Below are 72,089 nucleotides of genomic sequence, written 5' to 3' on the forward strand. Positions count from 1 at the left end.
CATTTCAGTCTTACACTACACCTATTTCAAGGATCAGACCAGCCCTCAAAATAGCATTGGATCCTACCTTGCATCTGCGGACTGTGGGTGCCAGGGTAATAATAAATGTGCATCCCCTTTTAAAATAAAATCATAAACTCGTGTCATAATATAATTGAGGACAGGGTAACAAACTACAATGGTATGGACCTACTGCACTACAATGGTGGCGGCTACACACTTTTTGTTTCTTTTAGTCTCTATTTTACAAACACGCCATGCTAGATCAAGTCAACCCACTGGAAAAGTGTAGGTTTTAAACCAGCCGCTTAGTATTAGCAGCTTGGTTTTTCACCCGTTCTTGCACCTACAATATATGACTTTTATAGGCAAAAACGGTGGGGGGGGGGGGGGGGGGGCAGTCGTTAAAAACCGCGCCCCCCCCCCCTCCTTCCCCACAGCCTGGCCAGTGGCAACTACATACAGTGTAAAGGGCGGAATATGCAGCTGCTGCACACTTTTTGTTGTTTGCAGTCATGTCAACACAATCAAGAATATTAGTGTTCCAGTTCTATAGAGGTATGTTTCCATTACTTATTATTACACCAAGCAAATGTGTGTTACACATTCAAAATTAATGTGAACAAACGTTTCTGACAATTTTTAGCATCATTATGTTTGGCTAGGGTGACGCAATTGTGTATAGGCCCTCATTCCGAGTTGATCGGTCGCAAGGCGAATTTAGCAGAGTTACACACGCTAAGCCGCCGCCTACTGGGAGTGAATCTTAGCTTCTTAAAATTGCGACCGATGTATTCGCAATATTGCGATTACTAACTACTTAGCAGTTTCAGAGTAGCTCCAGACTTACTCTGCCTGTGCGATCATTTCAGTGCTTGTCGTTCCTGGTTGACGTCACAAACACACCCAGCGTTCGCCCAGGCACTCCCACCGTTTCTCCGGCCACTCCTGCGTTTTTTCCGGAAACGGTAGCGTTTTCAGCCACACGCCCCTGAAACGCCGTGTTTCCGCCCAGTAACACCCATTTCCTGTCAATCACATTACGATCGCCGGAGCGAAGAAAAAGCCGTTAGTAAAAATACTTTCTTCATAGTAAAGTTACTTGGCGCAGTCGCAGTGCAAACATTGCGCATGCGTACTAAGCGGATTTTCACTGCGATGCGATGAAAAATACCGAGCGAACAACTCGGAATGAGGGCCATAGTTTGTATACTGCGATTGATGCTTTAACAATTATGACTGTTAACAAACTACTCTGTCTTGAAATGTCATCAGCACTCTATTTGTGTTTTTTTATCCCCTCAGATCTTTTGTAGTTTGTAAAGTAATTATGCCAGGATTCCTACAAGCAGTTGTTTTTAGCTTATTATGATTGCAATGGAAACATGATTTAATACTTCTTTTGCACTTGTATCACACGTGTCTTTGGGTTGACATACCTATATAATTTTTATTACAATATTTTCAGTAACTTTGAATGTTATGCTTCTTTCTTGTGTTATTCTGCATTATTTATTAGTAATGATTACACATTTTTAGTTACAGATTTGCCTCGTTTTTGACATGTAGAATTGTCTTGCAGATTTTACTTCAGCGATGTCAGGTACACTGTGAGGAGCAGCAGCAGCGGCACTTTTAGTTGCCTATTAGTTGCATCATGTCCCATCATGCTTTGTTATATGCATCAGAGCCAACCCCCTCATACACCTACAATGCCTCAGAGCCCCCTCATAATCTCATATGCCAGGCCAGCCTCAGAGCCAGAGCCGGCCATAGGTATAGGCAAACTAGGCAATTGCCTAGGGCATTTGATATGCCTAGGGGCATCAGCAGCTTCTACTGATTAAAATGATATGCGGCATGCCTATATTCTGTGTGTAACATTTCATATGCAGTTACAGCCACAGTCTCACACAGTATATAGGCATGCTGCATATCATTTTAATCAGCAGAAGCTGCTTGTGCATCCTAGCTATATAGCAATGCAAATAAGATTTATAGCTTTGAGGCAAGATTTATGAGGACACATCTGTATCCAAGCAGAGGCAGAGGTCACAGTGTTAGTGGCAGTGTGAGTGCTGTGTGCCTGTGAGTGGGTTGGTTGTGCAGTAGTGTTCAGAATATGTGTGTCATGTAAAATTGCATTAATAATGTGCAACATATGTGTAAGGGGCACTATGTGTGTCATTATGTGTATCAGGGCATTAATAATGTGCGGCATATGTGTAACAGGGTACTACTGTATGTGTGTCATTTTGTGTATAGGGGCATTAATAATGTGCAGCAAATGTGTAGGGGGCACTATGTGTGTCATTATGTGTATAAGGGCATTAATAATGTGCGGCACATGTTTAAGGGACATTATGTGTAAAAGGGCATTAATAAAGGTTGTCATAATGTGTAAGATGCATTATGTTTATAAGGACATTAATGATGTGTCTCATATGTGTAAGAGGCATTACTGTGTGGAATTATGTGTATAAATGCATTACTAATGTGTGGCATTATGTGTATAAGGTTCTCTACTATGTGGCATTGCGTATAGAAAGGGCATTACTGTGTCGTCTAATGTGAATAAAGAGCAATAGGGGTATGGTGTAATGTAAATAAGGAGCAATTCAGTGTGATGTAATGTGAATAAGGAGCTCTACTGTGAGGAGTAATGTTTATAAGGTAAAGTGATACTACTGTGGGATGTAATGTGAATTATGGACACTATCGCATGATCAAATGTGAATAAAGTTGCAGAACTGTGTGACGTAATTTGAATTGGGGGTACTATTGTGTGACCATGCCCCTTGCCAGCAAAAACACCCCCCTTTTTGGGCTGTGCGCCAAATGTGCGAACTGTTCCTATTTAAAATATAGGGGGTACAAACACCAAAATAAGGACTGTTATGGGTGAGGGGGGATGGTGCTGGGAAAGAGGTGCAAGGTCAGAGGCGGAGCCAGCGCTGGTGCTAGGGGGCTCCAGCAAAAATCTTGCCTAGGGCATCATATAGGTTAGGGCCGGCTCTGCTCAGAGCCTTCTCATAACCTAGCCTTGGGTTTCCTGCAGTGCTTCTCCTAAGTGTTTCCAGTGACAATTTTAAAATTTGATTGAAGATGCTGTCCTTTGGCTTCAATACTCACCATTCGGTGCTCACCACAACGGGGGTCATTCAGAGCTGATCGTTGCTTTGCACAGCGGGCGATCAGGTTATAACAGTGCTCCACAATGTGCATGTGCGTCGAACAACAACAACGGGTATTGCCGATCAGCGACGGGATGGTGCGAGGAATCCGTTTGCACGGGTGTTCACGGCCGTTTGTGGCTGGTAACTGACTGTTTACTGGGAGTGTTTGGGAAAACACAGGTGTGCCCAAGCGTTTCCAGGGAGGGTGTCTGACGTCAGCTCCGGCCCCGATCAGCCTTTTCCCATCGCACTGTAAGAGTAAGTCCTGGGCAGCACAGAGACTGCACACACTGAATTTTAGCAGCTCGGTGTACACATAGCACTTGCACGGCAAAAAAATACACTACCACTGTAGGCGGCAACTATCTGAACGCAGGACAGCAAAAAATGCAGCCCAGCGATCAGATCTGAATGACCTCCAATGTCCGCCATAGACACTCACTCCAGTTACACCTGTCTGCGGCTAGAATATTAAGAGGAGTCGGGCCATAAGGCGGGCTGAAGCTGCAGAGAGGACCTGCAGATGATGACCACACTGGTCACTGGCACCGCATACTGACATGGGATTCCTGGACACCACGCATTCAGGACTATCCAGGATTAGGCAGCCTCAGGACAGAGCTGCAGATTTTCATATTGTCCGACGGAATACTGGACAAGTTGTAACCCTACCAGAGGAGGATTGGTATTCACAATACACAATACTGTATCTATGATAAGATATGCCTTCTTGGTAAAAAAGTGTTTGCAAAAGAAGAATTAAAAAAACTAAAAACATTTGCAATGTATAATACTTAGGAGTGAATGCATTTATTTTTGGTGGCATTAAGGAATGGGACCCCCACAGAGCAGTTCAATTGTCGCTCTGTTCAGGTGGGAGAAGCCATTTTTGCACACATTCTGCTCTCAGTCTCCTAAGGTGAGGCACACCAAAGTGTGAAAAGTCAGTGGTTTGGGTCGTTTGGCTGCCCTAACTAGTTCTTTAAACAGATAAAACAAGTTTTGGAAAGTACACCAAATGGCGCAAAGCAGCTCGGATGTTTGGGGCTCCTAAATAAATGTCACCACATTTACATACAAAAAGAATACAAAACAAAGATAGCAGCCACTATAACACATGAGCGCTAATGAAAAATACATTACTTGTTACTTAGGAGAACAATGTTCTTATTTGTAGGTTCTCCTGTCCTGGACCGTACGCGAATGAAAGGCTCCAATCATGTAAACAATAAAAACAAATAACAATCCAATGTGTATTATATCTAGAGATTTTTAGAGGCAGGAGAGTTATCACAGAGGAGACTTGAGGCGTACCCCACTCACACAAATCAAGACTGATTGTAGGCTCATAAAGGTATCTTTCACCAAAGGCTTCTCAAACTCTCAAGACCAGATGAAGTCACAGATAGCCCGTGGTACACAAACAGCATCAATGGTGTAAATATAGGCAGAAGACGCTTACTCTATTTAAAGCGTACCTAAACTCACAGGATAGTTGGATGCAGTAAACACATCAAGGTATCTTTTTTAGGGTGTGATATAGCGTACCCCAACTCACGGTTATAAATGCAGAAATGTTCTCATACAGGTATCTTTATATGGAAATCTTCCCCATAAGCCCCTTTTTCAAGGAGGCCAGTCGGACTCAATTCCACTATTTTTTCAAAAATAACAAAATTTATTGGATTATACATCAATCCATATAGGATAAATAAATCCACATAAAACAAGTACAAAAAATGACTGAAAAAAGTCAAACTACATAAAGCAGCTGCACAAGGTAAAATCGGTATAAAAACAGTATTTGGAATGACTCACCAGGGGCGTATCTACCCATTGGCAAGGATGGCACTCGCCAGGGGCGTCGGCAGAAGAGGGGTGCCGCCTGGAAGTGCCACCCGCGGCCAAGGGGTAGACTTACATAGACTAGGCACTAGGCAGTTACCTGTTCATACCGGAGACATGCAGAACAGCAGTCACTCTGTGTAATTACAGACCCTCCAACATGACCCGCCCCACTAGGTACAAAATGCTCTGTTCCTGGACTTCCCTCTTAATTTATGATTTCCATCACCTGTGTTGAACTAGTTAAATGATAAGAAAGCTGTTTCTTCACAGGTGATGGCAATAATAAATTTAGAGGGAAGTCCAGAAACAGAGCATTTTGTACCTAGTGGGGCGGGGGTCATGTTGGAGGGTATGTAATTAGCGCCAATGTGCCGCACCGTACTTCAGTGAAACAGCTCTTAAACTACAACTCCCAGCAGCCCTTGCTGCCGGGAGCTCCTGGCAGCAAGGGCTGCTGGGAGCTGTAGTTTTACTTAGAGCTGCTTCACTGAAGTGCGGTGCCGGACATCGGCGCTAATTAATCCAAGTGACTGCTGTGCTGCATGTCTCCGGTACAAACAGGTAACTGCCTAGTGCTTTGTCTATGTAAGCAGTGGTGTAACTACCATAGGTGAGGGGATGCAGTTGCTATGGGGCCCAGGCTGTCACAGGGGCCCTGAACCCACCGCTTCTCCTACACCAAGTCAGTCACGCTGTTGCAGTACAGTGCTCCTGCAGTCCTGCTCCTCTCCCTGCCTGTGTGTACATAGCAGAGTGCTGGCAGCAGTACAGCAGACGGAGAGGGAGGGGGTCAGCACTGTCCTTACCGGTGCTGCGCAGCTCCTCGTGCTGTGCACCTCCTTCCCTAGTACCAGCAGCAGCAGTGCAGCACTTCCCCGTCATGGAGGGGCCGTGACACAGAGACAGAGCCCGGTGCAGCAGCAGGTGGATGGCGGCTTCCAAGGAGCAGCTGAATTATCACGGGTTCCCAGCCGCCAGAATGCTGGTGGGGGGAGGTGGTAAGCGCAAAGGAGCCCCCTGTTGCCTTGCTGCGCTCACCACAGGTTTATTTCAACTCTATGGGTGTCAAGGACACCCACGAGTGGGAATAGCCCCTCTGTGGCGGCATTCCGGCTGCCGACATTGTAAGTGGTCGGGATTCCGGCATCGGTATCCTGACCACCGGGATCCCAACCGCCAATAAAGCAACTACATCCCCTCCTCTATTTGTGTCTTTCACAGAAACCAATACCTACTACTGGGCTGAGTGACCACTCGCACTCAGGACACTTATAGCAATGCTACAGTGAGTGGGCCAGGCAAGCAACCCCAGGTCAGTGCTACCATCCCCTGTCCCAGCCCAGTGCCTCCCCATCTAACAAACCCTCACCTATCCCAGTGTCTCCCCCTCCACCATCCCAATGTCTCTCACCCTGTTAGTCCAGTGTGTCCCTCCTTCCCTCCCCAATCGGCAAACGTTCCCCAAGCCACTGCCTCCCCCCCCCACCTGACCCCCACAGCCAGTACGGTATATATATATACACACACACACACACACACACACACACACACACACACACACAGCGTAACATGTATAAGGGGTACTACTGTGTGGCATAACGTGTATAAGGGGTACTACTGTGTGGCGTAATGTGAATGACGGACACTGCTGTGCGGTGTAATAAGAGTAAGGGCCTCTACCATGGTGGTGTAATTTGAATTGTGGGTACTATTGTGTGGCCACACTCTTTGGCGGCCTTCCCCATTTTAAATATGGGGGGGCGCCAGTCCCTTACTTTGCCAGGGGTGCTCCGACCCCTAGATACACCCCTGTGACTCACACTTCTCAAATCAACGCGTTTCGGTCAGGTGACCATTATCAAGATGTACTTTACTGTGTGTGAGGCTAGGTATTTATAGGACCAACTGCCAATGGAGATGGAGCAGGAATTAATGACCTCACGTATGTAAATGTGGTGACATTTATTTAGGAGTCCCAAACACCCGAGCTGCTTTGCGCCATTTGGTGTACTTTCCAAAACTCGTTTTGTCTTTAGTTCTCTTTCACGACACGGAAAGTATACCATACAGGCAGCAACACACATTGGAATGTTTACCTGTAGGGAAGATAGGCACTTGATGTTTGAAATAACTTTTTTTTGGGAATATCGACCAGGTAGAACTTCTAGATGATGATCTGTTTGGAATAATGGCCAAAATAGTTACCACTCTGACAAAAGAGTGTAAATTATGGTGGGCGGTGGCCACTTTGGAGAGATGTTTGTCCCAAGAAATTATCCCACAGGTGTTAGAAATTTTCAAATCCTCCACGTTTTTAAAAAGGAGTGGGATGAAACTACTGATTCCTGCTCATTCCCATTAATGAAATTAATCATTAAGGAGAGAAAAAAGGAATTAATTAAACTTGATGGAGAAATAACAACATATAAATCTTTGATCTCTCCCTATTCAAGTTCTGACGAATATATAGAACTGGAAAAGGGCATAGAGATCAAACTTAAAAAAAACACAAGACAATTAATGGAAAAAAATTAAAAAAACATTTAATAGAGACAGATTTAAGCAAAACAGCTGTCCTGATATAGAAAATGAGGAAATCTCTAAAGGTAGATTCAGCAGCAGATCACACCCTAATAGAAAAAAGATTAACGATAATACAAAAACCAGTTTGCCCCCATACAGGAGAGAAACTTATGGCATGTATAATAGGAGAAGCCCACCACGCAGACCAATTACACCATTGATTTCAAGGCATAATTTTCGATCTATAAAGAGATGAGATAGCATTGGAGAAAGATACAGGGAAGGAACACCGGAGTGGAGAGATGTACCACTTAAGGATAGCATATCTACTTGCTATCAGTATAATCATGTGCAAGTGCCAACTAATAACCATTTTTTCCCTTTACAAAATCTAGAGAGGGACAGTGGCGCACCCAGGGGGGGGGGTTCCGAGCACCCAGAAACCCCCTCCACTAAAAATTATTATTTATTTATTTTTAAAGCTGCATGAGTATTATTAATGGCTGTCTAGCATCCTCTGCAGCCTGCTGTCTTCCTGGTGGCACTTGTAAGTGCAATAAAACGTTACTTTATTTTAATTATAGTACATATATATCCATGTGCATACATATATACACATGTATATACATACATACATATAAACACACACACACACACACACACACACACACACACACACACACACACACACATATGATATATATATACATGTGTATATATATATATATGTGTACTGTATGTGTGTGTACATATATATATATATATATGTCAGTAACGTGCGGTGGGGTGAGGTAGGTGAGGCAGAGCCTTTCCTGTCATACTAACGTTTGTGCCAGAGTTTTGACTGCATAAAGTATATAATAAATACTTAAAATATGTTTGAAATATCTTCTTTGCATTATTCTAATAATTTGTATAGCCAAAACTCTGGAGTAAAAAGTATATGGCAGTGCCTCACCTGGCTAACTTTTCCGCACATCTCTGATCAAAACTCACCAAATTTCCAGGAGTTTATACTGCTGCAGCTGTGTATAATGCCCAGATGTACGCTTTGGCTCAAATATTGCATGTAAATCTGTCTCTGGTGCTAGTCAGTGCCTCCTGAGATATTTAGCTCACCGCACGTCCCTGAATATGTATGCATGTTTAATATGCTATGTATATGTGTGTGTGTGTGTGTGTGTGTGTGTGTGTGTGTGTGTGTGTGTGTGTGTGTGTGTGTATGTATATATATAATACTGGAATTCCACCAAAGTGGAAGGGGCACTCACAAAAATAAAAGACATACATAAAGTCATATCTCATAAAATAGTTCCATAGTTTAATTGTTGGATCATCTGTTGCACCAACTCGCCCTTGATCGACGTTTCGACCCTATATCTGGGTCTTTTTCAAGATAGGCAGATTCGGTGAAGGTTCAGAAAATTCACAGATGTAAGTATTACAACATCAATAGAGATCTAGAAAAGATATGAAACATAAAAACACACTCAGTGCCTCCCAGGCCCCATTGTTGCAAAATAAATACTTCTTTACTACCCAAAGCACACTCATAGTGCACTCATCCAATACACCTTAAGCCCAGTGGGTAAATACAAACATACTTAAGTATGTGTGTATATATATATATATAGATATATGTATATATATATATATATATATATATATATACACACACACATACACACACACACACACACACACACACACACAGACACACTAGTTTTACGGACCCAGCATATACTGGGTCACCTCAGTCCCCACCCCCGTGATTGGCTCCGCACAGTTCTGGAAACCCCCCCATGCAAATCCTGCGTTTGCCACTGAGGGAGCAACGTTTTTTAGACAGGCGACTACGGCGGTCAAATTACAGATAAATAAACAGCACCGGAAGAGAGGAAAAAGAGGTGGCATAACAAAACTGAGAGTAAGAAAAAACAGGATTTTAATACCTACCGGTAAATCCTTTTCTCCTAGTCCGTAGAGGATGCTGGGGTCCACTTCAGTACCATGGGGTATAGACGGTTCTGCAGGAGCTTTTAAGACTTTTCAAGGGTGTGAACTGGCTCCTCCCTCTATGCCCCTCCTCCAGACCTCAGTATAGGAACTGTGCCCAGGGAGACAGACATTTCGAGGAAAGGATTTACTTTTAAACTAAAGGTGAGATTCATACCAGCTCACATCTCAACCATGCCGCACAACATGGTATTCAAGTTAACACACGCCAACGGGCATGAACAATTGCAGCAACATGCTGAAAATAATCATAACACAACACTCGTGTAACAACAAACTAACAACTGCAGGTAAAGTACGCACTTGGTCGGGTGCCAAGCATCCTCTACGGACTAGGAGAAAAGGATTTAACGGTAGGTATTAAAATCCTGTTTTCTCATACGTCCTAGAGGATGCTGGGGTCCACTTCACTACCATGGGGTTATACCAAAGCTCCAGTACAGGCGGGAGAATGCGGATGACCCTGCAGCACCGATTGACCAAACTTGAGGTCCTCATCGGCCAAGGTGTCAAACTTGTAAAACTTTGCAAACGTGTTTGCCCCTGACCAAGTAGCTGCTTGGCAAAGTTGTAATGCCGAGACCCCCGAGCAGCCGCCCAGGATGAGCCCACCTTTCTAGTAGAATGGGCATTTACCGAATTCGGTATCGGCAATCCTGCCGTGGAATGAGCGTGCTGAATCGTCCCTCTGATCCAGCGCGCAATGGTCTGCTTAGAAGCAGGACACCCAATCTTGTTGGGAGCATACAGGACAAACAGAGCCTCTGTTTTCCGTATCCGAGCTGTTCTAGCGACATAAATTTTCAAAGCTCTGACCACATCAAGAGACTTTGACGTAGTGAAGGTGTCAGTAGCCACTGGCACCACAATAGGTTGGTTTATATAGAAAAACGAAACCACCTTCGGAAGAAATTGTTGACGAGTTCTTAACTCTGCCCTATCTCCATGGAAGATCAGGTAAGGGATCTTGTGAGACAAGGCCCCCAACTCAGACACCCGCCTTGCGGATGCCAAGGCAAACAGCATGAACACTTAACAAGTGAGAATTCTTTCTCCTGTAGAGGTTCAAACCAATCCGATTGAAGGAACTGCAACACCACATTAAAGTCCCATGGTGCCACCGGAGGCACAAATGGAGGTTGGGTGTGCAGCACCCCTTTCACGAACGTCTGAACTTCTGGAAAGGAGGCCAATTGTTTTTGAAAGAAAACTGATAAGGCCGAAATCTGAACCTTGATTGAACTCAATCTTAGGCCCGCATTCACACCTGCCTGCAGAAAATGGAGAAAACGTCCCAACTGAAACTCTTCCGTAGGAGCCTTCTTGGATTCACACCAAGACACATATTTTCTACAAATACAGTAGTAATGTTTTGACATTACTCCTTTCCTGGCCTGCACAAGAGTGGGAATGACTTCCCTAGGAATCCCCTTTCGGGCTAGGATCCGGCGCTCAACAGCCATGCCGTCAAACGTAGCCACGGTAAGTCTTAATATACGCACGGCCCCTGCTGTAGCAGGTCCTCTCAAGGAGGAAGAGGCCCAGGATCTTCCATGAGTAACTCCTGAAGATCTGGATACCAAGCCCTCCTTGGCCAGTCTGCGGCAATGAGGATTGCTCGAACCCTTGTTCTTCTTATTATTTTGAGAACTTTTTGGTATTAGTGGAAGAGGAGGGAAGACATAAACCGATCGAAACACCCACTGAGTCACCAGTGCATCCACTGCTACTGCTTGAGGGTCTCTCGACCTGGAACAATATCTCTGAAGCTTCTTGTTGAGATGAGATGCCATCATGTCTACTTGAGGAACTCCCCAAAGACTTGTCACCTCTGCAAAGACATCTTGGTGGAGGCCCCACTCTCCTGGATGGAGATCATGTCTGCTGAGGAAGTCTGCTTCCCAGTTGTCCACTCCCGGAATGAAAATTGCCGACAGAGCTTTCGCATGTCTTTTTGCCCAGAGGAGGATCTTTGTCACCTCTGCCATTGCCGCTCTGCTTTTCGTTCCGCCCTGACGGTTTATGTACGCAACTGCTGTTACATTGTCCGACTGGATCTGCACTGGCCGATCTTGTAGAAGATGCACCGCTTGTAGAAGGCCATTGTAAATGGCTCTCAATTCCAGAACGTTTATGTGAAGACAGGATTCCTGACTTGACCATTTTCCTTGGAAGCTTCTTCCCTGAAAGACTGCTCCCCAGCCTCGGAGACTTGCATCCGTGCTTACTAGGACCCAGTCCTGAATCCCCGAATCTGCATCCCTCTAATAGGTGAGAACTGTGCAGCCACCACAGGAGTGAAATCCTGGCTTTGGAGGACAGGAGTATCCTCTGGTGCATGTGTAGGTGGGATCCTGACCACTTGTCCAACAGATCCAACTGGAAAACTCTGGTATGGACTCTGCCAAACTGTATGGCCTCATAGTCCGCTACCATCTTTCCCAACAACCAAATGCATTGGTGTATTGACACTCTTGTCGGTTTCAAAACTTGTTTGACCATTTTCTGGATCTCCAGAGCTTTTTCCACTGGAAGAAATACCCTCTGAACCTCTGTGTCCAGTATCATCCCCAGAAAAGACAATCTTGTCGTTGGTTCCAACTGTGACTTTGGAAAATTCAAAATCCAACCGTGTTTTTGGAGCACTGACAGGGAGAGTGCAATGTTCTGCACCAACCGTTCCTTGGATCTCGCTTTTATCAGGGGATCGTCCAGGTAAGGAATTATATGGACTCCTTGTTGTCGAAGGAGGACCATCATCTCTGCCATCACCTTGGTGAATACCCTCGGTGCCGTGAAGAGTCCGAACGGCAATGTCTGGAACTGGTAATGGCAATCCTGTATCGCGAACCTCAGATAAGCCTGATGTGGAGGATAAATGGGAACATGTAAGTAGGCATCTTTTATGTCTACCGACACCATGACATCTCCTTCCTCCAGACTGGAAATCACTGCTATCAGAGATTCCATCTTGAACTTGAACCTTTTCAGGTAGAGATTCAGAGATTTTAGGTTCAGAATTGGTCTGACCGAGCCGTCCGGCTTCGGAACTACAAAGAGGCTTGAATAAAAAGCCTCTACCTGCAAAGAAGGGGGAACCTTTGGCCTTTTTATATTTGTTGGGCCGAAAGGACTGCATCTGAGAGTGATGTATCTTTTTTGTCGGTGCTGGAGCATAAGGCAAGAATGTCGATTACCTGCGGTAGCTGCAGAAACCAACGCATCCAGCCCATCTCCAAACAAGGCCTCACCTTTATATGGGAGAGCCTCCATATTTCTCTTGGAATCTGCGTCAGCATTCCACTGGTGAATCCACAACGCCCTCCTAGCCGAGACTGCCATGGTAGCAGCTTTTGAACCTAAAAGCCCAATATCCTTCATGGCCTCTAGCATGTATGCAGCAGCGTTTTTGACATGACCTAACTTTAGGAGAATCTTGTCTTTATCTATCGTGTCAATTTCAGATGACAAGTTATCTGACCATTTTTCGATAGCCCTACTCACCCATGCGCAAGCAATGGTGGGCCTGAGCAGCGTACCATTGGCCACATAAATAGATTTTAACGTAGTCTCCAACTTGCGGTCCGCCGGCTCCTTTAGTGAAGCCATCCCAGGTGCAGGGAGAATCACCTTTTTTGTTAACCGTGACAGGGCACTGTCTAAAATTGAGGGTGACTCCCACCTTTTCCTGTCCTCTGCCGGGAAAGGATAAGCAACCTGAATCCTTTTGGGAATCTGAAATTTATTTTCAGGGTTTGCCCAAACTCCCTCAAAAAGAGTATTTAGCTCGTGAGAAGGAGGGAAAGTTACATTCATTTTCTTTTCTTTATAAAAATAAGCCTTCTCCTGAGGTACCGGAGGGGTTTCCATAACTTCCAAAACCTCCCTTATAGCAACAATCATGTATTGAATGTTTTTTGCCAATTTAGGATCTATCTCCCTGGAATCACTAGTGTCGACACAGGAATCAATGTCCGTGTCGGTATCAGTTTGTACTATTTGTGCAAATGGTCTTTTATGTGACCCAGAGGTGACACCTGTGGATGAAAAAGCAGAACCACTAAAAATCACATCTTCCACTGATTTTCTCCAGCTTTCTGCATGAGACTCAGACTTATCTAATCTCTTACTGATATGATTCACACTATCACGTAATTCTTTCACCCATTCAGGCTCATGGTGTGTCGGCAGTGCCACCACATTACAACTCTGTGTCCCTGACGAAAACAGTGAAGAGAAAAGAGAGACTCTTTTGTGGGCGCACTCTTTACTTTTAAATGATAATGTAGATATTACATGAATCAAATACGGAGAAATCTAAGTAAAAAATATAACTTTTATTAGCATCATGGAATAAAAGGATGTATAATCGTCAAATAAGGTAACAATCCAATGTATAATGAAATTTGAATAACAAAAATTATACAGGTTGAGTATCCCTTATCCAAAATGCTTGGGCCCAGAAGTATTTTGGATATCGTATTTTTCCGTATTTTGGAATAATTGCATACCATAATGAGATATCATGGTGATGGGATCCAAATCTAAGCACAGAATGCATTTTTGTTGCATATACACCTAATACACACAGCCTGATAGTCATTTTAGCCAATATTTTTAATAACTTTGTGCGTTAAACAAAGTGTGTCTACATTCACACAATTCAGTTATGTTTCATATACACCTTATACACACAGCCTGAAGGTCATTTAATACAATATTTTTAATAACTGTGTGTATTAAACAAAGTTTGTGTACATTGAGCCATCAGAAAACAAAGGTTTCACTATCTCACTCTCACTCAAAAGATTCCGTATTTCGGAATATTCCGTATTTCGGAATATTTGGATATGGGATACTCAACTTGTATTGATCCTCAGTAACACAAACTGATAATATAAAGTGAATAAATGTTCAATTAGTAACAAGTCAATGCTAAAATTAGCATAATCGGTCCCGATTGCATAAATCTAGTAAGAATGCCATGAAAATAATAAATCAAATGTAACGCCTCCAGATGATACTGGGGCTGCCGAAACTGGTAGGCCCTATAACCGTACAAGATCAAATTATAATTAAATTGATAATTTTCAAGCTATTTGAGCAGGGGATAGAGCAGATAAGAAAAAGATAGCAGTGTGAATCTGCTGTCAGCGTTAGACTCAGAGCGTAACGGACCAATGTGAGCTCTACAACACCGGGTATTCCTCAATGGTCACCCACTAGAGTACTGACCCAGCCCGACACTGATTAGCTTCCAAGATCGGACGGTTTTGGGCGTTTACAGTGTGGTATGATAGTAGAGGATTGCGAATGATGGCAAGGGCTCTGGAATCACTGATGAGAGTTCACTAAATGTATAGTAGAAAGAGAAAGATGGATCTGCTGCCAATGTTAGACAGGGATAAACCCTGAATCAATGGTGAGAGTCCACGAAAAAGATATAAAGGATGAAAACAGATAATAGTGCCTGTCAGCTATTCATACCTTACCAAAGGTTACATACTAATAAATGCATATCAATTTTTGAGTAATATCTTAACTAGGATTCTTTATATGAACAGACATAAACAAATGATAGAAAGTGATGAATTCTTCACACGAATGCAATGTTGCCAGTGCTCCGTGATTGAGCCCAGAAGGAAAAAGATACTTTATCAATGTTGCTGATTCCAGGTCACAAAGGACCCACTGATCTACTAATATGTATATCTTGTAAATCCTATCGTAATCAAAGATGTCTCATGGGCTCCCATGAGTGAATGGTTGTAGAGTATACAATGTGATTGCTAGCTTTGCATTTAATAACACCGTATTCACTCGTGAAGTAATGTATGAGGAGATGGTTAATTATGTATTAATACAAGAATCTTAAAACTAACTTGTGAAAATATAAGAAAGAAAGAGGGAGGGTTTAGGGTGGGGGTATTGATTGGCACTGCCCAAATATACCCAGCGAAAATAGAGCGCGTTGTCACTGGGGGAAAAATGATTAAATTACATCAATTAAATTGGATGAAATAAATTGCACATCCGTGGTTGACTTAACAAGTGATAAAATAAAATTAAACTGCCAAGGTTAAGTCGGCAAATGGTACGATATTACCCGCAAGGTAGTCGAAGGGAAAGGGTCCCAGATGTAGATGATGGTCCTGATATGAGATGAGGTGTAGAGTTCTCATATAATGTAGTCACATTCCAGGACATGAGGCACGTATACCGGACAGACTCGTTGAAATCGGGTCGTAATCTGGAGACAGTCTTGATGATGGAATGACGTAACTCGGCGGGGCTGGTACGGACACTGGGCAGCGAGGCGGCGGCTGATTGTGGTGGATGTACGGCATTCAACGACAAAGGGGATCAACGATGAGCACACGGAAGCTGGTACGGACACTGGGCAGCGAGGCGGCGGCTGATTGTAGTGGATGTACGGCATTCAACGGCAAAGGGGACCAACGATGAGCACACGGAAGACGCGTTTCACCCGTGACATGGGCTTGATCACTTACTGTTGCGGACTGCGTCAGTGCTGGCTCTATATGAGCCGATTCTCTAATCAATTGTACCACATGAAAATCACTGCAGCTGAGGTAGATAAGTAGATGGGATCATTTTCAGCTGTGATCCATAGGTAGCTTGCAGCCTTTTTGATTGTGTAATATATTCCGTTCACAGTCGGACTCAGCAGACAAAAAAGCCCGCAGGTGATGCCACATCGAAAGGAATATAAAAGTAAAAACAAGAACAAGAACAGTTAATTGATTGATATATAAAAAAGGGGGAGTAAGAATAAAAATAGGAATAAGAAAAATAAGACAATGAAACTGATAAGCATCACAGCCAAAAAATGACAGAGCAAACCTAAAAAATATATCTATTAGAAAATAGGGACCCTTGGTTACTAACAATATTGAGAATTAGGAAGGTAAAGAGTCTAAGGCAATGGATCTTGAACGCGCTGAATCAGCCATATTTATGAATCAAGGGTCTATTAAATAACCAATCTAAGATGTAAATATATACGTAGCATAACATAATTGGTAATATGAATGATCTAGATTAGTTGATTAATAGAATAATTAATTAAATGGAAATAAAAATAAAAATAAATATAAATAATAATAAAAAAAAATAAAAAAAATAAAGAGTGTTAGTATTAATGGAACTGAATCATATAAAGACATATAAAAAAATGTCCGATCTTGGAAGCTAATCAGTGTCGGGCTGGGTCAGTACTCTAGTGGGTGACCATTGAGGAATACCCGGTGTTGTAGAGCTCACATTGGTCCGTTACGCTCTGAGTCTAACGCTGACAGCAGATTCACACTGCTATCTTTTTCTTATCTGCTCTATCCCCTGCTCAAATAGTGTGAAAATTATCATTTTATTATAATTTGATCTTGTACGGTTATAGGGCCTACCAGTTTCGGCAGCCCCAGTATCATCTGGAGGCGTTACATTTGATTTATTATTTTCATGGCATTCTTACTAGATTTATGCAATCGGGACCGATTATGCTAATTTTAGCATTGACTTGTTACTAATTGAACATTTATTCACTTTATATTATCAGTTTGTGTTACTGAGGATCAATATAATTTTTGTTATTCAAATTTCATTATACATTGGATTGTTACCTTATTTGACGACTATACATCCTTTTATTCCATGATGCTAATAAAAGTTATATTTTTTACTTAGATTTCTCCGTATTTGATTCATGTAATATCTACATTATCATTTAAAAGTAAAGAGTGCGCCCACAAAAGAGTCTCTCTTTTCTCTTCACTGTTTTCGTTTCGACTCTGGGTGCACCGCCAAATCATAACTGAAAACGTAGCATTTTCTATAACTATTAATTTTGGCTGATTTGATTTATCTTACCATATTGTCTTTACACCGGTGCGGTATTTATCCAAATACAATAACTCTGTGTCCCTAAAATGGCTCCCTCAGGGGAAGAGCTCCCTGCATCAGACATGTGACACACGTGCACAATCACACCACAGACACTCCGGGACTTATAGGGGACAGACCCAGAGTAAAGTCTGTCAGAAGGACACAGATAGGATTTGCAGTTCACAACCCAGCACCAGTAATAAAATATCTGTGTAACACACAATGGCCCTCATTCCGAGTTGTTCACTCGCTAGCTGCTTTTAGCAGCATTGCACACGCTAGGCCGCCGCCCACTGGGGGTGTATCTTAGCTTAACAGAATAGCGAACGAAAGATTAGCAGAACTGCTAATAAATAATTCTTTGCAGTTTCTGAGTAGCTCCAGACCTACTCACAGATTGCGATCAGCTCAGTCCGTTTAGTTCCTGGTTTGACGTCACAAACACGCCCTGCGTTCGGCCAGCCACTCCCCCGTTTCTCCAGACACTCCCACGTTTTTCCCTGACACGCCTGCGTTTTTTAGCACACTCCCGGAAAACGCTCAATTACCACCCAGAAACGCCCCTTTCCTGTCAATCATTCACCGATCAGCAGTGCGACTGAAAAGCGCCGCAGGATCCACAGCAAAACTGCTAAGTTTTTAGTTAAATAACTAAGCGCATGCACCCTGCGTGCCTTGCGCATATGCATTTTGCAACAAATCGCAACATGGCAAAAATCGGCAACGAGCGAACAACTCGGAATGACCCCCAATGCCCACAGACCTGTAGCGCTTTTATAATCACACAATATTATATATGTATATATATATAGCACCAAATTTCACTGTGCCCCCCCTGTTTAGCACCCTGATACTTAATTCAGCAGTGGAGGAGGACCAGCGTTCTTCTCTGCAGCCTGGAGGGAGAGAAAATGGCGCTGGGCAGTGTGCTGACTGACTGAGGAGGAAACCCCGCACCCGCAATGGCGCATTTCCCCTCAGATCTTTTGAACTAATATTTATACTGGCGGGGGTAGGACTGTGCCTCAGCATCTTATGCCCATTATTTCTGACAGTTTTAATAGGTTTCATGCTGCCCAGGGCGCCCCCCCGCGCCCTGCAGTGCCTGTATGTGATGGGTAGCATGGCGCGCAGAGTTCCCGCCTGCTGCGCGGTACCTTTCAGCCGTCACGATGTCTGAAGATCCTTTTCTTCTTACACTTACCTGTCTTCTGACTTCTAGCTCTGTAAGGGGGGTGACGGCGGGCTGTGGGAGTGAGCACATAGCCGCAGCTAGCGTTCAGTACCCTTCATGAGCTAATGGTGTCCTGTCAGCCAAAAGCAGAGCCATGAAACTATTCAGGAAGTTGGTTCCTACTTCTGCCCCCTAAGTCCCACGAAGCAGGGAGACTGTTGCCAGCAGTCCTCCCTGAAAATAAAAAAACCTAACATAAGTCTTTCAGAGAAACTCTGTAGAGCTCCCCTGGAGTGCATCCAGTCTGCCTGGGCACATTTTCTAAACTGAGGTCTAGAGGAGGGGCATAGGGGGAGGAGCCAGTTCACACCCTTGAAAAGTCTTAAAGTGCCCATGACTCCTGCGGAACCGTCTATACCCCATGGTACTGAAGTGGACCCCAGCATCCTCTAGGACGTATGAGAAAGAACCAGTACAATAAAAAAATTGAAAGTTATTTCCCCCAATACACATGGAAAGGAGGAACAAAATTCTTTGAAAAAAAGTAAAGATCTTTAATCTAAGTTCGCATATTTTGACCCCCAGTGAAACATCTGTTCTAGAAAAAGGCTTAAAGTATGCACCTACAAATTTTATGAACCCCTTTGATGTCTATTTAGATGTGCAAAGGTTCACTATAAAATGAACAATTAAGAAATATTTAGCAAATCAGGATATCAGGATGGAACAGGAACAGACTGCATTAACCCCGTTTAAACCAAAATCTATTTTTCTTCTCCAAACATGTTCAATGCCCTTTCACTGAGTCATTTGCTACCTTAGTATTGGATGATTTCAAATAATTAAACACATGTCCAAAAAAGAACTTTAGTTTGACATCTATAGAAAGGAAAGCATTAGGAGATTTAAAACCCCCCATCTCACTTGTTATTAAATCAGCCGATAAAGGGGGGGGGGGGGGGGGGGGGGGTATTGTCTTAATGGATTTAGACAAATACGAAGGAGAAATTATTAAATAACTGATTATTCAACCACATATAGGAAATTAAGGAATGAACAGACTATACTTAAACTTAAAAGCTTAATAGATAAGTATGAAAAGAAAAGCACACTCAGCAACAAGGAAGCCAGGTTTATTATAGCTGAAAGTCCAGTTACCCCTGTTATATAAGTGCTTCCGAAAGTGCATAAGAGCTTGATGGATCCGCTTGGGAGACCAATTATATTAGGGGTTGGCTCCATCACGGCGAATCTATCACAGTTTATCGATTTTGTACTACAGCCATTGGTGCTCTCCAATAAATCATACCTTAAAGTTACAGGGGATTTCCTTGCAGTGTTGGATTCAGTGCAGTGGCAGGAGGGGGACTGGCTTGTTACGGCGGATGTCGGATCTCTCTACACCATAATTGAACACAAACATGGTGTAGAGGCGACCCGCCATTTCCTTTATCAATCCAACTTACCAGAGGATTTATAAAACTGTACGTTTGAAGGCATTAGTTTTATTCTGAATAATAACTTTTTTCTTTTCAAAGAACAGTTTTATATCCAAAAAACTGGGACAGCGATGGGCACTAGGTCCGCTCCGAGTTACGCCAATCTCTTTATGGGGTTATGGGAGAGGCGATTTCGGAGCAAACCGAGATTCTAGTATATTTACTAAAATTCGTATTTATGTCGATTTGGTGGGAGATGAATCACGATTGACATCGAATGTGTGAATTTGCAACTTTTTGTCATTCGTGTTTTTCAAAGGTAGAATGCGGCCGATTTTGTGTTTTTGCGGCCGTGTTGTGTGTTTTTTTTACGAATGCGCCATTTGAATGTTACGGCAGTGTTTTTTCGTTCCCGGACGCAATTTTTTTATAACTTTCGTTTTTGTCACTCGTCCGTGATTGGTTTGTTTCCTGGTGGAGGAGTGTCTGTGCTCATTACTATAAAACCGCCCCAAACCGACCGAACCTCGTGGGTTTAGCTAGTGGTGAGGTGAGAGGAAGTGCTGTTTGGTGTTGGAGAGTTGTTTGGAGTTTTTGGAGGATTTGAGGTGGTTTTTTGCGATTGCTGAGTGCTGTACTGCGTGTGTAAGTAGTCTTGTCATACTTGTTGTGTAGTTATTTAAAAGTCTATTTAGTTTTTTGTCTTGGTATTTTTTTTCAGTCTATTGTCATTGTTTGTGAGTGTGTGTGTGTGTGTGTGTGTGTGTGTGTGTGTGTGTGTGTGTGTTTGGTGTGTAGTGGTAGTGGAGGAGTGTGTTTTGTGTTTTATTTTTATCAGTGTTATTTGTTGTTTGTCCGGAATATGTCCCAGTCAGAGGTGAGTGAGAGGGAGGAGGTGAGTGAGAGGGAGGAGGTGAGTGAGGTGGAGGAGGTGAGTGAGGTGGAGGAGGTGAGTGAGAGGGAGGAGGTGAGTGAGGTGGAGGAGGTTAGTGAGGGGGAGGTTGGTGCTGCGGCCTCGAGTGAGAGTGATGGTGCTGTGGCTCCGCAGCCACGCACCACTACAAAGACTGGGCGCAATGTGAAGTTCAGCTATGCAGAGAATGTAGCATTGGTGCGGGAGCTGATGAGACATCATCGTCAGCTGTTTGGGCCTGATGCTGCCAAGGTTCCTTCACGCAGGAAGAGTGTTCTGTGGCGGAAGGTAGTAGCAGCAGTTAATAGTGAGGGTGTGGTGAGGAGGACCAAGGACACGTGTCGTAAGTGATTCTACGACATCAAGCGCCATGTTAAGGCTAAGATGGCGAAGGAGGCTAAGTCAGCCAGACAAACAGGGGGTGGCCGTCCCTTCAGAGCGTCATATAGGGATTGGGAGGAGCCTGTGCGTTCCCTTATTCCGCCAGAAGTGGCTGGTGCGACTAATGTCCGGGATTCGAATCGTCCAAGGCAGGATGGTGAGTTTGTTGTACAATAACTCTTTTTTTTTAACATATGTGATTTGTCCTTAGTTGTCTGAAATGTATTCTAGCTAATTGTGATTGTAAGTTGGTTCATTGTTCTAATGTGTTGGTGATGTAGTTTTATACATAAATAGTTATGTTTTTTCCCTTTGTATTGTGAAGTTAGCAGTTGTCCTGGCCCTTTTGCTGCCTTTTTTTTATTTTTTTTTATTTTTGGGGGTGACTTTAAATGAAGTGTGACTCATGTGTTTTCCTGAATGTTAAGTCAATTTAGTTGAATGTAGTTATGGTTATTGTATGTTGTTCTGGGTAGGCCTTTGTGTGCATGATGTGATTTTTACCGCAGATTATATATTTTTTAATCATTTTTTATAATATATTTGGTTGTTGTGAGTTATTTTTGTCATTAAATCAATTTTTAATTACAGACTAATATTCTTGTTGTGTTAAACATCCACGGTTGGTTTTGTAGTTGTATAATATTGTGAATTCTGCACCTTAGGGTATGGATTGGTTGGTGTAATTGGTTCATAATTAAAGTATACACACCCAATGAAGTCAGACAGAAAAGCATAACCAAAGTTTTGTTTACTTCTCATAATGTTCTTCATATGTCCACATCACAATAAGGTTTTAGATTAAATATATAATCACAATATAATGCTCATAAGGACAATCTTAATATTTCGACAGTACAAAAGTTATGTGCGGTGGGGTGAGGCAGAGCCTTTCCTGTCATATGAACGTTTGTGCTACAGATTTTACTGTATGAAGTATATGTAAAATACAAAGAATATGTTTGAAATATCTTCTTTGCATTATTCTAATCAGTTTTATAGCCAAAACTCTGGAGTAAAAAGTCTATGGCAGGTGAGGCAGTGCCTCACTTGGCTATCTTTTCCGTACATCTCTAATCAAAACTCACCAAATTTCCAGGAGTTTTTACTGCTGCACATGTGTATAATACCCAGATGTACCCTTTGGCTCATATTTTGTGTGTAAATCTGGCTCTGGTGCTAGCCAGTGCCTCCTCAGCCTTTTAGCTCACCGCACGTCACTGCGAAAAGAGAGCCAGCACAGCCAGGACACAAACCACACTGCCAAGAGATGCGGATGCTGGCGATGCAGGTAAGAATTTTGTGTATACACATAATCTGCAAACACATAGAAAGACAGAATTATAATGTTTATATTATCTCATAGGAACTTCATCATCGCACCACCCTCCACTAAGACGACCTTCACAGGGGTCTGCCAGTCTCCAGAAGATGGTTAGCAAGAGACGGCGTCTTGAGGCAGTATCTACACCCGCATCCTCACCACCACAACGGCGCATCTCCACTGTGTTGGCTCAGCCACCAGAAGCCATTTTGGCCAGTCCACAAAGCGAGGAACCACAATCCCCTCAGCTGTCTGGTGAGTAAACATAAAAATACAATATTTAAAAAAAAACACAGTGTTTTTACACACCAAAAAAACATAACCAAAAACACACACTCATCCTTGTATTAATCCCCACCAGCAAACACATGGGGGTAACGTTATTAAGATGGGAGTTCTTTTTAAGATGTGATGTTGACCATAGCAAGCAATCTTATTCTACGTCACATTAATACAGCACCTTCTCGAATATAATCCCTGCAATGTGATTGGTTGCTATGGACAACATCCCATCTTAAATCTAACTTCCATTTTAGTAATTTGACCCCATGGTAAGCATTATTTCGTTGTTCACATCTCAACTTAACAATATGCGCTAAATAGGTGTGCCCACTCCTGCCAACCATGGGGAAAAATTACTACAGTGGTAGAATTTTAGAACTGGTGATGTTGCCCATAGCTACCAATCTGATTATATCTATTATTTGCTAGTAGCAGCTACATAAATGGTAAGTAGAATCAGATTGGTTGCCATGGCCAACATCACCAGTTCTACAAATCTACCACCTTAGTAAATTTACCCCCATATTTTTTTTTATAATTATTTCCACTATATTTTTTAAAGTTTCCAGGGCAACACTGACAGCCTTTAACAATGTATGAGTGTATTGTTCAACACATTTAATGTATTGTGTTTGTTTGCCCAAAGGAAGCTACAAACATAATATGTAAATGGTGGAATTTTTATTTGTTATAGTTCTACGTGTTAGCACATTAAGTATGTCTCATAGTCCAACATTTACCTAAATAATTGATGAAATGAGTAGGGTACCTAAGAAGCCACATGTTTCTAAAATAATGTACAATAATATTTTAAGTTTATCCCACACTCTATTTATCATTGACAACATGCATATTAAGAAGTAATGCATGTTGACGTATAGCTGAAACCAACCAGAAGCACAACAGTAACTAAATTGTGGCTGTCTTCAACCCCATACAGATCCAGACATCATGACCCAGGATACCCAGCAGGAAACTGACTTGCAGCAAACGTTCACACTCCACCTGCAAGCGATTGATAATAACCAGCCAACCACGCCGGCTGACATATCTCCACCACCCCAAACAACCCCCACCCCCCAATTGAGCCCAACACCACCCCAGCCGCAAATGGGACCAGAGTTTTGGTCCAGTTGGGCCACACAACAGGCACAAAACTATGCCTGTCTCAACACACACAGCCAATATCTTTCCAGTCTGCCCCATCATCTACCTAGACTCAGTAGAAACTCAGGCAGACTGATTGTGCAACTTGGCACAGTGGCCAATACCATGGAGCAGATGAGAGCCGACAACAGCCAACTGATAGCAAGTTTTCAGCGAATAATGGATGAACAACACCGCCATCAACAAGCCCTCATTCAAATTATCCAAAATAATCAATTAATTACAGAAAGCCTGTCCCGAATCATCGCCAACAACACTGCCGCAACCACACAACTCACAGCAAGCCTCAACAACCTGAGCCAAAATATAAATGTGTTGGCATCCCAGCATCAAAGCTCAAGCTCAGGGACAACCACACCTAGCCAGACCCCAGTTACCTCCCCAGTTAGACGATCCAGCAGAACCCGGCCCAATGTGCCATAACAATCCTCTGCACCCAGCAAAAAAACACCTAGGAAATGAGCAAGCCTGCATCAAAATATACAGTATTTTCAAATATATTTAAAGATTATCGAATTGTGACAAACCAAATTCAAGTGTTTAAGGTAATAAATTACTCAAACGCAATATGTGTAATGTTTAATTTGTTATTGAAAGACAGTGTAAGACGAAAATGTTATTGACTAACTGTAAACAACATGACTAATATCAAACAATAACGCATCACAAACAGAATTCATAACTACATATATTTTAGGATTAGGGTTAGCCAATGTTGATTATGAAAAATTAAGACTTACCGGTAAAATAACGCAGAATCAGTTCTTGCCTTACCTGCCTCCCTACATCTGTACTCACACTGTCGCCAGATGTTTCTAACTCCTCTACTTGCTGGCTGTTTTCTTCATCACCAACATCAACCTCCTCCTCCTCAACATGTGGCAGATGTTGGCACAAACACATGTTATGAAGAAAACAGCAGCAGAACACAATCCTAGTCACCTTTAAGGGACTATACAACAAAAGCCCTGCAGACTTATCCAGACACCGAAACCTAGATTTCAGTACCCCAAAACATATTTCTATCACATTCCGCGTGGACTTATGTGCATTATTGTAATTGTGTTCAGCAGGGGAATCAGGTTGGGACAATGGAGTAAGAAGCCAAGAGAAGCAGCCATATCCCCCATCACCTGAAAGACAGATATAGCCAACATTAGGACATGTGGTTTAGGCAAAAAATAGCTTATATAATGACGATGTTGAGGTTAACACACATACACACAACCAACTTGGAACATACACAGCAGCCATCCATCAGGCATTTGTCCGGCCTCAAATTTATCAAAGAGGGATGACTGACTGAGGATGAAGGAGTCATGGCAGCCGTCAGGGTAACCCGCAACAACACTCAAAATTTTTAGATTTGCATCACAAACCACCTGGACATTAGTGGAGTGGGCCAGATGTCTATTGGTATAAATGTATTGCTTGCCCCTAGGTGGTCTCAGCTCAACGTGTGTGCAATCTATGGCACCCAGCACATTGGGCATGCCAGCAAGCTCATAGAAAGCTACCCTGACTGCATGCCACTGCGACTCCTGGGTAGGGAAGCAGATAGAGGCATCTATGTGTGTATCCAAAGCATCCAAAACCTGAGTGGACATTACAAAATATAAGGTGAGTGTCATGACCTGTAATACAATACTGTGTTATATTACATAACAGAAGCACCACTTAGACATAGAGGCGTATGTATGTTTTAACTCACCTGCTTTAAATATTTTGAAAAGGTGGGCTGTGAGATACCAATTACATCACCAGTCACAGCCTGAAAGCTGCCAGTAGCCATAAAGTGCAACACAGCCAGGAGTTTGTGCAGGCCTGAGACAGAGCCAGAGCGTGCTGTCTCAGGGTCTAGGTCCAGTTTGACAAGGTCATACAGACAGAAAATGTTGTTTCTATTTAGCCGGAACATCTGTATGACCTGGTCATCGGCTAATGCGTTTAAGTTTAAATGCCCCCTAAAAAAAACGAGGCCTGTGCAGCCTCCGCGGCATCTGGACAACCTGCTGACCATGTTCAGTTTCCTGGCCCTGGTTTATTGTAGCCTCATGGAGCAGTCTCAGGTATCCCACAGCAAACAAGAAATCAGTACTACACACGGCAGCAGCCATTTCAGAGTGAGAGGTTTGAAAAATGTGCTTGGGTCCCTTTTAAAGGGCCAAAAAGGCAGGTGTGATTAATGTAGAATTGGAAACACATGTAAACACGCTTCTCAAAAGCAGGTCTATTTTTTTCCAGACTTTTTTTACGATTTGCTTTTTTTCACTGCCGCCAATGCACTTTCACGGTAGAGATTTCAAATACGAATGCTTAGTAAATTACCGCGTTGTATACCTAAACAGCCGCATTTGACCGATGGTGTATTCATTCGTATTTTTTTCTTTGACTTCCAAAAAAAATACGAATTACCTCATCACTGCCGTGATTTGAGTTTAGTAAATTCCCGAGATGACACTTTGAAGAAAAAACAACAAATCGGTCAAAATCGGGAGCTTAGTAAATATACCCCCTAGTGTCCTATGTCCGCTATATAGATGACATATTTTTTGTGTGGAGGGGTGACGAGAACTCACTTGATGCCTTTTGCTCCCTCCTAAACTCTAATGATAAGAATATCAAACTCACTTTTGTAAAAGATAGACAGACTATTAATTTTCTGGATATTACTGTGTATATACAGAACCAGAAAAGCAATACAAAAACCTTCTCAAAACCCACAGATTCAAATTCATATATTGCAGCTAACAGCTGCCATCACAAAAATTGGCTGAACTCAATTTCGTTGGGCCAACTGAAAAGATTGAAGAGGAATTGCAGTGAGAATGTGATTTTTGACACACAAGCAACAGAATTGATACAACAATTTGAAGCATGTGGTTATAATACAGATAAAATCTCTAAAGTAAAGGAGGATATCAATACGGTCGAACAGAAAAATCTCCTGACCAGTAATAAAGAAAAGGATAAAGATAATAAATTTGAATGGGCATTTGTCACGGAATATAACGTTCAACACAAGTCTATTGAATGAGTGCTTAAGAAGCATTGGGGTCTCTTGAAAAAGGATCCTGTGATCGGGACTCTCGTACCCAAGAGACCGATCGATGTTTTTCGTAAGGCCCCGAATTTAAAATCAAAATTAGTTTCAAGTGCCCTACAAACCTCATCTGCCTCATCTAGAATAACATCGAAAGGGTTCTATAGATGTGGAAATTGTTCTAACTGCAGAACCATCAAAAGTGAAGGGAATAGGACTTTCGGTGGGCGGGGCATCCAGCATGGCCGCATCTTAACGGAGCTCCTACACACTAGCTCCCTAATCCATCCTCATACTACATCAATCCACACCGAATTTGGAAGGCAAGGGGCTAAACGGCTTCTCTTCATCCTGGTGAAGAGATCAATACTAAGATTGTGTAGGGGCCGGCTTGTTTTCCCTGGAGTCCAGCCATTGGAACTGATGGCCTACTTATCAAAACCTGCCAGCGTGGTCTGAGATCTCTATCTGGGCCACATAACTTAGACCCCTATAACCCCGATGCATCAATTGGGACTTGTGGCTGCAGTCTGCAATCGCATACCTGGACTTGCAGTGCTCCGTCTGCTGAGAGAGCGCCAGAGACCGGCGGTGCAGCGTCTCCCCACTCATGAACTGTATGGCACGTGTCCTCCTGACTGGCGTGGAGCGCGGATCCGGAGACCCGACTGACCTTCCAGCCTAGACTCATGGTGCCCGTACTGGTTGGACCGGGGCATTTCAGGTGGAGGGGGTGAGAACATCAAGAGCGTGGCGGAGGGGGCGCGCTGCTCTTCACAGCTGGGAGCCGCGTGTTGTAACTCCCGCTGACTAACGGGAGACGGAATTGAGAAACCCCTGCACTGGACAAAAGCCCCGCTGATTGAACTGGGAGAGGCAATCTAGTCAGAGGGTAGTGTCCCCGGGTGCTGGGTTATTTGAACCGCGGCTTTTGGACCGTTCTGGGACATGGAAGCGGCTGGAGACGCAACAGACCCTGGATCCTCCTTATACAGGGGGAACTGGCTACAGCACCTCTTATGAAGTGCCCAGTCGGGGCTTGGAAGGATACCCGATTTAAGCCTATCATTTAAAATCATCTTCTACCTACCACAACCTCATTAAGGGTCTGAAGCCACCTTATTGTAACTGATATACTTACCGAACACCTGCTGCGGATAAGACTTTTCTTCTACGTGGATACCGTTGCTATAGTGAACCCAGAAAATCAGGGGTACTTCCCCAAAGTTTTGGGGTTATTTATACTGACTTTGGACCTTCCACTTCTAACAGGAGACTAAAACAGGTGACAGTGGGGGAACACACTTGTAAAACTCCTACTCAGTTCTAACTCTCTCTGCCTATACTATTTCTTTCCCTTACTTGTACCTCCGTGACTTAATGTCTTTGTCCTAACTTTTTCTCTATCTTTTTCTCACTATCCCCTCACTAGGTAATACTCCTGCTTTGCTTTACCTAATTAATGAAAGAGACACATTGTCTAAATATATATTAATGCCTTATACCTTATATATTAATGTCTTTATACTTTAAGCATATCCAACTTGAGACACCAAGACTGCTGTAGCCCTCACTATCTCTCTTACTAGAGAGGTATTCGCAGGATAACCACTAAGCTTGGCTAGCTTTTTACTTTAGGCCTGTCACTGTCTATTCCACTCATGTAGAGAGCATATAATTTGTTCTCATAAAAAGTTCAACTTAAACTCCTGTTATTTAATTTAGCTCAAATAACAGAAACTTGACCTTGAGTATATACCACGAGCATTACAGGCATTATTTTATATTGATAACGGCGGTCTGCTGACCGACAGTCACATGACCTCCTCCACCATCCCGCCGGCTCAGTATCCCGATGGTCAGCATGCCGACCAACAGGGACTATTTCCACTCGTGGGTGTCCATGACACCCATAAAGTGGGAATAGAACCCGTGGCGACCGCAGGTCGCCACCGAGCCCGCAAGGGGCTTGCTGCACTCGCCCCTACCGACGCCGGGATCCCGGCGTCGGTAAGCTGACCGGCGGTCAGGAGACCGCAGGTCAGCCATACTACACCCGATTTAACGTTGTATTGTTATTTAAAATGCAGTAAAGGGGAACTACATTCTCCATAATTCACGGTTGCCGGAACTTCCGGTCAGCGGGAATACATAAATAGTTTGTTGTGTTCGATGTAATGATCACTTATATATAGAGTCATTTCTTCATTCAAGATAAGCCGTTACCAAGTGCCAGTGGATATTGAGCTGGGAATAAATAAATAAATAGTTTTGGGATTTGAACTTGACCAGCCTCCAGCAATTACGTGAGGTCATTTCCTGCTCCATCTCCATTGGCAGTTTGTCCTATAAATACCTAGCCTCAGACACACTCCAGTACATTTTGATAAAGGTCACCTGACTGAAATGCATTGATGATTTGAGGAGTGTGAGTAATTCCAAATACTGTTTTTATACCGATTTTACCTTGTGCAGCTGCTTTTTGTAGTTTGATTTTTTCAGTCATTTTTTGTACTTGTTTTATGTGGATTTATTTATTCTATATGGATTGATGTGTAATCCAATAAATTTTGATATTTTTGGAAAAATCGTGGAATTGAGTCTGACTGGCCTCCTTGAAAAAGGGGCTTATGGGGAAGATTTCCATATAAAGATATCTTTATGAGAACATCTTTGCATTTTTAACCGTGAGTTGGGGTACGTTATATCACACCCAAAAAAGATACCTTGATGTGTTTACTGCATACAACTATCCTGTAAATTTGGGTACGCTTTAAATAGAGTAAGCATCTTCTGCCTATACTTACACCATTCATGCTGTTTGTGTACCACGGGGCTATCTGTGACTTCATCTGGTCTTGAGAGTTTGAGAAGCCTTCAGGGAAAGATACCTTTATGTGCCTACAATCATTCTTGATTTGTGTAAGTGGGGTACGCCTCAAGTCTCCTCTGATAAATCTCCTGCCTCTAAAAATCGACGCCAAATTCTGCATTCTGAGAGAGGTGTACTAGACACACCTGTACATTCTGGGTTTAGTTAGCTGGAAGTATATTTAATGTATGCTTAGGGGCATAGCCAGAACTTTGGGGGACCATTAGCAACATTTTGAAGGGGTCCTTCCACCTTCTAAAGATACACCTCTCTTCACAGCAGTTGTTCATTTTATGTCCCATAGTAGTACACTAGTTAATTTTATTCCCCATAATAGTGTCGTAGTTTACTTTATCAATTATAGTGGTGCCCTGGTTAACATTATGCCCCAGTCATGCTCCAACACTCTGTTCCAATGTTTCCTGCAGTCTTCCTCAGTTTACTTCTGGCCCCCAGTTCTACTACAACTGCAGTCTGCTCCAAGATATTTTACATACTGCTACAGCCACGGGCTATCCTGCTTCTTAATATATGTTCTACCCATTTTACAGCATCAGTCTTCTTCTACTACTTGTAGAGTGCATGAGGAATAGCATTATTAGACCATCCAGCTTTACTCACACTGTGGCCAGACAAGATGGCAACCAACAAATCTCTGGATATGAGAGATCATGGAGACAGCTCAAGACCACCAGGGAACCGACTAATGCACTAGACCTAGTAAGCCCAACTTTTAGAAGAGTTGCTTAGAAGTCTATGCCTCTCTTTTCTATACTTGTTCTCCTACCGAGCTATGCAAAGTGTAAGATTTAAAATTACTTCTGACACACAAGAGAAAAAGCTCTACAATTAATGATTATCATCATTATTATACTGTGATGTAATGGTTATATCATTGCTTTATTTAATAAACGTCCCTAATGTCCAGAAAATTAAGTGGATGAAGGGGGTATGTTGGGTAGAATTCTTCAAACTCCTTCCAATAATGCTACCCAGTTCTCCATTCAAGTGCAGGTTGCCCACAGATCATTTATGGAATTATGGGGCAGATTTATTAAGCTTGGTGAAGTGATAAAGAGGACGGTGATAAAGTACCAGCCAATCAGAACATAACTGCCATGTCACAGGCTGGGTCTGAAAAATGATAGTTAGGAGCTGACTGGCTGGTCCTTTATCACCTTCCAATTTATCACTTCACCAGGCTTAATAAATCTGCCCCACTATCTCATCTTGTGTTGTTTCAAAGTTTAAACTGTCCACTGGACCATTATCAACATCTCTAATGCAACAGCAGGTGGGAGCCAGATTTAAGATACTACTATACAATGTTGTACAGTCACTCTGGAGATGACCAGTGGGACACTCTATAAAGGTGAAATGTCATTCATGGTTATCCCCATTGCCATTCATGCCATTATTATGTGGCTGCCTTGGCTTTCCTTACATACAGTATGTCTTTGGTGGCCTGGCATTCTGAGCAAATTCTGTCTTGGGGACCAATCAAAATAGATTACCTCACCTGTCTACAATTCAAGACTCCAGCAAAACATAACCTGCTGGGGGCATAAGCATATTTATAATGGGTGCAGGGTGTGTAATGCACTGGGGCCTCCTCTATAACCCCACCACCAGGCACTGTGAGCTCAGTTTCGAGTTGGTGCCTGCAGAAGCAGGTCACTTAACAGGGGGGCTGCACTGGGCAACCCTGAATAAGCTATAAGAAGACTTCAACGGCCGTAGCACTTACATGTCAGGGTGACATTCTGTGCTGCGGCTCCGTCACCTCCCCATCAGCATCGCATACTGCCGCTGGCTCTGTTCCCGGGTACTTGCGGCGGAGACGCTCCGGCTCTAGGCACACGGTCACAGATGCTTTCCTGGTTCGCTGGGGTGGTCTTTAGGTTGCCAACTGCCGGAATCCCGACAGCCGGCATACCGATAGTTTTTCTCCCTCGTGGGGGTCCATCTTGTATATCCAGGGATACCATATAGTCTCCGGGTTCCATGGCCAGTACAATGGAGAGCAGTGTTGCCATACGGAACTTACACACTCACAAACTTGTTTAGTGATTTGAGGTTGAGTATAGACCGGAAAGACCCATTGGGTTTCGGGACAAGAAACATAGTTGAGTAGTATCCTCTGCCTCTCTGGGATAGAGGTACTGGCATTATCACTCCTGCATCCAGGAGGGAACGTACAGCGAGTTGTAGAGTTTGCGCCTTCAACTGATCCAAAGGAATAACCGTTGTGCAGAACTGGCGAGGGGGACGTCTCTTGAAATAGACTGCGTACCCATGAGAGACAACTTCCCGCACCCATGTGTCTGAAGTGGTCTTTAACCAGACCTGGGTGAATCGCAGAAGTCAGCCTTCCACCCTGGGGTCCCCCAGGGGGAGGCCCACCCCATCATCCAGCAGGCTTGTCGTGTTTGGAAGCAGGCTGACGGGCAGCCCAGGATTGTTTTATCTTGGGCTTAGTGGTTTTGGGAGCACGAGATTGTCTCGGGTATGCTTGACCTTTTGCTTTCCCTTGAGGACGAAAGGAGTGAAAAGTGGTACCTTTTGCCTTGTGTGCAGAAGGATTAGTATTCGGGAGAAATGCCGTCTTAGCAGCCGCTAAGTCAGTCACAATCTTATTGAGATCTTCCCCAAATAGCATGTCTCCCTAAAAAGGGAGTACCTCCAAGGTCTTTTTGGAGTCCAGGTCCACCTTCCACGACCTCAACCACAGAATACGGTGAGCCAGGATGGACGTAGTCGATGCCTTGGCCACCAACACGCCTGCCTCAGAGTACGCCTCTTGAATGTAATAGGCGGTGATGGTTATTTGAGACAGGTATTGTCTGGCAGTGTCAGATATATCTTGAAGCAACTTTTCCTCTAATGCCTGAACCCATGCTTCAATTCCTTTTGCAGCCCAGGAGGCTGCTATAGGGGGTCTATGAACAGCACCTGTAAGGGAGTAAATAGACTTCAGGCAACCCTCCAACCCTTCTTCAGTGAGGTGACAGTGGTGACAGGCAGAGTAGATGACACCACGAGACGGGTGACATGTGAATCCACCGGCGGTGAATTTTGCCATTTGTTACACAACTCAGAAGGGAGAGGATAACGAGCTACCATCTTTTTAGATAGGGAGAATTTCTTTCCTGGCGAAGATCAGGGTCCTTGACGTACTACTAAATGGTCAGAATGCCGTAATAATGTTTTAGTTACCTTCTGATGTTTAAAATTATCAGGTTTCTTAGACACAGTAGTGGTATCCACATCATCATCTATTTGTAGGATTTGCTTAATAGCAACCACTAGGTCAGGGACATCAACCTGAGTTGTAGATTTCTAGTCAGAAGCAGCTGTATCAGTGTCTGACGGGTCAGTATACTCCCCATCCTCTTCAGTAGAATCTTCCAAGAGATTAGTGGATTGTGAGGAGGAAGTAGCCCGCTTAGATGACCCAGTGACACCAGAGTGACTTAGGGTAAGTTTATGTCTAACCAAAGATTGATTCAATTGCTGCAACTGGGTAGACAAATTATCAGCCCTAGGCGGATTTACCATAGGGACAATATGTGGCTGCAATGGCACAGGAGGTCCCATAGGGTACGTAAGGCGTGTCACAAGTGTATTGAGCATAGTTGAGAATGCCACCCCAGGTGGCTCCTGATTGGTTACAGGGGCTGCCGACTGACTGGGAGATGTATGGCACATATTACACAGACCATCATTCAAAGCTGCCTCCTCAGGCAAATCCCTTGCGCATGCGCTGCATGATACAGGAGCGTCCGTGGATTTCCCGCCGTTTGTATTAGACATTTTAGTGAATGTAACCACAGAGCGTATGAGTACAATACAGCCAGACAGAGTACAATACCTATGAATCAATCCCCTAGTTTGTGACAGGGTGTACAGCACACAACACCAGCATCTAAATCCGGTAATATGTGACTGCGCATACATTACACAACATCAGCTAATAAATCCGGTATGATGTGACTGAGTACACAGTAGAATACACTTAATGGTAAATACTGTGCAGCACTATATATGAGACCCTGACGCGGATGTAGTATGGTATGCCGGCAGCCGGGCTCTCGGCGAACAGCATACCGGCGCCGGGAGCCCGACTGCTGGCATACCGACATGTTGGAGCAACACTCTTCCCAGGGTCGCTGGACCAAGGAGGAATCTCTCCTCCCGATAAACATTCTGGAATTGTGGGCAGTGTTGAATGCTTTGTCTCTCGCCCTGCCTCTGATACTGACAGGCCTGTTCAAGTACGGTCAGACAACGCCATGACGGTGGCATGCATAAACCATCAAGGTGGCACTCGAAGCTGCATAGCAATGATGGAAGTGTCAAAAATCCTTTGTTGGGCGGAACGCCATCTGCAGGCAATATCGTCAGTGTTCATTCCGGGAGTCCACACCTGGGAAGCGGATTTCCTCAGTCGTCAGGACATGCATGCCAGAGAGTGGAGTCTTCATCAGGAAGTCTTTCAACTCCTAGTGGGGTCTACCAGATGTAGACCTGATGGCGTCTCGACACAATCACAAAGTTCCGGTCTTCGGATCAAGAACCAGGGATGCTCAAGTAGCCTTCCTGGACGCACTGGGAATTCCATGGAACTTTCGGCTGCCCTACGTGTTTCCTCCAGTGTCACTCCTGCCCAGGGTGTTACGATCCTGATGCTCAGGACAGGGGAGATCTTATGTAGTGAGTCCTGAGCACCAAGACGGAATGCTGGGATTGGGAAATGGGAAGGAAATAGCCCCTAGCACCCTACCTCCGTTGTCTTACCCGTGTTATCAATTCACGCCTGAACGACTATGGTTTCTTGGGCCCATGGCAGCCGTGTTTGAAGGGCGGATTAGGTCTGCCCAACTCCGATGCCCCCTCAGGTCTTAAAGAGAGACAAGGCGTGAACTGAGACAGGGTAATAACAAGGGGACCTCTAACTGAAACAACCACGCTAGGGGCTATAAACTACCTAAAAACTAAACGTATGTGCGGCACGCCACCAAAGGAAAAAGAACTACAAAGAAACCACTGTCCACTCCCCTACACGGCACCGCCGAGTTCCGGGGAGGACAGTGAAAGCGTAAACCTCCGCAAATGCACCAATTCACAGTTAAGTAAACACTAAGCGGCATAGGCCGCAACACGCGGCAGAAGCCGCTACTCACGAAACCGGGCGAGAACCCCAGATGACAAACAGGTTCGCAAGGACTAGAAGGATTCCCAGGACCGGCTTCGGACCTCCAAAGTACCAAAGGGCAGGGAGCAAGATCCACCAAACACGGCTGACAGGAACAGAGTTCTGCAAGGCAGGAACAGCATACAAGAAGCTATCACCGGCGGGGCTGCAGTGTACTGGCTCACATAAAAAGGCCCTGCTGGCCAATAACAGGAGGGCCGGCAGGACCAGCCCCCAGACCCAAATTACTAGTTGCCGTGCAGCTGCCCTGCTGCACGAGCAACCTAATTAACTATTCTTAGCAACGGGGAACGCGGTCCACCTGTGGCGTCCCCGTTGCTATACACCCGGTGGCCCTGCACGCACGGCGTCCTGCGTTGCCAGGGACCCGGCAGCTATCGTGCGCACGGCGTCCTGGCGTTGCTAGGCGCCGTGCGGGGGACAGGGAAGGAGAGAGGCGCAGCGGCCGTGACCGCTGCTCAGTCAGGGCACGGCCGAAGACCGCCGCGCCTAACAGTACCCCCCCCTTGAGGAGGGGTTAAAGAACCCCTAGAGCCAGGTTTCTGAGGAAACTCCTGAAAGAAAACCCTCTTCAGCTTGGGAGCATGTAAATCTTTATCCAACACCCAAGATCTTTCTTCAGGGCCATAACCAGTGGACCAAAATAGAGCCGACCCCGAGAAAGCTTAAAATCTAAAACCTTCTCCACCAAGAACTCTTGTTGCCCCTGAACATCCACCGGAGATCTACCCTGGGAAGTCCTCCGAGGAAATCTCCTGGAAGAAAAATACTGTTTCAAAAGAGAACAGTGAAAAGTATTGCCAATTTTGAGAGATCTCGGCAAGCGTAGCTGAAAAGCAACTGGGTTGACCTTCTTAATGATAAGGAATGGTCCAATAAATTTGGGTCCCAATCTAGCCGAAGGTTGTCGGAGCTTAATGTTGCGAGTTGACAACCATACCTTATCTCCCACCTTAAAAGTGCAAGGACGTCGGAGCCTATCAGAAAATTTCTTTTCTCGGAAGGCAGCTTTTCTCAAGGCAAGGTGCACCTTTCTCCAAATTGTTCTGAGATGGGAGGTTAAGGTCAACGAGGAGACTAGAGAATGAGGAAAAAAAGAGTTGGCTCTAGGATGAAAGCCAAAGACTGAAAAGAATGGGGACTTCTTGTTGGAAGAATGACAAGAGTTATTATAAGCAAATTCGGCTAACGGAAGAAATTCAGACCAATCATTCTGGAGTTTGGCCGAATACAACCGTAAATACTGTTTTAATGACTGGTTAACTCGTTCGGTTTGTCCGTTAGATTGTGGATGGTACCCAGATGTTAAAGAAAGTTTCATATTTAATGAGGCACAAAAACGTTTCCAGAAACGAGCAATGAATTGCGGACCCCGATCAGAGACAATATCCCTGGGCAACCCATGGAGCCTGAACACATGACGGGGAAACAAGACTGCCAACCCTTGAGCAGAGGGTAATCGGGGAAGAGCAATGAAATGAGCCATCTTACTAAAACGATCTACTACCACCCAAATGACTCGAAATCCGGCTGAAAGAGGAAGGTCCACCACGAAATCCATGGATATATGTGACCATGGCCTGAGAGGAACGGCTAAAGGTACGAGTTGCCCGATTGGCAATGAACGAGGAACCTTATGCCGTGCACAAACCTGACAGGAATGGACAAATTACCTTACATCTTTAGAAAGACTAGGCCACCACACCGAGCGAGAGACTAACTCCAAGGTCTTAGTGATACCTGGATGACCAGAGACTTTGTTGTCATGAAACTCAGCTAAAACAGTGCCTCTCAGAAATTCAGGGACAAAGAGACGATCAGCAGGAGTCGGTTTAGGAGCCTGCTGTTGAAGCTGGACTAAATGAGTAAATAAATCCTGTGTGAGGCCTGCCCGGATGACAGATGATGGAACTATGGGGGTAGTAGCAGGATGGTTATTGTGAACCGGAAGAAAACAACGTGACAGGGCATCAGCTTTAGTATTTTTGGAACCGGACCTGAAGGTGATAATAAACCTGAAACGAGTAAAAAACAATGCCCAACGTGCCTGCCGAGCATTAAGCAGTTTAGCTGACTCAATATAATGCAGGTTCTTATGGTCAGTAAACACTGTAATAGTATGCCTAGCTCCCTCCAGCCAATGCCTCCACTCCTCGAAAGCCCATTTAACTGCCAGCAATTCTCGATTACCAACGTCATAGTTGGATTCTGCGGAGGAGAATTTCCTGGACATGAAGGCACAAGGGTGTAATTCCTGAGACTCCGGATCTTCCTGAGATAGGATAGCCCCCACTCCAACCTCTGAGGCATCTACCGCGACTATAAAGGGGAGCTCCGGGTTAGGGTGCCTGAGAACAGGAGCCGAGACAAAGGCCTGTTTTAAGGCCCGAAAGGCAGACTCGGCTGCAGGCGACCAATTGGAAGGGTCCGCTCCTTTTTTAGTCAATGCTATTATAGGAGCGACCAAATCAGAAAAGGTCGCTATAATAGTTTGCAAACCCTAAAAAGCGCTGAATTGCTTTTAAATTTGTGGGTTGCGCCCAATTAAGGATGGCCTGGAGTTTTTTCGGTTCCATGAAAAATCCCTGGGGAGAAATAATATACCCCAAGAAGGACACTTCCGTGATGTGAAAATCACATTTCTCTAGTTTTGCGTATAAATGATTCTCCCGTAGTTTTTGAAGAACCAGACACACATGGGTAATATGTTGTTCCATAGACTCAGAATAAATCAAAATGTTGTCTAAATAAATGACAACAACCTTTCCAAGAAAGTCACGAAGAACATCATTGATGAGGTCTTGAAATACCGCAGGAGCATTTGACAGCCCAAAGGGCATCACCAGGTATTCATAATGACCCGACTGTGTGCTGAAAGCCGTCTTCCACTCATCCCCAGATCTTATTCGGATGAGATTGTAAGCTCCTCTAAGATCGATTTTTGAGAAGATAACGGCAGAGCGTAACTGATCAAAAAGTACTGAAATCAAAGGCAAAGGGTAGGTGTTTTTAACAGAAATTTTATTCAGAGCCCGAAAATCAATACATGGTCTGAGCGACCCATCTTTTTTCTCAACAAAAAAGAATCCTGCACTCAAAGGAGATTTCGAAGGCCTAATGAAGCCTTTTTTCAGGCTTTCCTGGATATAATTATCCATAGCCGTGGTTTCTGGCCCGGAGAGGGCATATAATCTCCCCTTAGGTAAAGTGGCCCCGGGAACTAAATCAATAGCGCAGTCATAAGACCGATGGGGAGGTAGAACGTCCGCATTACCCTTGGAGAACACATCAGCAAAATCCTGATATTCCAGAGGAATAAGTTCTGGGGTAACTGCCGCAACCCGGACGGGATGGGAAATACACTCCTTAACACAAAAAGGACCCCATTGGGAAATCTCCCCAGACCGCCAATCTATGGTGGGATTATGAAAGGCAAGCCAGGGGTGACCCAAAACTACTGGAACTGCCGGACAATGTGTAAGGTAAAATTCTATTTCTTCTGAATGTAGGGCCCCCACTGTCAGCAATACTGGAGGTGTGCGGTGAGTAATAACCCCATTGGAAAGCGGACCCCCATCCAAGCCGTGCATGGTGATACGTCTATCTAAGGGTATAAGTGGAACGCCTAAAGCCTTAGCCCAAGCTAAATCCTTAAAATTTCCTGCAGCTCCACTGTCGACGAAGGCCGACACCAACGAACTGAGGCTGCCAAAGGAAATCTTTACCGGAACTAATAGAGAATTATTAGAGGAGATTAACTGCAGACCCAAGTGAACCCCCTCACAATTCACTTGGTCAGAGCGTTTCCCGGCTTGTTCGGGCAGTTACGTGCGATATGTCCCTTACCACCACAATACAAACAAAGACCAGAACTTAATCTTCTGGTTCTTTCCTCTGGGGACAGCCGGGAGAGACCCATTTGCATGGGCTCCTCGACGTCCTCAGGAAAAGTATATACACATGGATTAGGCCTAAAAGTTGTTCCTCTTTCAGCCCTCCGCTCTCGGAGACGACGATCAATTTTAATAGCGAGCTCCATGAGTTTGTCTAGAGTCTCAGGAGCGGGGTACTGAAGGAGACTGTCTTTAATCACTTCCGACAGTCCGAGGCGAAACTGACTGCGCAGGGCCGGGTCATTCCAGCCACAGTCGTTCGACCAACGGCGAAATTCGGTACAATACACCTCTGCTGGATTTTTGCCTTGCTTAAGGGCACGCAGGTGACTCTCAGCTGATGCTTCTCTATCTGGGTCGTCATATAAGAGGCCTAAGGATTTAAAAAAGGCGTCTACTAATAACAAAGCAGCATCATCCGCTCTTAGCCCAAACGCCCAGTTCTATGGATCACCGTGAAGTAGAGACATCACAATCCCGACCCGCTGAGACACAGTACCAGAGGAACGGGGCCTTAAACGAAAATAAAGCTTACAAGCTTCCTTAAAATTAAAAAAATTCTTTCGGTTACCCGAAAAACGGTCAGGTAAATGCATCTTTGGTTCTGGAACCATACTCGGGGAGGCTCGCAAAAAAACTTCCTGCGATCTCACCCGAAGAGTAAGGTCCTGAACCATCTGAGTTAATTCCTGTATTTGGTTAACCAAAAGCTGACTGGGGTTTGGCCCTAAACCTGCCGGATTCATGAGGCCGAATTTCTAGGCCCACCAATACAACGGAAAAAATTAAACCCCTTTTTTTTATTTTTATTTTTATGTGGGCCGGTGATAATGTTACGATCCTGATGCTCAGGACAGGGGAGATCTTATGTAGTGAGTCCTGAGCACCAAGACGGAATGCTGGGATTGGGAAATGGGAAGGAAATAGCCCCTAGCACCCTACCTCCGTTGTCTTACCCATGTTATCAATTCACGCCTGAACGACTATGGTTTCTTGGGCCCATGGCAGCCGCGTTTGAAGGGCGCATTAGGTCTGCCCAACTCCGATGCCCCCTCAGGTCTTAAAGAGAGACAAGGCGTGAACTGAGACAGGGTAATAACAAGGGGACCTCTAACTGAAACAACCACGCTAGGGGCTATAAACTACCTAAAAACTAAACGTATGTGCGGCACACCGCCAAAGGAAAAAGAACTACAAAGAAACCACTGTCCACTCCCCTACACGGCACCGCCGAGTTCCGGGGAGGACAGTGAAAGCGGAAACCTCCGCAAATGCACCAATTCACAGTTAAGTAAACACTAAGCGGCATAGGCCGCAACACGCGGCAGAAGCCGCTACTCACGAAACCGGGCGAGAACCCCAGACGACAAACAGGTTCGCAAGGACTAGAAGGATTCCCAGGACCGGCTTCGGACCTCCAAAGTACCAAAGGGCAGGGAGCAAGATCCACCAAACACGGCTGACAGGAACAGAGTTCTGCAAGGCAGGAACAGCATACAAGAAGCTATCACCGGCGGGGCTGCAGTGTACTGGCTCACATAAAAAGGCCCTGCTGGCCAATAACAGGAGGGCCAGCAGGACCAGCCCCCAGACCCAAATTACTAGTTGCCGTGCAGCTGCCCTGCTGCACGAGCAACCTAATTAACTATTCTTAGCAACGGGGAACGCGGTCCACCTGTGGCGTTCCCGTTGCTATGCACCCGGCGGCCCTGCACGCACGGCGTCCTGCGTTGCCAGGGACCCGGCGGCTATCGTGCGCACGGCGTCCTGGCGTTGCTAGGCGCCGTGCGGGGGACAGGGAAGGAGAGAGGCGCGGCGGCCGTGACCGCTGCTCAGTCAGGGCACGGCCGAAGACCGCCGCGCCTAACACAGGGTACTACGGAAGTTCAAACAAGAAGGAGGAAAACTACTTCTAGTCGCTCCAGCGTGGCCCAGTTGGCATTGGTTATCAGACCTACAAGGTCTAGCGATAGAGCATCCTCTTCTACTTCCTCAGCTCCCAGACCTCCTCGTTCATGGCCTTTGTGTCTATCCGAACCTGGCCAGACTGCCTTTGACGGCGTGGCGCTTGAAGCTTCACTCCTGAGGGCCAAAGAATTCTCTGAGGCGGTTATCCAAACTATGCTCAAGGCCCGCAAACCGGCTTCTGCGTGGATTTATTATAGGGTCTGGAATTCTTACTTCACCTGGTGTGCTGCTAAGAATTACAATGCTTACAAATTCAGTACTTTCAGACTTCTGGCTTTTTTGCAACAAGACCTGGACTTAGGCCTTCGTCTGGCCTCCCTCAAGGTTCACACCTCTGCCTTGTTGGTTTGGTTTCAGAGAAAAATTGCGTCTATTCCTGATGTTTATACTTTCACTCAGGGTGTTTTACGGATTCAGCCTCCCTATGTCCCTCCTGTGGCTCCATGGGATCTATTTGCTGTTCTGAATGCCCTGCAAGAGTCTCCATTTGAACCTCTTAAGTCTGTGGACCTTAAATGGCTCACGGTCAAGGTCCTGTTCCTACTGGCTATTGCCTCTGCTAGAAGGATGTCAGACCTAGGCGTTCTGTCCTGTCATTCACCATTTCACCATGACCGGGCAGTTTTTAGAACTCGCCCTGGTTATTTGCCTAAGGTGGCGTCATATTTTCAGCTTAACCAAGAGATTGTGGTTCCGGCTTTCATCTCTTCTGGTTTGTCATCCAAAGAGCGGTCTTTGGATGTGGTACGGGCTCTCCGTGTTTACGTAGAGAAGACTGCCTCTATTAGGAGGTCAGATACCCTTTTTGTACTTTTTGGTTTTCACAAACGTGACTGGCCTGCGAACAAGCAAACATTAGCCAGATGGATTAGAATGGTGATTGCACAAGCATATGCACAGGCTGGTCTTCCAGCTCCTGTTGCTATTATAGCCCATTCTATTCAATCTGTTGGACCTTCTTGGGCGGCCCGCAGAGGAGCGTCCGCTGAACAATTGTGCAAGGTGGCTACGTGGTCCTCAGAGAACACGTTCATTAGGTCTACGCCTTTGATACTTCCACCTCCCAGGGTGCTTCCTTTGGACGCCGGGTTCTCATACCCGCTACAGAGCGTCCCCTCCCCTGAGGAACTGCTTTAGGACATCCCTGATGTTTCCCTGTGGAAACCAATGTACCTTGCTGCAGAATAGGAGATTTATGGTAGACTTACCATTGTTAAATCTCTTTCTGCCCGCCCTGACGCACCTAGCTTCTATGGGTTTGTATGGCATTAGCCGCTAGTACCTTCTCCTGTCGTGAGAATGTGATTCTATGTGATTAACATCTACCTTCTCTTTTACCTGCTCCTGCATTGGACTGGTTAACGAAACTGAGCTCACAGTGCCTGGAGGCGGGGTTATAGCGGAGGCCCCAATGCATCTTGGGACAGTCTAAAGCTTTAGCCTGTTGGTGCCTGGATCAAGATCCATCTCTACACCCCGATGTTTTCCTGTGGAACCAATGTACCTTGCAGAAAGAGATTTAACAATGGTTAGGCTACCATAAATCTCCTTTTTCTGTCTAGTATATCACAATGGTTGACTGCTCATAAATTTAACGTTGCAAATGACCTACTTAACCTAAATATAATATAATCCTTTCAAGATCTAAAAGTTATCTGTGATATTCAACAAATAGGGGGATTTTGTCTTAACCACCTAGGCCACCTAAAGACCTACCTACATAGGATCAGAGAAGTGGACTAACACTGGAATTTTTTTTACCTGTGACACCAAAATTAAAGTGAAATGGTACCTCACTTCCATGATGTCTCACCATATTTGTCATTTTCCAGGTTGCACAATTGGCGTGACAGTTGCATTGAGCAGCACGGTAGGAGCAGTGGAGCCGAGGAGAGGGGGGGGGGGGTACTAATTACCCGAGCACAGGTCTGATGGAGGGGCCCACTGGGTGCTTCAGTCCCCCCCTCCTCCCATGGCAGCAGCAGCATTTCTCCTCAGCCCAGTACACGCTGCTGTGTGTTGGGCTGCTGTGTGGCCAGGGAGGTACTTAAAATACTGTTTTTTGGGGTTTTGTTTTCAAAGGGTGCATGGCCACACCTCCTGTGATTTGACCACACCCCCTGAAAAGTACTTGGGCCCAGCTAGGCTCTCTACTGCCCTGGGTAAGAGAAGTGGTTACCATTACTACCTCAGACGTCTGAGGTCCTGTTTTCAATTCCTGACCGAGGCGCAGTCTGTGTGAAGTTTGAATTTTCTCTACGTCTTTACGTGGGTTTCTTCTAGGTGCTGCCATTTCCTCCCACACTCCCAAAAACATTCTGGTACAGTAAGTTATTTGGCTTCTGAGTAAAAATTAACGTGTGTGTGTGTGTGTGTGTGTGTGTGTGTGTGTGTGATAGGGAATATACTGTAGATTGTAAACTCCACTGGGATAGGAACTCATTTAGTGACTAAAATATTGACACTTTATATATGTGGTAGACATGTCCCTGCATTAAAATATTATAGTCGCAAGTTTATTCTCTTATAAAACAAATATTGCATGTATCCTTGGATCTAGACCCCTTGCTGCTGGCTCTACTACATAAATGATTGAAGCCTTACTGTACTTCAGCTCACCTCTGCTTAATTACATGCTGCTGCATAGCCAGAAAAAGTGAAATCTTCCATCTATTCAAGAGTTCAAAGCTACGGTTTAGTCTGATCTCTACAGTACAAGTAATAAGAGCCTATTAATAGAATGACTATTCAACACCAAAAAATCTGAGAACCCTGGATTATTGTATCTGCAGGTAAACGGCCAGGATGGGTTGTGATAGCGGGTACCGATCATCGACAACCCCTTTTTCGTGGAAAAGGGGATTGTATTTAAAGCTGAACATGGAGAAATCAGAGCTTTGCAAAGCAGCACCTTTGACCTGTGCAAATAATACCGCCACGACACACAGTTACGGCAGTGAAGTGTTACGAGGCTGGTGCTGTGTTATGAGGATTGCGCTATATGTTACTGGCTCTGGACATCCTTGTGCTATGCGGTTCAAACACAATTAGATCTTGCAGTTATGTGAGATCTTACGCATTCACATAAGGGTTGATTAATGGGTTAACCATGAATTTCTACATTAGCACTAGGCTGATGCTAATAGGACTTGCCAAAATGGATGGAGGGTCGAGTATTCTCTCAAACTCCAGCAGCTAACATATTAATACACATTGGCGCTATTGCTTCTGCAAAGCAGAAGCTGCTTTATCAGGACAATATGGTCCTGATTCAGGTACTGTAGTAGTAGCAAGTTTCACGCAGTTTTTTCAATTATCTGAAAACGTGAACTATGCATGTAGCGTATGGGACCTGCACCCCTTCAAGCAGTGAGGGTACAGAGGTCAGGTGATTGACAGTCTACAGCCATTTGTGGGCAGGGAGTGGTGGCGATAGCGTGTCATCTGTTTTGTGGGAGTGCCAAGAATAGGGTCTCCGTCTTCCAACAGAGATTTCAGGCTATGCCTGTCTGCATAACGTGAAGGTTACTCAAATGCGTTGTGATGTTGCAGAGTGATCTGATGCTGCATCCTCGGACGCAGCAGAGATCACACATTTATACCAGGTGACTCCTGCTGCATTAGCATATGTAAGCATTACTGCTATGATTATTCCGTCCACATCTAAATAAGGCCCAAATGTGCTGTAATAATATATCTACCTGTTAGTCCAGAGTAGGACTACCTAAGTCTTCCTTTTTTACATCCCATTTCATCTAGTATGTTTATACCTTTTCCAATTTCTTTCTTTTTCTTGGTATTAATGTTTAGTTTAATTTTAACATCTCAAATACTTGTCATCCTTATTTCATTTGAAGCATACTGGAACTTATCTTGCTTTGGGCCTGATTCAGAGAGAGACGCAGTTCGTACAGCAGCTGAGTCTTTAGAAGCAGCTGCTGTACAAAAATATGCAAAGGTAGTAGGAACTGTCTTGTGTTAACAGACGCCTCCTGCATGCTTGTGTGATCCGCTGCTACGACTGAAGACGCAGCAGCGGATTATATGCGTGAACATCTGGAATCTGAGTAAGCCTCAGGTTACGCAGGTTGGCTGTGAAGTTTACACTGCAGAGGCCAAGAAAACAAAGCATCAGATCACCATCATGACCGTTGCTGCTCTCGGCCAGTCTGCGTAAGCCAAAGGTTACTCAGACCTTCGGAAACTTGCTGGGTCCAGGAAGTCTGTGTCCTCCGACGCAGACTCAGGCCTTGGCGCACCTACAAAACAGGAGCGTGGCTTCCCCACAACTGCCGCAGAATGTCAATCATAATGCGGCTAATGGGGTGCTGAGACTGATCAAGCAGGACCTGTTCTGCACAAACCATTGGGCCTGCTTCCGATATGGACGCAATACACACTACAGCTGCATAAAAATAAGAATTTACTTACCGATAATTCTATTTCTCGGAGTCCGTAGTGGATGCTGGGGTTCCTGAAAGGACCATGGGGAATAGCGGCTCCGCAGGAGACAGGGCACAAAAAAGTAAAGCTTTACTAGGTCAGGTGGTGTGCACTGGCTCCTCCCCCTATGACCCTCCTCCAGACTCCAGTTAGGTACTGTGCCCGGACGAGCATACACAATAAGGGAGGCATTTTGAATCCCGGGTAAGACTCATACCAGCCACACCAATCACACCGTACAACTTGTGATCTAAACCCAGTTAACAGTATGACAACAGAAAGGGCCTCTTAAAGATGGCTCCTTAACAATAACCCGAATTAGTTAACAATAACTATGTACAAGTATTGCAGATAATCCGCACTTGGGATGGGCGCCCAGCATCCACTACGGACTCCGAGAAATAGAATTATCGGTAAGTAAATTCTTATTTTCTCTATCGTCCTAAGTGGATGCTGGGGTTCCTGAAAGGACCATGGGGATTATACCAAAGCTCCCAAACGGGCGGGAGAGTGCGGATGACTCTGCAGCACCGAATGAGAGAACTCCAGGTCCTCCTTTGCCAGGGTATCAAATTTGTAAAATTTTACAAACGTGTTCTCCCCCGACCACGTAGCTGCTCGGCAGAGTTGTAATGCCGAGACCCCTCGGGCAGCCGCCCAAGATGAGCCCACCTTCCTTGTGGAGTGGGCTTTTACAGTTTTAGGCTGTGGCAGGCCTGCCACAGAATGTGCAAGTTGAATTGTGTTACAAATCCAACGAGCAATCGACTGCTTAGAAGCAGGTGCGCCCAACTTGTTGGGTGCATACAATATAAACAGCGAGTCAGATTTTCTGACTCCAGCCGTCCTTGCAATGTATATTTTTAAGGCTCTGACAACGTCCAACAACTTGGAGTCCTCCAAGTCGCTAGTGGCCGCAGGCACCACAATAGGTTGGTTCAGATGAAATGCTGATACCACTTTAGGGAGAAAATGCGGACGAGTCCGCAGTTCTGCCCTATCCGAATGGAAGATTAGATAAGGACTTTTATAAGATAAAGCCGCCAATTCAGATACTCTCCTGGCAGAGGCCAGGGCTAGTAACATAGTCACTTTCAATGTGAGATATTTCAAATCCACCTTTTTCAATGGTTCAAACCAATGGGATTTGAGGAAATCTAAAACTACATTTAGATCCCACGGTGCCACCGGAGGCACCACAGGAGGCTGTATATGCAGTACTCCCTTGACAAAAGTCTGGACCTCAGGGACAGAGGCCAATTCTTTTTGGAAGAATATTGACAGGGCCGAAATTTGAACCTTAATGGATCCCAATTTGAGACCCATAGATAATCCTGATTGCAGGAAATGTAGGAAACGACCCAGTTGGAATTCCTCCGTCGGAACCCTCCGATCCTCGCACCACGCTACATATTTTCGCCAAATGCGGTGATAATGTTTCACGGTGACTTCCTTCCGTGCCTTAATCAAGGTAGGAATGACTTCTTCTGGAATGCCTTTCCCTTTTAGGATCTGGCGTTCAACCGCCATGCCGTCAAACGCAGCCGCGGTAAGTCTTGAAAAAGACAGGGACCCTGCTGTAGCAGGTCCCTTCTCAGAGGTAGAGGCCACGGTTCGTCCGTGAGCATCTCTTGAAGTTCCGGATACCAAGTCCTTCTCGGCCAATCCGGAACCACTAGTATTGTTCTTACTCTTCTTTGCCGTATGATCTTCAATACCTTTGGTATGAGCGGCAGAGGAGGAAACACATACACTGACTGGTACACCCAAGGAGTTACCAGTGCGTCCACAGCTATTGCCTGTGGATCTCTTGACCTGGCGCAATATTTGTCCAGTTTCTTGTTGAGGCGAGACGCCATCATGTCTACAATTTGTCTTTCCCAACGGTCTATTAACATGTTGAAGACTTCTGGATGTAGACCCCACTCTCCCGGATGAAGATCGTGTCTGCTGAGGAAGTCTGCTTCCCAGTTGTCCACGCCCGGGATGAACACTGCTGACAGTGCTATCACGTGATTCTCCGCCCAGCGAAGAATCTTGGCAGCTTCTGCCATTGCACTCCTGCTTCTTGTGCCGCCCTGCCTGTTTACATGGGCGACCGCCGTGATGTTGTCCGACTGAATCAACACCGGCTTTCCTTGCAGGAGAAGTTCCGCCTGGCTTAGAGCATTGTAGATTGCTCTTAGTTCCAGAATGTTTATGTGAAGAGACTTTTCCAGACTCGTCCATACTCCCTGGAAGTTTCTTCCTTGTGTGACTGCTCCCCAGCCTCTCAGGCTGGCGTCCGTGGTCACCAGGATCCAATCCTGAATGCCGAATCTGCGGCCTTCTAATAGGTGAGCCTTCTGCAACCACCACAGAAGTGACACCCTTGTCTTTGGTGACAGGGTTATTCGCAGGTGCATCTGCAGATGCGACCCTGACCATTTGTCCAACAGATCCCTTTGGAATATTCTTGCATGGAATCTGCCGAATGGAATTGCTTCGTAAGAAGCCACCATTTTTCCCAGGACTCTTGTGCATTGATGTACTGACACTTTCCCTGGTTTTAGGAGGTTCCTGACCAGATCGGATAACTCCTTGGCTTTTTCCTCTGGAAGGAAAACCTTTTTCTGAACCGTGTCCAGAATCATTCCTAGGAACAGCAGACGAGTTGTCGGGATTAAATGGGATTTTGGAATATTCAGAATCCACCCGTGTTGTCTTAGCACCTCTTGAGATAGTGCTAAAGCTGTCTCCAGCTGTTCTCTGGACCTTGCCCTTATTAGGAGATCGTCCAAGTATGGGATAACTAATACGCCTTTTCTTCGAAGAAGAATCATCATCTCGGCCATTACCTTGGTAAAGACCCGAGGCGCCGTGGACAATCCGAACGGCAGCGTCTGAAACTGATAGTGACAGTTTTGAACAATGAACCTGAGGTACCCCTGGTGTGCGGGGTAAATCGGAACGTGTAGATACGCATCCTTGATGTCCAAGGATACCATAAAGTCCCCTTCTTCCAGGTTCGCTATCACTGCTCTGAGTGACTCCATCTTGAACTTGAACTTTTTTATGTAGAGGTTCAAGGACTTCAGATTTAGAATAGGCCTTACCGAGCCATCCGGCTTCGGTACCACAAATAGAGTGGGATAATACCCCTTTCCTTGTTGTAATAGGGGTACTTTGACTATCACCTGCTGAGCGTACAGCTTGTGAATGGCTTCCAACACCCTCTCCCTTTCGGAAGAGACGGTTGGTAAGGCAGACTTCAGGAAACGATGAGGAGGATCCGTCTCTAATTCCAACCTGTACCCCTGAGATATTATCTGCAGGATCCAGGGGTCTACCTGCGAGTGAGCCCACTGCGCGCTGTAATTTTTGAGACGGCCCCCCACTGTCCCCGAGTCCGCTTGAGAGGCCCCAGCGTCATGCTGAGGTTTTTGCAGGAGCCGGGGAGGGCTTCTGTTCCTGGGAAGGAGCTGCCTGTTGGTGTCTCTTCCCTCTTCCTCTGCCTCGTGGCAGGTACGACAAGCCCTTTGCTCTCTTATTTTTGTAGGAGCGAAAAGGCTGCGGTTGAAAGGTCGGTGCCTTTCTCTGTTGGGGAGTGACTTGAGGTAAAAAAGTGGATTTCCCGGCAGTAGCCGTGGCCACCAAGTCTGATAGACCAACTCCAAATAACTCCTCCCCTTTATACGGCAAAACCTCCATGTGACGTTTTGAATCCGCATCGCCTGTCCACTGTCGTGTCCATAAGGCTCTTCTGGCTGAAATGGACATAGCACTCACCCGAGATGCCAGTGTGCAAATATCCCTCTGTGCATCACGCATATAGATAAATGCATCCTTTATTTGTTCTAACGACAGTAAAACATTGTCCCTATCTAGGGTATCAATATTTTCAATCAGGGATTCTGACCAAACTACTCCAGCACTGCACATCCAGGCAGTTGCTATAGCTGGTCGTAGTATAACACCTGCATGTGTGTATATATTCTTTTGAATAACTTCCATCTTTCTATCTGATGGATCCTTAAGTGCGGCCGTCTCAGGAGAGGGTAACGCCACTTGTTTGGATAAGCGTGTGAGCGCCTTGTCCACCTTAGGGGGTGTTTCCCAGCGCGCCCTAACCTCTGGCGGGAAAGGGTATAATGCCAATAACTTTTTTGAAATTATCAACTTTTTATCAGGAGCAACCCACGCTTCATCACACACGTCATTTAATTCTTCTGATTCAGGAAAAACTGTTTGTAGTTTTTTCACACCATACATAATACCCTGTTTTACGGTATCTGTAGTATCAGCTAAATGTAACGTCTCCTTCATTGCCAAAATCATATAACGTGTGGCCCTACTGGAAAATACGTTTGAATTTCTACCGTCGTCACTGGAATCAGTGCCCGTGTCTGGGTCTGTGTCGACCGACTGAGGCAAAGGGCGTTTTACAGCCCCTGACGGTGTTTGAGGCGCCTGGACAGGCATTAATTGATTGTCCGGCCGCCTCATGTCCTCAACTGACTGTTTAAGGGAAGATAAACCATCACGTAATTCCACAAATAAAGGCATCCATTCTGGTGTCGACCCCCTGGGGGGTGACATCTGCATATTTGGCAATTGCTCCGCCTCCACACCAATATCGTCCTCATACATGTCGACACCACGTACCGACACACACCGCAAACTCACAGGGAATGCTCTAATGAAGACAGGACCCACTAGCCCTTTTGGGGAGACAGAGGGAGAGTCTGCCAGCACACACCACAAAGCGCTATATATACAAGGGATATCCTTATATTAAGTGCTCCCTTATAGCTGCTTTAATATATATATATATAGCCATTAATGTGCCCCCCCTCTCTGTTTTACCCTGTTTCTGTAGTGCAGTGCAGGGGAGAGACCTGGGAGCCGTTCTGACCAGCGGAGCTGTGACAGAAAATGGCGCCGTGTGCTGAGGAGATAGGCCCCGCCCCTTTTTCGGCGGGTTCTTCTCCCGCTATTTTTCCAGTCAGGCAGGGGTTAAATATCTCCATATAGCCCCTATGGGCTATATGTGAGGTATTTTTAGCCTTGTATAAGGTTTATATTTGCCTCTCAGAGCGCCCCCCCCCAGCGCTCTGCACCCTCAGTGACTGCCCAGTGAAGTGTGCTGAGAGGAAAATGGCGCACAGCTGCAGTGCTGTGCGCTACCTTATGAAGACTGAGGAGTCTTCAGCCGCCGGTTTCCGGACCTCTTCACGCTTCAGCATCTGCAAGGGGGTCGGCGGCGCGGCTCCGGGACCGGACTCCACGGCTGGGCCTGTGTTCGATCCCTCTGGAGCTAATGGTGTCCAGTAGCCAAGCAGCAAATCCACTCTGCATGCAGGTGAGTTTACTACTTTCCCCCTAAGTCCCACGTTGCAGTGATCCTGTTGCCAGCAGGACTCACTGTAAAGAAAAAAAACCTAAACTAAACTTTCTCTAAGCAGCTCTTTAGGAGAGCCACCTAGATTGCACCCTTCTCGTTCGGGCACAAAATCTAACTGGAGTCTGGAGGAGGGTCATAGGGGGAGGAGCCAGTGCACACCACCTGACCTAGTAAAGCTTTACTTTTTTGTGCCCTGTCTCCTGCGGAGCCGCTATTCCCCATGGTCCTTTCAGGAACCCCAGCATCCACTTAGGACGATAGAGAAATGTTAATGCAGCAGGAGGCTTCTTGTGTTAATAGACACCTCTAGTGAACTTCTGTGAGCCGCTGCTGCAGACTCAGCATCAAAACATTGGCCTTCTGAGTAACGCCCAAGTTAAGCAGGATGGTTGGTGTCTTCACTCTGCCGGGGCAAAGAAGTCTGCGTCAGAGGATGGCGACCCCTGGCAAGGCATGTCTATAAAATGGGGTCCTGTTTTGTAGAAGTCCCCATTGCTGGCCTTGTAGTGACCATTATAGTGCACAAACCACTCAGGAGCGGTTCTTGGTGCGGGCAAGCAGTGTCTGCGCCCGGGGCGTTGCGGCCTGGGGGTGCGGCCGCAGTCACCCCGCAGGCACCGCCGCCTACCCACACCCCGCTCCCTGGCTGCAGCAGACGCCGTGGGCTGTGTGGGCGTCCGCTGCAGCCGGCTCCAGTGACAGACACTAGAGGTCATTATTGACCTCTAGTGTCTGTGCGGCGCTGCTATGGGAGAGACGTCATGACGTCTCTCCCATACAGAGAACAGAGGAGCTGCGGCGGCCAGACGGAGCAGCAGCGGTCGGGAAGCAGGAGCGGGGCAGTGGTAAGCATTGTTTTTTTTTGTTTGTGTGTGTTTGACAGCGAGAGGGGGCACAACTACTGGGGGCACAGCAGCAGAGGGCACAACTACTGAGGGCACAGCGACGGGGCACCACTACTGGGGCACAACTACTGGGGGCAAAGCAACTGGGGGGACAGCAACAGAGGGCACAACTACTGGGGCCAAAGCAACAGGGGGCACAACTACTGGGGGCAAAGCAACAGAGGGCAACTACTGGGTACAAAGCAACAGGGGGCACAACTACTGGGGGCACAGCAACAGGGGGCAAATCAACTGCGGGGCACAACTACTTGGGGCAAATCTGGGGGCATAACTGTGGCCACGCCCCTATTTTTGACACACGCCTCCGGCGCGCATGTTTTGCCACAGGGTGAGGGGGGGGGCGCGCCAGTGGAAACTTTTGCACTGGGCGCCACAAGGTGTAGAACCAGCCCTGGAACCACTACACTGCAAAGACCATTGCATTTTTTTATTTTAACAGCGCATGTGTGAATTGCGCATGCAAAAAAATAATATTGAAACGGTGATCTTGTATTGATGCAAAATACTGATACAGGATCACCGATTGGCCACCTGTAATACTGACTAAATACAGTAGGTGTTTATTTTATTTTTTCATTTTTACAAAGACGCCCTAGGGTTTAATTAATGTTTACCCACTCACCCAGGAAAACAGATCATATTTCTTTATTACTTTCCATACACAGTAAGTGTGTGCAGCACAAACGTTATGAATGGGTAGAATGTCTGGGGATGAGAAGGAAGCTGGCACACAGTATGCAGAGTCCCAGCAGCAGGCACTATGTGACCTGTAGGAGTATCCCGGATCATGCAGCTGCAGGTTGGACTGTAGTGCGTGTGCTCCTAGCTAGACGGTGTTCCCCTCCTCTCCCCTCCCTCCTGTGCTGTGTGCTGGCAGGAGATCAGAGTGCTCCCCCCTGTGGCAGCAGTGACCCAGAAATGAGTTTGATTCCCTGAGTCCTTCCTCCATAACAAGTAAATAACGTCAGTCACAGAGTGCATGTGTGTGTGAGAGCGGAGACCCAGCCTGCCCCCCGCCCCCCAGCACAGGCAGCCGCCGTTGGCCGGAACGTGTGAGTGGATCAGCCATCTCAGAGTGTGGGGGTACCCGGAGCAGCGGTGCAGGGAAGGTGGCCAGGATTCCCCGGGCTGCAGGTACAGTCACCCATGTTTCTGCTGCTGGCTGTGTGTGTATAGGGGGAGGGGGGGTTCCCATGGTGGCAGCAGGCGCGTGTGGCATGCCTGGCTTCCTGCTGCTGCTGGAGGAGCGGGAGTTGGGGGGGGGGGGAGCCCGGGTGAGCTGAGCGCTGCCAAGGTCGCCGCTGCCTAGTGGGAGAATAAGCTAGTACGTCATTAATATGGCGCCAAAAGATTTGGTTCTTGATCGTGCAACAGACTCTCGGCTTCCGCGCTGTCCCGTCAGTGAGTGCGGGGGACTAGCGGTGAGGAGGAGGGTGGCGGTGCCCTGGACTGGGGGCATCTCCCGGGTCTGGGAGGGGTGCTGCTGAGTTACACATGTACTGCTGTGGCGCTGACCCCGGGGCCTGTTGCAGGGAAAGTGACTACAGCCGGGGTAACAGCAGCCGGAGGGAGGGTACGGAGTGATCGCTGGGGCTTGGCACGGATCCCACTTTTTTCTGTTGTTTGTCCCTGCCTTTCCTCAGAGAAGGGCGGTCCCCCGGAACGCGGAGTGACGCCGTGTGTGGGAGTGCGGGTACACGTGCTGCGGCGAGGGGAACGCTGCGGTTCTCCTGTAGAACGTTACCCTGGGCGGGGATGGAACGCTCGGCGGCGGCTGCTGCTACCGGTACATGAGGAGGAGACAGGGAGGGGCGTGGCCGGGCAGGTGCACTGCTGCTGGTGCCCGGGCAGCGCCGCCGCCTCCTGCAGATGGCGAGGTGGTAACGGCACTCACACCGCCCACCAATCAGCGGCTCGCCTCCTCTCGCAGATTTGAATTGCGTGGGGCACGGTCATTGGGAAATCCTCACTCCCAGTTGTTTATTTAGCTGTCGCCGCGTCTGCGATGGGGGCTGGGGACAAGTGTTAATGGAACACGTGGCTACTGTGAAAGTTTACACGCGTGTACTTGCAAGGAGATTCGTGGGTTGTGGCCACTATAACGGGTCTTTATTATGGAGAGCTCCAGAGAGGTGAGATGTGTTGGTAATGGCACCGATTTCTCCCAGCTGTGGCCTAGATATGAGGATTGCTCAATGTATGTCTGGTAATTTTTATAGAGATATGTAATATGTTTTACCGTGGGACCTGAGACTATCTGTAGTGTGCAGTGGTTACATAGTACTGGCTGATGTACAGCGAGACGTCATTTAGGTCTTCCTCTTGCAGTAATTACTACAGCCCACGGGGTATGTAACTCAGACGACTAGCCTTGGACCACCGTGTCTGACAGCATTGTGCAGAGTCAGGGGATGTGTGCTTTCCAGAACTGTCTACATAAGTGGGTGGGAAAGAAAACTTCCATGCTCAGCCATTCCCTGCAGCAGCAGCACACTTGTGAGATGTCAGGAACAACTGCTCAGTGCTCCCTCTGCCTGCATCCATAAGGAGGATGCACCTGGTGTGATCAGCTGTGGAGAACCCTCCCATTGATTTTTGCTTTAGAGGAGGGATCTCTCAGCTGATTCCATGTAAACATAGTAACCGTTCTGCAAGGACAACACTGCCGGTACATGATCTTGTTATACTTGTACAAGATGTAACTGATAGGCATGCAGATAAAGTCTTACGTGTTTGCTTGTTATTTATCCCATGTCATTTCCTGCACAGCCTCGTCTAGTTTAAGGTCCCAAATTCAAACTGATTTTACATTACATACAGTATCCAAAAATGTATGTAAGTGGTTTATCGGGGGAATTAATTAGTGGGTGAAGGTTGCGAGGTTCTGTTGCTGCGGCATTTAAACGCCGTCTCAACTCGCACCCTTTGCCTGGCAGATTAGGACTCCATTCACTCGAAAGTGCTTGCCACCCCATAGGGTAGCGGACACTTTTGAGTGAGGTCCTGCCGCTGTAAAGTGCAGCGGGTGTCGTGTGGTTTCGACCATGCAAGATCATCACCAGCAATTCAATTCCCCTATGTCTCTGTTTTCATTGCTTCTACCTGTATAACAAGAGGCACACTGTACAGCAGGATTATTCAACATGCGGCCCTCCAACTACTGTGGAACCACACATCTCAGCATGCACTGCCACAGTTTCAGCATGCCCTAATAGCAAAACTGGCAGGACATGCAGGGATGTCTTGTTTATAAACCTCGTCTGTGTCACCCCTGTCTGTCCACCCCTCCCCTTAGAATGTAAGCTCTCACGAGTAGGGCCCTCTTCCTTCATGTGCTTATCCTTTTCTTACTTTAATAATCTTCAACTGCTGAAATCCCTCAGTTTTTTTGGCCACCATGGAACTTATCTCTGTCGTTTACTGGTGTTTAGTTACCCTGTACTTGTCCTATATTGTCTTCGACTGTAAGTCACTGTTTTCCTGTTTTATGTGCATATGTACTCTGTAATTGGGCGCTGCGGAACCCTTGTGGCGCCATATATATAAAAAGGATAATAATAAACAGCACAAATCCTCTGCACTAGTCCTATGTTTGAAAAGTTGAAGGAATCAGCAGGGGGAACTGTCACTGACAATAAGGTAACTGACAGAAGAAAGAGAGAGGATCAGTTGTTCTGTATGGTGTCTAGTTCCTCAGCAGCTGGAAGGTCCCATGTTGAATGTCCCTGCTGTAGAGAAATGAGTGGTCCCTATAATTTTGCATTGTAGCGCAAGGGGATCCGGTCAAGATGCCGCCGGACGGAATCCCGGCGGTCGAAATACCGACGCCGGAATCCCGACCGCCACAATCCCGACATATTCTCCCTCCGTGGGTGTCCACGACACCCATAGAGGGAGAATATAATAGTGTGCCGAGCGTGGCGAGGCACCGTGCCCGCAGCGTGGCGAGCGAAGCGAGCCCGCAAGGGGCTGCGTTCCGCTCGCCACCCCTGTCGGCATTGTGTGGTCGGGATTCCGGCGTCGGTATTTCGACCGCCGGGATTCCGACCAGCGGCATTTAGTACTGATCCCAGCGCAAGGCCTGATGCAGAGTTCTATGGAAAGCTGGTGGTTTACACACAACTTTGATGTTTACAGATCGGTGCATGCGTAGGATCTGTATGGTGCACGTGCTGTTTGGGGGGGTAGAGAGGGAGCCGTGATCAGGGTCGTGTCACCATATTTTGTAGGTGTGAAGAAGCAGGGTCTTCCAATCAGATGTCCTGTCCCCAGCAGAGGAGTTCCTTTGCTCATACTGAGTGAGGCTAGACTTAAGGGCCGTACACACTGGCAGATCTCACTGCACGATATGAACGAGAACTCGTCCATATCGTGCATTGTGTAGGCACCAACGATTAACCATGCGCGGCCCTGCGCTCGTTAATCGTTGATGCCCCGTCGCTTATGCATGCAGGCCAATATGGACAATCTCGTCCATATTAGCATGCACTGCTATGGAGCCAGGTGGGGGGGTGAAGAAACTACACTCCCCCTGTCATCTCCCCCCCGCCGCCGGGTCGGCTGTATCCGCCGTCGGGCAGCTCGGCGACAGATCGCTGAATATGTAGGGCCCTGTAGATGGGCGATGATTGCGACCATTGTAACTAATGCAGCACTCTGATCTGCAATGCCGGCAGAAAGCATTTTTTTGCCCTCAGGCACCACCTGCTGCATTAGCATATTCTGACATCAATGCTGCGTCCAAAGATGCAGCAGCGATACACATGGGACACTTACTATTCAAAAGTTCAGGAGATTTTTTTACATCCCTTTTTTTTTTTTTTTAAATGTGTTTTCGCAGTATGGAATAAGTTTCAAAACTTACTGGACATGTGTGACTGTCTCTGTGGACAGCGCACGTGCACTATTGTGTTCTAACTTCTGAATACAGTACAGCCGTTTACCAGATCGCGTTACGCTGCTGGTGTATGCTATGCCACTTTCCGTAGACCATCACAATGATGGTATGCCTTTAAAAAATTGTGGCACAATATACAGAATGTATCAATGCTGTAACCGGCGATACAGAATGTAAAGAACTGCTGGAGATATACAGGCATATTCAAATAAACCCTGCAGATAGTTGTTGGCTAAGTACTGTGCGGCATAAATGGGGTTTGCCACCGATTGTGCCTTTTTTTCCCTTCTGGTATATTTTGAAGAGTAGGTTGGTAACATGGTATTGTACTGCTTTGACTTTTCAGCCTTCTTGTTTATGGAGCATCAAACTGAATTTCGCTGCTGAATGTAGACATTTACTGTACAATGGGTTACCTTACCACACAGTATTTTTAGCATGTGCGCTCCTGCAACCTGCATTGTTTAATTAGAAAATGCTCATTGCAGAGCACAGGCGGTCAGGGTTGGACTGTGTGGGTGGGGTTGGCGGAGTGATCATGCAATTTTTATTAACAAGGAAAATTATTGCCAGCCAGGATTTTTCAGCCAATTAAGGCTTCTAGATGACTTTTGGCTACTTGTAAAATAGCCCCTGTGCGACCCTATGTCAATTCCCCCCCTCAAAATGTGTGTCTTATTCAATGCATAAAAGCAATAAAATGACCTTACTATCATGCATTGATCACTAGGGAGTGCAACATTGTACATCACTGGGCTCGATTCAATTCAACGGGCTGTGACACCCAACTAGAGGATATTTCTTGCAGCCCTCAGGGGGGTGTGAGTAGAAATCCGACAAGTGCTGGTGCCATGCGGATTTCTGCCCCTAGCGCTGCAGAAGTAGCATTGCGCCAGGCACTTAAGATGGAGAATGCCGTTTCTCGCGACAAAATACCCTGTTTAGCCCACAAGAACCGGCTTGCCCGACGCTATTCAATCCACGCAGAATTGAATCGAGCCCTATGTGTACATCGGAAACTTTGTAAATGAGCAGCCGCAGCTTTTCCTCACACCGAGTCCCGTTTTATGCTTCATCTGCAAGTTTGTACATGTGTAAATCCAATTTCTTGCAGTTAAAGTCGCAGCTTCGTGCTGCTGGTACTCTGTGAGCGGCGTATTCTGCATTTGCAGTGTGAGTAAGATACAATATTTAAAGAATTATTTGGTATGTTACTCCTCTTTTAGCGCCTGTAGTCATGCTGAATGGCTTGTGGACACCCAGTAAGTGAGGACACATCTGTGGTTAAAAGCCGCTTTGAACAAATCTTTAAAAAAAAAACCTATAACTCCCAGCAGCAACTTCAAAATTTTGTGTCTCATCTATAACAGCCCCACATACCTTTCCCACGTCATTTAACCCACTATTCAGCTATTTTGGGAACACCACAAACATGAAATGTGTTTATTGGCCAGATCTGACCATTTAAGAAGCTTAAGTGCCTTATAAGTCGGTAGGAGCCGGGGTTTAGTGGTTTTGAACCAGGTCCTGAAATTTTATCTTAAAACAGGGATTTTTTTTTCTTACTTTGCACCTACGCAGGAGTAGCAAACTAAAATTCATGTTAAGGGCCATGTTAGAGTCCTGCGTTTACGTAATGGGGATTTCTAATTGAGTAAAAAAAATGTGCGCGCAAGTTTTCACCTGCGTTACTGAGGCAGCTGTATGGATTTGGGCCTAAGTGTTATTAAATGCCAGCTGGAACATTGTGCCTATGAGCTTGTTGTTGTGTATTATTATTATTTTTTTTCAAACTGGGGCTCATTTATCAACGAGTATTAAAACTCGATGTGTATGATAAAACTTGTGTATGATAAATGGTTCTCCAGCCAATCAGCTCCTAAACTGTCCTGTGTTTGAAAACTGACAGTTGAGAGCTGATTGGTTGGAGCACCATTTGTCATACACAGCGAGTTTTATTAATTGTTGATAAATGGGTCCCTCTGTTGCAGTTGAATTTATATAGACACATTTAATGTGCTGATTTGATTGACATGACATCTGTAGGTACTCACTGATACATAGGGGGGAATTCAGTTGTTTCTCCCCACGACCTCCACTAGATGGCTCCTAATAGAACAGTCCAATTGTTGCTCTATTCTGGCATGTGGAGACACACTTCAGCTCACAGCACCCCGTGCTGGCGAGCTGAAAATTGATCTGTTTCGGCGCCCAAATGGCACTTTTCTGCATCGCGCCCAGCGCTTTGGTCGGGTTTAGCCGCTTTGCGCTGCTAAACATGGCCTGTGTGTGTGAGAAAACAATTGAATATCCCTCCGCCCCCGTCACTTTAGGCGTGAGATCGGGCGCGATAAACAATTGAATTGCCTCCATTAAATGTTTGCTGCATTGAACATTTTTTATTAACAAATGTGTCGATGTTTGAGTGCCCTTCCAGTCTATTCATTAATACTTTTTTGTTTTGTTAAAAAGGCCCTAAGGCTTGTTTGACTCGTTAGGCCTTAAATGAAACCAGATTAAGACCATTCTTAGCAGGGAATTCAATTATTTTTACGTACCTTTTCACTTCTGATCTCCCATCTAAAATGATTGGAGATCGCTGGGCGCTATTCAGTTGGGTTTTTTATCGACTTGATTGCGCCCAAACAGCCAAGGTTTAGCGGAGTAAAACGGCTAAATCCAACCAAAGTTCTGGGCATGATGCGAAAAGTGCCATTTGGTCACTCTATGCACATTTCAGCTCGCCACCTCCAGGGTGAACAATTGAATTCCGCCCTTTGAGTTGAATAAATGCTCTAACCCTTACCTTTCTGGATGCTGTTCATATTCTCCACAGTTATGGTCTCATCTAAGCAGTCGATTGAAAACTTGAAACCTCAGATGCGCAGGGAACATTATAGTAAGATCTCCAATGAGGCATTTCAATTGTTTATGCGTGCCTGATCTCCCATCTAAAGTGACGAGAGATCGGGGAACACTACTCAATTTAAAAAAATATATATATATTAATTTTATTGCGCATGTCATGCCCAAGCAGACTGGCTTAAGCCATGTAAAGCAGCTAAACACATCTAAAGTAATGGATATGATGCAAAAAGTGCTGTTTGAGAACCCAAATAGCTGGCATTTCAGCTCGCCATCTCTGGAGCAACAACTGAATTGCTCAGTCAGCCGCTATATAGTGGTACCTGTTGGTGAAAAACAATTTAATTTCCCCAAAATGTTTCCAGCTTGGAACATTCACTGTCCAAAACATCTGTAAGGGAAACTTAAGGGCGGTACACACGGAGCGATGGTCACTTAATTTCTAAGCAATCTGACTAGATTGCTTAGAAATTAAGAACACATCGCTCCGTGTGAAGGGGTGCCGGCGACAGAGATGCGCGGTCCCTCGTGCCGCTATCGCCGGTGCTAGGTTGGCCTGGCAGGTGCAGGTCGCTCATTTCCCCCGGCATCCCACCTCGCTCACCACACATCTCTGGGGAAATCTCACCGTCGGTATGGCCCTTTATTGTAGTCAAAAGAAGATATGGAAGGCCTGGAAAAATCTTACTGCATTTAACCTGACCGTATACATGTAACCAAATAGTCATAAAGATCTTACTGAACATAGTAAGAAGTCCATTCTGATATATTGGTTACACAAAAAAATTCTGCAGGGAAGAGTTAATCTGGGTACACACATGATCGGGTTAACGCTCCCGATCAGCTAAAGTATGTATCTAGCGGGACACCTTTGACCCCGTGTGGCGGCAGCAACAGTGAGTTAAGTGGCTCCTCTGTGGGGTTCAGGCGGTCGGTTGTGCAGCACCTAAGATGTGACCTCCCTATCGTACAATTGTTGTCTGTTCACCCAGTATCTGGAGAAGGGGGCGGCGATGGTATAGGTGTGCAACCAGCTTTAAAAGGAAACTTATCCTATGAACTCTTCAGAAAAGCCGACCCCTGAAATATGAAAAACCATACTTAAGTCTGAAACGTTTTAGTGGCTTTGGACTGATGAAACAAAACTGTGCGAGCTATTAGGTATGTAGGTAGATCTATTAGGATTTCAGATTATGTGCTGTCAGTGAACAGTAATTATTGCCGGATTGGAAAGAACATTCGGTTCAACTAATTATTAACAAACCTAGAAGTTAATGTCCCGGAGTTAGTGAAATAATTGAAGCTGAAAAGTTGTACATTTCAGCAAGATCGTGATCTAAAACACACCTCCAAATTAGCCATGTAGTACACTTACAGGAAGGAGAAGAAAAGGTTTTGGCATGGCCTTTAGTCACCAGTGAATATCTGTAGAGGCGGTTCATGCAAGAAGTCCATATTTGTAGAGTACTGCTAGGAGGAGAGGGACAGAAACTCTAGGTTGGCCGTAAGAAACTTCTAGCAGTGAATTCTGCCAAATTAGTTAATTACTGGTTTATAGGATGCACAAACCTTTGCACATACTGTATAAATTGTATTTTTGCCGCGCTCCCCCCAATCTGTTACATTCTTGAAATTAATATGAATTTAATTGTTCAGAAATATTATTTTTTACATTTGTATCCTGCAGTGATTGAGTCATTTACTTTTCACTTAAAACATTAAGGAAGGTATCCAATTATCCCTGATCCGTTTTCGGCAGGTGAAAACAGGCAGATATCGCGGTTAATGACTGATGGTCATTATCATGGTATCCTATTAAAGGCCTTTTCATCTAGCTGAAAACGGACCTGCAATTGCACGAAAACACGTAATAGGGGATAAGTGCCGGATCCCATGGGTTATCGCGGATTATGCTTCGGCGCTGAGGCACCTGAAACATAATCCGCGATAAATGCCGGCATCGGGGGGAGGGGGGGGGAGGAGTTTGCTGCATTAGGGCTAATAGGATAGCCCCCAGTGATACAATTATGATGATGACCGCAGGTATTTTGATACCCCCCCATAGTGAAACATGCGGTTTCAGCAGCTGTGTCCAAACATGTATATGCAACTGTATTTTTTTTTGTTTTGTTTGCTGTATATCTATATTTATAAATATATATTGTAGCATGTGTGTTTATATCATGTGACCCTTTTAAGATAATTTTTTTCCCCTGCAAAGCGCGCGTCAATCCTTTGGGATGAGCTGTCTTTTAGTTTCCTGATCGTATCTAATCTCAGCCAGCTAGCCTCATACTTAGCAGCTACATTCATGGCTGTGGATACCATCTTTGCATAAGGGGAACTCTCTAATTACATGTTGTAAATGAAATGAGAAGTTCAGAAGAGGTTCATGGAAGTGGTAATGATGACGGTGTGTCTCCTATGATTTGTATTGCTTTATTCAGACACTTATATTTTAAAGCAATAGTTTTTAGGTTGCAAAAAAGAAAAACTACTAAAAGAAAAGCAATTTTATCATGTTCTCATATCAAAATATATTGCTTTTTGTCTGTTTAGCACAGACTCAGTAGAACGGAGAGAGCACTGAGGGATGCATCTGATGAGACACAGGATTGATGAGGCTATATTGTAATGTTCATATACTTTCTTAAATGTTTCAGAGGATCTAGCATTGGTGACTAAGATATAAATCAACAGCAGGTTGCTAACACTGAGGAACATCCTACGCTGAATATATCTTGTTTTAAATTAAATAGCAAAATTGAATTATAGTACTTCTAATCTCCTTGTGATGGTTCTATACAGCCATAGGTGGGAATTCAATTGAATGCAATGTTGTTTAGCTATGGGAATGAGTACCCAGAGCTTTTATATTGGCTGTACTGTAAAACTACAACTACAGGGGGTATGCGGTCAAGATCCCGCCGGACGGCATCCCGGCGGTCGGAATATCGACACCGGGATCCCAACCGGCACAATCCCATCATATTCTCCCTCTGTGGGTGTCCATGACACCCATAGAGGGAGAATAAATTAGTGTGCTGAGCGTAGCGAGTGCAGTGAGCCCGCAAGGGGCTGCGTTGCACTCGTCCCCCTGACGGGATTGTGCCGGTATTCCGACCGCCGGAAATTTGTACTGATCCCCTACAGGGTTTTTGCTTGTACCCTCCTCAGTTGAGTGCTTACAATGTGTGCTAGCAGCATCACGTCTGGCACTTGTGTCAAAAAATGCAGTTTACTAGCTAAGCCCCAGGCATTTGCCGCAGTAAACAGCATCTCCTGATTTAAGTGCCGGGCGCGATACAGATAATTGAATAGCTCCAGTCACTCATTCCCTGAGCTAAACCACATCGCATTCATTTGATGTTTATTAGTTCACTGCCTATTTTGCTGTGATTAGCAGCCTGCTATTTTTCTTCAGGTCTCTCTTGCTTTTGGATAAGTATTTTATCGAGGGTACTATAACGGAAAACTACTGAGGAGGGAAGGTATTTAGGAGTCAATATTTCAAGTGACTTAAAGGCAGGAAAGCAATGCAACAAAGAAATGAGAAAGGCAAGTCAGATGCTTGGTTGTATAGGGAGAGGAATCAGTAGCAGGAAAAATGATGTAATAATGCCACTGTATAGGTCATTGGTGCGGCACCATCTGGAATACTGTGTCCAGTTCTGGAGACCCTATCTCCAGAAGGATATAAATAAGATTTTACTCACCGGTAAATCTATTTCTCGTAGTCCGTAGTGGATGCTGGGGACTCCGTAAGGACCATGCGGAGCCCGTCTATTCCCCATGGTCCTTACGGAGTGCCCAGCATCCACTAGGACGTTAGAGAAAATAAGATTTTACTCACCGGTAAATCTATTTCTCGTAGTCCGTAGTGGATGCTGGGCACTCCGTAAGGACCATGGGGAATAGACGGGCTCCGCGTGGTCCTTACGGAGTCCCCAGCATCCACTAGGACGTTAGAGAAAATACATTAGAGAGTGTACAAAGAAGGGCAACTAAAATGGTGCATGGCCTACATCACAAAACGTACCCGGAAAGGCTAAAAGATCTTAACATGTATAGTTTGGAGGAGAGAAGGGGGGACATGATACAAAAGTATTAGAACTCGAGGACATACACTGAAACTGAACGGAGGCAGGTTCAAGGGAAATTTAAGGAAAAATTACTTCACAGAAAGGGTAGTGGATAAGTGGAATAGCCTCCCATCAGAGGCGGTAGAGGCTAAGACTGTAGAGCAATTTAAACATGCTTGGGATAGGCATATGAATATCCTTACAAAGAATTAAGGTTCAAAAAGGGTTGAGATTACCTAAAGGATAAAAAAAAAAGGGGCAGACTAGATGGGCCAAGTGGTTCTTATCTGCCGTCTTGTTATGTTTCTATGTTATTTTTATGCACTTTGCCTTATAAATATTGTGCGCCATAATGTTTAATTATTTTATCCTTGTATATATTTTTTTTCCGATCCTCCACTTTTGTAAGCTTCCATGCAATACCCCTTTCACATTAAAATTGAAGTGGGCGTGTGAAATGGGAATTAATCTAACAAGAGGCGGCATCTGATAGTTAATTAACTTCACTGTTGTCTGGGTTAGTGAATCATGTCTGTAAATACCATTTCTCTGACGTCCTAGTGGATGCTGGGGACTCCGTAAGGACCATGGAGAATAGACGGCTCCGCAGGAGACTGGGCACATCTAAAGAAAGATTTAGGACTATCTGGTGTGCACTGGCTCCTCCCCCTATGACCCTCCTCCAAGCCTCAGTTAGATTTCTGTGCCCGGCTGAGCTGGATGCACACTAGGGGTTCTCCTGAGCTCCTAGAAGAAAGTATAGTTTAGGTTTTTTATTTTCAGTGAGACCTGCTGGCAACAGGCTCACTGCAACGAGGGACTAAGGGGAGAAGAAGCGAACCTACCTAAGTGGTGTTAGCTTGGGCTTCTTAGGCTACTGGACACCATTAGCTCCAGAGGGATCGAACACAGGACCCGACCTCGTCGTCCGTTCCCGGAGCCGCGCCGCCGTCCCCCTTACAGAGCCAGAAACAAGAAGGTGGTCCGGAAAATCGGCGGCTGAAGACTTCTGTCTTCTCCAAGGTAGCGCACAGCACTGCAGCTGTGCGCCATTGCTCCTCATGCACACCACACACTGCAATCACTGATGGGTGCAGGGCGCTGGGGGGGGGGGGGGCGCCCTGAGCAGCAATAAGAACACCTTGGCTGGCAAAACTAACACCATATATAGCCCCAGAGGCTATATAGGTGTATATTAACCCCTGCCAGAAACGATAAAATAGCGGGAGAAAGCCCGCTGAAAAAGGGGCGGAGCCAACTCCCTCAGCACACTGGCGCCATTATTCCCTCACAGCTTCGCTGGAAGGAAGCTCCCTGGCTCTCCCCTGCAGTCCTGCACTACAGAAAGGGTAAAAAAGAGAGGGGGGGCACAATTTAGGCGCAGTATATATATATTATAGGCAGCTATAGGGGAAAACACTCTGTATAGTGATATCCCTGTGTTATATAGCGCCCTGGTGTGTGCTGGCATACTCTCCCTCTGTCTCCCTAAAGGGCTTTGTGGGGTCCTGTCCTCTGTAAGAGCATTCCCTGTGTGTCTGCTGTGTGTCGGTACTGCTGTGTCGACATGTATGATGAGGATAATGATGTGGAGGCGGAGCAAATGCCTGTGAATGTGATGTCACCCCCTGCGGGGTCGACACCAGTGTGGATGGACTTATGGAAGGAATTACGTGACCGTGTCAGCTCCTTACATAAAAGGTTTGACGACATAGGACAGCCGGCTACTCAGCTTGTGCCTGTCCAAGCGTCTCAAATGTCATCAGGGGCTATAAAACGCCCGCTACCTCAGATGACAGATACAGATGTCGACACGTATACCGACTCCAGTGTCGACGATGATGAGACGAGTGTACCCTCCAATAGATCCACCCGTTATATGATTGAGGCTATGAAAAATGTTTTACACATTTCTGATGATACCCCAGGTACCACAAAAAAAGGGTATTATGTTTGGTGAGAAAAAACTACCAGTAGTTTTTCCTGCATCTGACGAATTAAATGAGGTGTGTGAGGAAGCGTGGACTTCCCCAGATAAGAAATTGATCATTTCTAAACGGTTAATGGCTGCGTACCCTTTCCCGCCAGAGGATAGGTCACGCTGGGAAACACCCCCTAGGGTAGATAAAGCATTGACACGCTTATCAAAGAAGGTGGCACTACCGTCTCCGGATACGGCCGCCCTAAAAGAACTTGCTGATAGAAAGCTGGAAAGTACCCTAAAAGCTATATACACACACACTGGCATTATATTGAGACCCGCTATTGCATCAGCTTGGATGTGCAGTGCTGCTGCTGCGTGGTCAGACTCCCTGTCGGAAAACATTGATACCATGGATAGGGACAATATTTTGCTAACGATTGACCATATAAAAGACGCGGTCTTATACATGCGTGATGCACAGAGGGATATTTGCCGGCTGGCATAAAAAATAAGCGCTATGTCCATTGCCGCCAGACGGGGGTTATGGACTAGGCAATGGTCAGGTGATGCCGACTCCAAGCGGCACATGGAAGTTTTACCCTATAAAGGGGTGGAACTTTTTGGGGAAGGTCTTTCAGACCTCGTTTCCACAGCTACTGCTGGGAAATCGACTTTTTTGCCACAGGCTACCCCACAGCAAAAGAAAGCACCGTATTATCAGGTACAGTCCTTTCGGCCCCAGAAAAATAAGCGGGCTGGAGGCTCATCCTTTCTGCCGAGGGGCAGAGGAAGGGGGAAAAAGCTGCAGCACACAGCTAGTTCCCAGGAGCAGAAGTTCTCCCCTGCGTCCGGTAAGTCCACAGCATGACGCTGGGGCTGCTCAGGCGGAATCGGGAACGGTGGGGGCACGTCTCAGGTTTTTCAGCACACAGTGGGCTCTCACAAGTGGATCCCTGGGTCCTTCAAGTAGTATCTCAGGGGTACAGGCTGGAATTCGAGACGTCTCCCCCCCGCCGTTTCCTAAAATCTGCCTTGCCGGCAACTCCCTCTGCCAGGGAGGCAGTGTTGGTGGCTATTCAAAAACTGTATTCACAGAAAGTGATCGTCAAGGTACCCCTCCTTCAGCAAGGAAAGGGCATACTACTCCACAATGTTTGTGGTACCGAAACCGGACGGTTCGGTGAGACCCATCTTAAATTTAAAAACCTTGAACACATATCAAAAGGTTCAAGATGGAATCGCTCAGGGCGGTTATTGCGAGCCTGGAGGAGGGGGATTACATGGTATCCCTGGACATTAAGGATGCGTACCTGCATGTCCCCATTTACCCTCCGCACCAGGAGTACCTCAGATTTGTGGTACAGGACTGTCACTATCAGTTCCAGACGCTGCCGTTCGGGTTATCCACTGCACCGAGGGTCTTTACCAAGGTAATGGCCGAAATGATGATACTCCTTCGCAAGAAGGGAGTTTTAATTATCCCGTACTTGGACGATCTCCTGATAAAGGCGAGGTCCAAAGAACAGTTGATAGTGGGGGTGGCACTTTCTCAGGAAGTGCTACAACAGCACGGCTGGATTCTAAACATTCCAAAGTCACAGCTGGTCCCGACGACACGTCTTCTGTTCCTGGGAATGATTCTGGACACAGACCAGAAAAGAGTGTTTCTTCCACTGGAAAAAGCCGAGGAATTGTCATCTCTGGTCAGAGACATCCTAAAACCAGGAAAAGTGTCGGTACATCAATGCACACGAGTCCTGGGAAAAATGGTAGCTTCGTACGAAGCAATTCCATTCGGAAGGTTCCACGCAAGGACGTTCCAGTGGGACCTGTTGGACAAATGGTCCGGGTCCCATCTCCAGATGCAACAGCGGATAACCGTATCGGCCAGAACCAGGGTGTCGCTGCTGTGGTGGCTGCAGAGGGCTCATCTACTAGAGGGCCGCAGATTCGGAATACAGGACTGGGTCCTGGTGACCACGGATGCCAGCCTTCGGGGCTGGGGGGCAGTCACAAAGGGAAGAAATTTCCAAGGACTGTGGTCAAATCAGGAGATTTCTCTTCACATAAATATCCTGGAGCTAAGGGCCATTTACAATGCCCTAAGCCAGGCAAGACCCCTGCTTCAAAACCAGCCGGTACTGATCCAGTCAGACAACATCACGGCGGTCGCCCATGTAAACAGACAGGGCGGCACGAGAAGCAGGATGGCGATGGCAGAAGCCACAAGGATTCTCAGATGGGCAGAGAATCATGTGTTAGCACTGACGGCAGTGTTCATTCCGGGAGTGGACAACTGGGAAGCAGACTTCCTCAGCAGGCACGACCTCCACCCGGGAGAATGGGGACTTCATCCAGAAGTCTTCCAAATGCTGGTCAACCGGTGGGAAAAACCACAGGTAGACATGATGGCGTCCCTCCTCAACAAGAAGTTGAAAAGATATTGCGCCCGGTCAAGAGACCCTCAGGCGATAGCGGTGGACGCTCTAGTGACACCATGGGTGTACCAGTCGGTTTACGTGTTTCCTCCTCTACCTCTCATACCCAAGGTACTGAGAATAATAAGAAGGCGAGGAGTGAAAACCATACTCGTGGTTCCGGATTGGCCAAGAAGAGCTTGGTACCCGGAACTTCAAGAGATGCTTACAGAGGACCCTTGGCCTCTGCCGCTCAGACAAGACCTGCTGCAGCAGGGACCCTGTCTGTTCCAAGACTTACTGCGGCTGCGTTTGACGGCATGGCGGTTGAACACCGGATCCTGAAGGAAAAGGGTATTCCGGAGGAAGTCATCCCTACCCTGATCAAAGCCAGGAAGGATGTCACCGCAAGACATTATCACCGCATTTGGCGAAAATATGTTGCTTGGTGTGAGGCCATGAAGGCCCCGACGGAGGAATTTCAACTGGGTCGATTCCTGCACTTCCTGCAAGCAGGGGTGACGTTGGGCCTCAAATTGGGGTCCATAAAGGTCCAGATTTCGGCTCTGTCGATTTTCTTCCAAAAAGAACTGGCTTCACTGCCCGAAGTTCAGACTTTTGTCAAAGGAGTACTGCATATTCAGCCTCCTTTTGTGCCCCCAGTGGCACCTTGGGATCTCAATGTGGTTTTGGCATTCCTGAAATCACATTGGTTCGAACCACTTAAGACTGTGGATTTAAAATATCTCCCGTGGAAAGTGGTCATGCTGTTGGCCTTGGCGTCGGCCAGGCGGGTTTCAGAATTGGGGGCTTTGTCTTGTAAAAGCCCTTATCTGATTTTCCATATGGATAGGGCAGAATTGAGGACTCGGCCTCAGTTTCTCCCAAAGGTGGTCTCGGCTTTTCACTTGAACCAACCTATTGTGGTGCCTGCGGCTACTAGGGACTTGGAGGATTCCAAGTTGCTGGACGTAGTCAGGGCCCTAAAAATTTATATTTCCAGGACGGCTGGAGTCAGAAAGACTGACTCGCTGTGTATTCTGTATGCACCCACTAAGCTGGGTGCTCCTGCTTCTAAGCAGTCTATTGCGCGCTGGATTTGTAGCACTAATCAGCTGGCGCATTCTGCGGTAGGCTTACCGCAGCCTAAATCTGTAAAAGCCCATTCCACACGGAAGGTGGGCTCATCTTGGGCGGCTGCCCGAGGGGTCTCGGCTTTACAACTTTGCCGAGCAGCTACTTGGTCGGGGGCAAACACGTTTGCAAAATTCTACAAATTTGATACCCTGGCTGAGGAGGACCTGGAATTCTCTCATTCGGTGCTGCAGAGTCATCCGCACTCTCCCGCCCGTTTGGGAGCTTTGGTATAATCCCCATGGTCCTTACGGAGTCCCCAGCATCCACTAGGACGTCGGAGAAAATAAGAATTTACTCACCGGTAATTCTATTTCTCGTAGTCCGTAGTGGATGCTGGGCGCCCATCCCAAGTGCGGATTGTCTGCAATACCTGTACATAGTTATTGTTACAAAAATCGGGTTTTGTTGTGAGCCATCTCTTCAGAGGCTCCATTTGTTATCATACTGTTAACCGGGGTTCCTATCACGTGTTATATGGTGTGATTGGTGTGGCTGGTATGAGTCTTACCCGGGATTCAAAAATCCTTCCTTATTGTGTCAGCTCTTCCGGGCACAGTTCCTAACTGAGGCTTGGAGGAGGGTCATAGGGGGAGGAGCCAGTGCACACCAGATAGTCCTAAATCTTTCTTAGATGTGCCCAGTCTCCTGCGGAGCCGTCTATTCCCCATGGTCCTTACGGAGTCCCCAGCATCCACTACGGACTACGAGAAATAGAATTACCGGTGAGTAAATTCTTATTTTTTTTTTAGTCTTTAGCTTCTGAAAAGCATGGTAACATTGGAGAAAGTGTGTAGCTGTCCCGTAATTGATAACTAAAAATCCAGAAAGACCAACGTGACCTGATGTTTGCTCAGTCATTAAAATCCATTTCATACTCCTCTTTTGGGGAATTCAATTATATGCAGTGTCCCACAATTGTGCACATATACCCCTTTTACACCAAAGTCCCAGGTCTGATGCGGGATTTGAAACACAGTTCCAAAACGGGCTGACCCCTCTCACACAGTGGTGCCGACCTGGGTTATTCTTGGGTTGGCGCCGTCCACACTGGGGCACTGCCGGTGCTTGGAGATGACATCATCCCCTTGTGCCGGGAATGCCGCTCTCCTGATGCTATGAACTGGACCACCTGTTAACACTGCCACCTAACCTTGGTCCTTCCCAGGACCAACCCTGCAAGTTACCTGGGTTGGATTCCCGGGTAACAGGACCCAGATTAAATATCCTGGAACAGAAGCTTGGTGTAAAGGGGTATTAGTGCTAACACTGATACAAATATGAGAGTTTCTGTAGCGGGGTAAACTGGGATTCCACAGGGAATACATCGGGGTGCACAGTTGGATCTTGATCCGATGCACCAACAGGCTAAAACTTTGACTGTTCCCAGGATGCATTGCATGGTCCTCTATAACCCCGTCTCCATGCACAGGAGCTCAGTTTGTAAATTGGTGCCTGCATAGCCCTGAAAAAAGCTTTCTCTAACGTCCTAGTGGATGCTGGGGACTCCGAAAGGACCATGGGGAATAGCGGCTCCGCAGGAGACTGGGCACAAAAGTAAAAGCTTTAGGACTACCTGGTGTGCACTGGCTCCTCCCCCTATGACCCTCCTCCAAGCCTCAGTTAGATTTTTGTGCCCGAACGAGAAGGGTGCATACTAAGGGGCTCTCCTGAGCTGCTTAGAGTAAAAGTTTAAAGTAGGTTTTTTATTTTCAGTGAGACCTGCTGGCAACAGGCTCACTGCACCGAGGGACTAAGGGGAGAAGAAGCGAACTCACCTGCGTGCAGAGTGGATTGGGCTTCTTAGGCTACTGGACATTAGCTCCAGAGGGACGATCACAGGCCCAGCCATGGATGGGTCCCAGAGCCGCGCCGCCGGCCCCCTTACAGAGCCAGAAGACTGAAGAGGTCCGGAAAATCGGCGGCAGAAGACGTCCTGTCTTCAATAAGGTAGCGCACAGCACCGCAGCTGTGCGCCATTGCTCTCAGCACACTTCACACTCCGGTCACTGAGGGTGCAGGGCGCTGGGGGGGGGGGCGCCCTGAGACGCAATAAAAACACCTTTTTTGGCAAAAAATACATCACATATAGCTCCTGGGCTATATGGATGCATTTAACCCCTGCCAATTTTTCCATAAAAAAGCGGGAGAAAGGCCGCCGAGAAGGGGGCGGAGCCTATCTCCTCAGCACACTGGCGCCATTTTTTCCTCACAGCTCCGTTGGAGGAAGGCTCCCTGACTCTCCCCTGCAGTCCTGAACTACAGAAACAGGGTAAAACAAGAGAGGGGGGGCACTAATTTGGCAGATAAATATATACAGCAGCTATATCAGGGAAAAACACTTATATAAGGTTATCCCTATATATATATATATATATAGCTATAGCGCTCTGATGTGTGCTGGCAAATTCTCCCTCTGTCTCCCCAAAGGGCTAGTGGGGTCCTGTCCTCTGTCAGAGCATTCCCTGTGTGTGTGCTGTGTGTCGGTACGTTGTGTCGACATGTATGAGGAGGAAAATGGTGTGGAGGTGGAGCAATTGCCTGTGTTAGTGATGTCACCTCCTAGGGAGTCGACACCTGACTGGATGGTCTTATGGAAAGAATTACGTGATAGTGTCAACACTTTACAAAAGACTGTTGACGACATGAGACAGCCGGCAAATCAGTTAATACCTGTACAGGCGTCTCAAACACCGTCAGGGGCTCTAAAACGCCCGTTACCTCAGGTCGATACAGACACTGACACGGACACTGACTCCAGTGTCGACGGTGAGGAAACAAACGTATTTTCCAGTAGGGCCACACGTTACATGATCACGGCAATGAAGGAGGTTTTGAACATTTCTGATACTACAAGTACCACAAAAAAGGGTATTATGTGGGGTGTGAAAAAACTACCCGTA

At 46.0% G+C, this 72,089-nt stretch overlaps 2 protein-coding genes and 1 pseudogene across 9 annotated transcripts in view; 2 read left to right on the forward strand and 1 right to left on the reverse strand.

Moving 5' to 3' along the window:
- Positions 1–14,749: 14,749 nt before the first annotated feature.
- On the reverse strand, positions 14,750–14,868 carry LOC134940820 (5S ribosomal RNA; annotated as a pseudogene).
- A 7,735-nt stretch (positions 14,869–22,603) lies between these two features.
- On the forward strand, positions 22,604–24,678 carry LOC134968903 (uncharacterized). Its single transcript, XM_063944514.1, has 3 exons — positions 22,604–22,663; positions 22,739–22,951; positions 23,919–24,678. Exons 2-3 carry the CDS (start codon positions 22,804–22,806, stop codon positions 24,566–24,568), a joined length of 798 nt encoding a protein of 265 aa, XP_063800584.1. The 5' UTR covers positions 22,604–22,663; positions 22,739–22,803; the 3' UTR covers positions 24,569–24,678.
- Positions 24,679–52,692: 28,014 nt separating this feature from the next.
- JADE1 (jade family PHD finger 1) overlaps positions 52,693–72,089 on the forward strand; it is a 212,423-nt gene continuing 193,026 nt past the window's right edge. The window contains exon 1 of one of the 8 annotated variants that reach the window (XM_063920341.1): positions 52,693–52,821. Coding sequence is in view for 2 of the 8 variants with exons in the window: in XM_063920337.1 (XP_063776407.1) it covers positions 53,205–53,288 (84 nt within the window). In the remaining 6 variants the exon portion in view is untranslated. The other 7 variants (XM_063920339.1, XM_063920337.1, XM_063920340.1 and 4 more) reach the window with 7 other exon arrangements.

This window comes from Pseudophryne corroboree, chromosome 1, assembly GCF_028390025.1.
Source record: "Pseudophryne corroboree isolate aPseCor3 chromosome 1, aPseCor3.hap2, whole genome shotgun sequence".
Classification (NCBI taxonomy): domain Eukaryota; kingdom Metazoa; phylum Chordata; class Amphibia; order Anura; family Myobatrachidae; genus Pseudophryne; species Pseudophryne corroboree.

Excerpts from the sequence above, each read along its gene's own strand:
- LOC134968903 (XM_063944514.1), top strand. The coding sequence starts at position 22,804 with ATGGTTAGCAAGAGACGGCGTCTTGAGGCAGTATCTACACCCGCATCC. Across the intron at positions 22,952-23,918 it reads ACAATCCCCTCAGCTGTCTG|ATCCAGACATCATGACCCAG; the intron begins GTGAGTAAACAT and ends AACCCCATACAG.